At 42.8% G+C, this 72089-nt stretch overlaps 4 protein-coding genes across 4 annotated transcripts in view; 1 reads left to right on the top strand and 3 right to left on the bottom strand.

Annotated features, from left to right (window-relative positions):
• Positions 1 to 8338: 8338 nt before the first annotated feature.
• Positions 8339 to 16341, bottom strand: LOC107540840 (paired immunoglobulin-like type 2 receptor alpha). Its single transcript, XM_087815090.1, is given in 7 exon segments — positions 8339 to 8501; positions 8671 to 8702; positions 8932 to 8981; positions 10043 to 10073; positions 13741 to 13938; positions 15585 to 15974; positions 16275 to 16341. Coding segments are annotated over 7 exon segments (891 nt in total). The 3' UTR covers positions 8339 to 8378.
• Positions 16342 to 17447: 1106 nt separating this feature from the next.
• On the top strand, positions 17448 to 18326 carry LOC107540891 (cell division control protein 42 homolog). Its single transcript, XM_016217752.2, is given in 3 exon segments — positions 17448 to 17622; positions 17813 to 18182; positions 18184 to 18326. Coding segments are annotated over 3 exon segments (585 nt in total). The 5' UTR covers positions 17448 to 17504; the 3' UTR covers positions 18281 to 18326.
• Positions 18327 to 23623: 5297 nt separating this feature from the next.
• LOC107540839 (NXPE family member 3-like) lies at positions 23624 to 41182 on the bottom strand. Its single transcript, XM_016217688.2, has 5 exons — positions 41087 to 41182; positions 30984 to 31711; positions 26511 to 26584; positions 26192 to 26404; positions 23624 to 24156 (listed from the first exon to the last, which is right to left on the bottom strand). The coding sequence occupies exons 1-5, from the start codon at positions 41180 to 41182 to the stop codon at positions 23624 to 23626; spliced, it is 1644 nt and encodes a 547-aa protein (XP_016073174.2).
• Positions 41183 to 53522: 12340 nt separating this feature from the next.
• Positions 53523 to 72089, bottom strand: part of LOC107540838 (NXPE family member 3-like) — a 25791-nt gene continuing 7224 nt past the window's right edge. Inside the window, exons 3-5 of the mRNA XM_016217687.2 lie at positions 67910 to 67989; positions 67318 to 67530; positions 53523 to 54055 (exon numbers count right to left, since the gene is read on the bottom strand). Coding sequence (XP_016073173.2) covers positions 53523 to 54055; positions 67318 to 67530; positions 67910 to 67989 — 826 coding nt within the window. The remainder of the gene's footprint in view (positions 54056 to 67317; positions 67531 to 67909; positions 67990 to 72089) is intronic.

The following is a 72089-nucleotide window of genomic DNA, read 5'->3' on the forward strand; positions in this document are numbered from 1 at the left end:
AGTCGGGGTGCATACTGGGGCAACTGATAGATGTTTCTCTCTTTCCCTCTCCCTTCCTCTCTGTCTAAAATCAAGAGAAAATTAGAAAATAAATATATAAAAATAAAAGGTACAAAGAACAATAATGCAACAAACACCTGTGTCCTCAGCACCCAGTTTAAGGAAGATACACTGCCATTGCTTTGAAGTCTCCTTGTTTTTCTCTAATCCCATTCTTTTCCTGGCCTTTCAAAGGCAACCACTATTTTGAATGGGGTGTTTAACATTTCCTTGACATTTTTTGTAGTGTTACCATAATTGCATTACTACACAAGGATTGTTTTTGTATGTTCTTGAACTTCATATAAATAAATCATACTGTAAATACTCTTCTACAACTTGCTTTTTTTCACTCAATATTATGATCCTGAGATTTATTCATATATTGCAGGTAGCTGTAATTCATTTTCCCATGTATAGTAATCAATTTTATGGAAAACCACATAATGTTGGGAAAACTGAATGTCCACATGCAAAAGAATGAAATTGGGCCCTTACCGTAAACCATACACAAAAATTAATTCAAAATGAATTAAAGGCTTAAAAACCATAAAACTCCTAAAAGAAAACATAGGGACAAAGCCCTCTGACATTGATCTTGGTCATGATTTTTTGGATATGACACCAAAAGCAAAGGCAATAAAAGCAAACATAAATAAATGGAATTACATCAAACCAAAAAGTTTCTGCATAGCAAGTCAGAATGAAGACGTAATGTATGAAATGGCAGAAAGTACTTGCAAACCATATATCCGATAAGCATTTAATATTCAAAAAAATATAAGGAACTCATACAATTCAATAGCAAAAAAGCCAAAAAACCCAATTTAAAAATTGGCAAGTAATGTGAATAGACATTTTTCCAAAGAAGGCATACAAATGGCTAACAGATATATGAAAAGATGCTCAACATCACTAATAATCAGGAAAATGTAAATCAAAACCACAATGATCTATCACTTCACACCTACTAGGATGCCTTTTATCAAAAAGACAAGAGATAACAGGTGCTCACAAGGGTGTGGAGAAAAGAGAATCCTTGCACATTGTTAGTGGGAAAGTAAATTGGTACAGCCGTTATGGAAAACAGTATGGAGGTTCCTCAAAAAATAAAAATAGGACTACCATATGATTCAATAATCCCACTTCTGGGAATATATCCAAAGGAATTGAAATCAGTATCTCAAGAGATAACTGCACTCTGATGCTCACTGCAGCATTATGCAGAATATCCAAGGTATGGAAACAACCTAGGTGTCTACTGATATATAAATGGCTAAATAAAATATATGTGTCTGTACATACGTATAAACACACACAGGAATATTACTCAGTCTTAAAAAAGAAAATCCTTCCATTTGTGACAACATGGATGGTACTTTTTTTTTTTTAAACCAAGGATAAATCTATATTGACATATCATAATTACCCAAAGACTATAGTTTGCCCTAAGGTTCACTCTTGGTGTTGTGCATTCTATTGGTTTGGACAAATGTATAATATATATCCATTATAATATCATATGAAGTATTTGCACTGCGCTAAAAATCCTCTGTGCTCTGCCTATTCATGTCTGTTCACCGCCACCCCTTCCCTCTGGCAACCAGTAATCTTTTTATTGTCTCCATTGTATTGCCTTTTCCAGAATGTTATACAGTTGGAATAAAACAGTATATAGCCTTCTCATTGTTGTTTTAATTTGCATTTCCCTGATGACATATGATGTGGAGCATCATTTCATGCTTATTTGCCATCTGCATATCTTCTTTGTGAGGTGTCTGTTAAGGTCTTTGGCCCATTTTTTAAATTGGATGGTTTTCTTATTGTTGAGTTTTAAGAGTTTTTGTATATTTTAGATAAGTTGCTTTATTAGATGTGTCTTTTGCAAATATTTTCTCCCAGTCTGTCACTTGTCTTTTAATTCTCTTGTCATTGTCTTTTTTTTTAAACTGTTTTTTAAAAATATATTTTTATTGATTTCAGAGAGAGGGAGAGAGAGAAAGAATCATCAATGATGAGAGAGTCATTGATTGGCTGCCTTCTGCACGTCCCCGACTGGGGATTGAGCCCGCAACCCCGGCATGTGCCCTGACTGGGAATAGAACTGACTGTGATTTCCTGAACGCTAGGTGGATGCTCAACTGCTGAGCCATGCCCAGCCAGGCTTGACATTGTCTTTAGTAGGACAGAAGTTTTGCATTTTAATGAAGTCCAGTTTATCAATTATTTCTCTTATGGATCACGTCTTTGGTGTTGTATCTAAAAAGGCAACACCAGGACCCTAGCTGGTTTGGTTCAGTGGTTAGAGCATAGGCCCATGGACTGAATGGTCCCAGGTTTGATTCTGGCCAAGGGCACATACCTCAGTTGCAGGTTCCATTCCCAGCCCTGGTTGGGGTGTGTGCAGGAGGCAACCAATCCATGTGTCTCTCTGATATCAATGTTTTTCTCTCTCTCTTTCTCTCTCCTTTCTACTCTCTCTGAAAAGCAATGGAAAAAATATCCTTGGGTGAGGATTTATTATAAATAAATAGCTCGGCCAGCGTGGCTCAGCAGTTGGGCATCGACCTATGAGCCAAGAGATCTCTGTTCGATTCCCGGTCAGGACACATACCCTGGTTTTGGGCTTGATTCCCAGTGGGGAGTGTGCAGGAGGCAGGTAATTAATGGCTCTCTCATTTATTGATGTTTCTATCTCTCTTTCTCCCTCTCCCTTCCTCTCTCTGAAATCAATAAAGACATGTTTAAAGTAAAAAAAAGAAAATAGGAAGTATTACTCAAGTCATTTTATGAAGCTATCATTACAGTCACCAAAACTTGACAAGGACTCCATGTGAAAAAATAATTTATGTCCTACATTCACTCATGAATAAAGATTCAAAAATGCCAAACAAAATATTAGCAAATCAAATCCAGTAATAAATAAATAAACAAATAAATAAAAAGGCAATGCCAGGCAGTAAAATCTCAGACACCTCTTGCAGCAATATTTTTGCCGGTATGTTTTGTAGGTCAAGGGAAATAAAGGAAAAAAATAAACAAATGGGACTACATCAAACTAAAAAGCTTCTGCCCAGCAAAAGAAATAATCAACAAAATGATGCATAGCAAAAAAAACCACCATCAACCCGCCCAGCTGGCATGGCTCTGTGGTTGAGCATCGACCTAAGATCCAGGAGATTGAGGTTCAATTCCTGGTCAGGGCACATGCCAGGGTTGTGGGCTTGATCCCCAGTCGGGGGCCTGCAGGAGGCAGCCGATGAACGACTCTCTTATCATTGATGTTTCTATCTCTCTCCCTCTCACTTCCTCTCTCTGAAATCAATAAAGAGATATTAAAAAAAGAAAACACAAACCCCATCAACTATATGGGAGAACACATTTGACAGTAATACATCTGATAAGGAGTTAATTTCCAAAATATATAAAGAACTTATACAACTCAACATCAGGGAGACAATCCAATTTAAAAAATGAGCAAAAAACCTGAATAGACACTTCTCCAAAGAGGACACACGGACGGCCAGTTGTGGAGAATCCTTAAGATGGCCCCTGAGGAGTGCGGATGAGGTTCCCGGGGATCGCTTCCAGGAACCACAGACGTTCTTTGCACACACAGACTCTGTGCTCGCGCTGCAAACAGCGCTGACAATGTTCCGGGAGAAGCGTGATGGGGCGCGATTCTTGCAGTTCTGGTAAGGGGCCATCTGCGTAAAAGGAACAGTTAATGTAATTCTAAGTTTGGTGGATACAAAGTTTTTAGAGAATATTTTGGTATGATTAACAGCAGGGAGGGAACGCACAAGCTTTGCTTTGTTAGGAGCTTCAATAAATATGCTGAGGAGTCTTGGGGCTCTTGGTCCTGATGGCCTTGAGCCTTCAAGCTCTCAGCTTGAATACATTTCCCATGTCCATGTCTTCTTTAAGTCCACAGATTGATCAGCAACAGCCAATAGACATAAAAAAATGCTCAAAGTCACTAATTATTAGAGAGATGCAAATTAAAACCACAATGAGGTATCACCTCACACCTGTCAGAATGGCTGCCATCAATAAATCAACAAACAACAAGTGCTGGCGAGGGTGTGGAGAAAAGGGCACCCTAGTACACTGCTGGTGGGAATGCAGACTGGTGCAGCCACTATGGAAAGCAGTATGGAGTTTCCTCAGAAAATTAAAAATGGAGCTGCCTTATGACCCAGTGATCCCACTTCTGGGAATATATCCGAAGAATCCTGAAACACTAATCAGAAAGAATATATGCATGCCTATGTTCATAGCAGCATTATTTACAATATCCAAGATTTGGAAACAGCCCAAGTGTCCATCAGTAGATGAGTCAATAAAAAAGCTGTGGTATATTTACACAATAGAATACTATGCGGCCATAAAAAGAAGGAAATCTTACTGAAATGTTAAGGTTAGTTGTGCGCAGGCAGGCTAAATAGCCATCTTAGATGGGTGAATAAAGAAAAATTAAATTTATTAAAATGGGATGGAGATATCCAAAGGGAAGGGCTCCACAGCACTGAGTCAAAGGGTATTGGGTCCATGATGGCAGCAAAAATAAATTTGGGACAGTGAAACAGGAAGAGCATAGAAGAAGTAACAGGAGAGCCTCCCTGAGAAGTCAGAGAGGGAAGGCACCCCTGGAGACAGGTTCAGGGGTAAAATTTGGGACAAGCTGCCACTGCCCATTGCTCCCCTGGTTGCAAGTCTCATGGGGTCCCCTCGGAATAAAGAAGTGGGATGGAGATGGTGCTGGTGTGTGGGGAGCACGTGCTGGGTCCTATGTTATGAGTGTATTTATCTCTTTTGTGCAGGTGGAAGTCTTAGGGGAGGTCTCAGGGGAGGGTCTTAATGGAATATACATCAGGTGTGCACCTAAGTCTTAGTAGAATATACATCTGGGGTGGTAGTCTCCACTGATTGGTTGCTGCCAGAGTAGGGGGTCATTAATCAATGTATCTGGTTCTGAGGCAGCCATGGCGCCACTTGTCTGGTTTCACTGCTTTTCTGGGCCTGGAGCTGAAATACAACTGAGGCCTAGATGTTATCTTTAGGAAGGAAATGCTCAGGGCGTCTAAACCACATGACCAGCAATATGCTAGGCAAGGATAAGGAAACCCTGGGGACAAGGTTCTTATTTTCCCAGTTTTGACCCTTGCTAGGCATTTGGAGCTTCCTGCCCTGATGAGTTTCGGTACCTGGGTTTCTGTACCTGGCCCATGTAACACTTACCTTTTGCAACAGCATAGATGGACCTGGAGAGTATTATGTTAATACTGAAATAAGCCATCAGAGAAAGACAAGTACCACATGATCTCACTTGTGGAATCTAATGAACAAAATAAGTTGATGAACAAAATAGAAACAGAGGCATGGATACATGGAACAGACTGACAGCTGTCAGAGAGGAGTGGGGAAGGGGGAACTGGATGAAAGAAGATGAAGGGATTAGCCAAAGGATACATATGCATAACCCACAGGTACAGAAAACACTGTGGTAATGGCCCTCCTATGATGTGAATGTTGTTCCGTTTCATGTTGTTCCACACACAGCTCCCTTAAACTGTCCTGTTTTTGAATTGGTTTTTCTTTTTGGTTCTCTGACTGAGTGATTTTTTTCTACCCTGTCTTCTAATTTGCTGAAGCGATCCTCAACTTCCCCCAATCCGCTGTTCATTCTTTCCAATTTTTTTTTCTAATTTTTACTATGTCATTCTTAATTTTCTTCATAGTTTTGATACATTTTTTCATGTTGTTGAGCATTTTTTTGATCAGTATTCTGAACTCCATATCTGATAGATTGCTTATCTCTATTTTATTTAGCTCTTCTTCTGGAGAATTGTTCTTTCATTTGGGGCTTATTTTTGTGTCTTCCCATTTTGGCTGCCTGTTTGGATTTGTTTCTATGTATTAGGTAGATCTGCTAGGACTCCCAGTCTTTTGTATGGTCTCTGGTGCAGGCCAATGTCAGATGCTGTTTGTGACTGGCCTTGAGTACCCTGTTTGAAGTTTTTCACACTCCACAGCTTTTGGTTTCCTCTACTGGGCCTGTGTGTGTTTGGACAGGACCAAGATGTGCACCAAGGTCTGCTTTTCCAAGCCCTGGGTCCAGAAGAAAATCAGGCAAAGACTCAAAGCACCCAGAGGCTGTTATTCAGTCTCTTAATGAGCCTCAGGCTGTAGAAACTCCATGTGGTGGGGCCAGAGGTTTTCCAGCAGGGTGGGGCAACTGCTCCCCCTTTCCAAGGCTGCTTTAAGGTAAATGTCTGCTTGAGAAAGATGTCCTCAGCCATATGGGGGAATGACTCAGCACCAGAGTCCAGATGGGTGCCCTCTGAGATCTATTCCCCCAACCAGCTCCCCCCGCCATTCTCCTCACACTGCTCTAGTCCACTCTGCCTTCCCTCTGCCAGAGTCCAAGGTGAGTGGCTGCACAAGAAACTTTGTGCGTTGGCCCTTTAAGTGGGTGCCTGCTTTCCAGCCGTCTCTCCTTGGCAGACAGAAACCCAGCTGCTTTTCGCAGCCAGATGTTACGTGGGTGCCTTTCTCAGTTCTGGTGCTCTAGGCTGGGTACCCCAGCTTGGGGTTTAGACCCCAGAGTTCTCAGCGGGAACCCCCAACAGCTGAGATATCCCTCCAGCCCTTCAGCTGCTGCCTGTGGGAGCCCAGACAGCCCTCTTGTACCTCCACACTGCCTACCAGTCTCCACTTTTTGTCCTTAGTTATGAGGGGGCTCCCCAGCTAGTCTTTAGTTGCAGTTGATTATTCAGTGTGGTTTTTCTATATTTTGGTTGTAATTCCAGTTTGGTCCTGGGAGAGCATCAGTGTAGCTTCCACTCAGTCTGCCACCGTGTTGGATCTTGTCAAGAGAAGCTTATCTTGTTCCACAGTTTGAACAGGGGGGATGTTTGAGTCAGAGGAGCCAACAATCTTGGGGTTTAATTACCAGGTGCTTCTCATAAATTGTGGAAAGCCACAGCAAAGAAAAAGAAAGGCCTTTTTCTGTCGTTACAGGTATTATGCTTTAAATTTCAAATTCTACTTGTTCATTGTTGGTATGTAAGAAATCAATACACTTTTATATATTAATCTTGTATCCTGAAACCTTGCTATAATCATTTAATAGTTCCATGAGGGTATTTTTGTGTGTGTGTATCAATTCTTTCAAATTTTCTATGTGGACAATCACGTCCTCAGCAAAAAAGTCAGGAAAAAGAGGCTAGAATGGTGCCAAAGGACCATCTTATTGTGGGGCCTGTCCCACGGTGAGGACAGAAGGATCTGGATCTCAGGAGCCACTGTCTCAGGAAGTTGGTTGTGTACCCCCTGACAATGAAGCCTCCAGTGACCTGGACATGGAACAACTCATGGAAGATGTTAGGTAAGAGTTGGAGCAGAGGGTGAAGCCACAGCATAGAGATGACGCAGAGTTCAACATGGCCTTCTTTGAGGAGTCATTTTGTGCTCTTTTCTTCTCTAACTCCCTTCCCCTGGAGCAGGAAGGAGAGCCTCTCAGAGGGTACATACAGCTGGTAAGTGTTGGGGTTGGTCATTGGCTACAAGGTTAATTGGTTAAATTAAACCAGTTTATATGTTAGTTAAACAGGTTACTGGTTTACTTGGTTTGGCCATTTCTAACTAGATGCTCCCTTTTGGCTTCTCTCCCTCCTCCTCCATGTCACTAGCATCATTGTTTCTGGTGGGAGGCAGTATAGGAATCTGGGAAGGCAATGACACCTGAGTCCTGGGAGAAGGACATCGAGAAGAGTAGGACTGAGTTCAAATCCTGGCTTACCAATTACTAGCTGTTTGGTATTGGGAAAAGCACTGTACCCATTCTGGTTCTTCGTTTCATGTCTCAAATGAATATATCTTATGCCATATAGAGTTGTTTATGTTTAAATGAGGTGATGCATGTAAAAGTGAAAACTATGCCAGTTATTATCATAAGGGAAGTAGAATGATTAGATGGGGAGGGCAGACCTTGGGTTCCAGGCTGCCTACTCATGTTGGGGACTTGCAGTCCCTGAACAGAAGTACTAAAGGAGGGATCTTGGGCTTGAGCTATGTATTATAGTTCATTTTTGACGAGAAGGACAGAAGTTGAAGGTGACATCAGTTTTCCCCTTAGATGCATTTGTCCTGTTTTATTTTTGTGGGTAAGGGAGGGAGTTGAGGGAACTAGAGCAGATGGCTGTTTTTCTCAGGTTCTTGGTGGCCTTTGACACCTGCTGGCTTCTGAGTCATCTGTGTCTGGCTGGGATTATTATGGGAAGTGGTGGTCCCTCTGTGCAGCTTCCTCTAAGGAAGTCATCATTCGGTCACACTCCTTAGGCCTTTAGGATAGAGTATACGGTCTCTTCCTGGGGGTTCTTGTGGAGATGGTGGCTGGGAGGTGCTGATGGTGAGGTTGGGCTGGAGAGGGCAAGGGAGGCATAGAGGATGCCATCAACCTGGGTGAGAAGAGAAAGAGAAGAGGGTTAGAAGTACAGGGGACCTGACCTCATCTTAGAGCAGTGATCCCACACCTGAGTGCCCTGCTGATACCACAGTCCATTCTTTCCACCCCAACTTCTCCAAGCTTCCCTTTAATTCTTTCAGGCTCTAGTCTGAGCCGCTTACCTTTGGGTCCAGCTTGGAGTCTGTATGTTGTCCTAGGAAAAAAATCAAGATGTGTCAGGGTCAGGTGGCATGGCAGCCAGGGTAGAGAAATGGGCAGAGGGCTCAGCAGTGAGGTCATCTGCTAGGTCAGGACCAGGGTGGGATGGATGGGTGAGGCATGGGCAAGAGGGAAATGCTGAGGGGCACATGTGCAGGAGGGAGTGGGCGGGGAAGAAGGAAAGGCCAAGGTGGAGAGTGGCGGGTGATGGTGGTAGAACTGACCTTTATGCCCAATGTTCTCATACTTCTCCTCAGTGTTATGGAAGGATCCCCTGCATGGGAAGGAAAGGGTGGGAACTGTGTTAGAGGCTGGGCAGAAAAGAGTTAAAACCTGCATCAGGCTGGTTCTCTTGTAGGGGCCTCTGCGACCTGCTTGGACATACTCAGAAGATATAGGCAATGGTTTGAGGCTCTCAGACGGAGGCTGCCTGGGAACTGAGAGGCAATTTGTGGTGTAGCCCAGGAGAGGTCCCTGAGTGCCAACTGAAGGAGGACTGTTGTGGGGAAGCCGCTTTTGTAGAAAGGGCACCAGAGGAGAAATAGGAAGAGTGAGCTCCTGTCCTCTCTGCTGGCACTGCCTCGGTTAAAACTGAAGAAATACCAGTGAAGCTCATCTCCCAGCCTCTGGGTGGTGCTCAGGCCTTGGTCCCCAGAAGGAGACACCATCCTGGAAGGGGACCTGAGGAGGGCAGCTGAGGAAAGTCAGGGAGGGAGAAAAAGGAGGGAGGGGGACTGAGGAAAGGGAGTGTGGAAAATGGGGAAGAAGGATGGAGACAGGGAAACCGGTGGGAGGGTGCTGAAGACCAGTGCCCAGGACAGGAAGGAGACCCCCGGCACTGAGCAGAGGCCAGGCTGGGAGCTGAGGGGCAAAGGTGCTCTGAGAAAAGGCAGATGGTAGAGCAGCTGGAGACAGACGATTCTGTGGCCACTTTGGGCACATCACCAGGGGAAAAGGCAGGTTGGACAGTGAGCAAGAAGAGTAAAAAATGTGGAAAAGGGAAATATGTTTGGGAAGGACGATGTCCAAGGTGGAAAGAAAACGATGAACAGAAGGAAGAGCTGAGAAATGGCCAAGAAAAGAGGAGAAAGGGGATACCAGAGAAAGGGAAAAGGGGGACATTCTGGGAAAGAATCAGAGACAGTAATTAGATCCTATGTTCTTAGTAAGTGAAGGGCCTGAACTTTTATGGAACATAAGAAAATGTGGGTGGGAAAGTCAAAGATGAGAACAGCTGTGAAAGGCTTTCTAATGCTCTTCTTGTAAGGACACTTCTTGTTTCCCAAACCAGCCCCCACCCCCACTCCACATTCCACTTTGAAGACAAGCACTCACCTGCCTGGGGCTCTGGCTTTAGTTCACAGATCTGCAGAGGAACCAACAGCGTGTCAGTGTGCCACCCATGGGAAGCATCTCTCCTCCTGCCTTTTCTGCTTCATCCTACTCTGAGACCATTCTTGGATAATCCAAGGCAGCAAAGCAGCTCTGCTGAAACCCATGTGGAAAGGCCTAGGACTCGCAGCCAGCACCTAGCTGGCACGCTGAAGCTGCCCACACCTCTCCCGCTATTGTCCTCCACACCAAATCAGGAAAGCAGCTCTTCTCTGCACCCTGTGCCCCCTTCACCCTCTTCTCTCCCTACCTTTCCCTCTGCTTCCTTCCCTTTTCCTTGAACTCCCTGCAATCCCTCAACCTTCTCTTCTCCTTCCACTGCTGAACCCTGGCCCACCGTTCCCTCCCTCCTCTCTCCCTCCCTCCCTCCCTCCCTCCCTCCCTCCCTCCCTCCCTCCCTCCCTCCCTCCCTCCCTCCCTCCCTCCCTCCCCCCTCTTGTCACAGGCATCATTGCTCCCTCCTGCTCTAACAGACCAGAGCAGGTTTGTCTTTCCTTTGAGTGGTGGCTGTTTCTCCCTCCCACCTCTGAACCTCATGGCTGGAATCTGCGTTTACATTGCAGCTTGTCCCTCTCTTCCACTGCAGACTCTTGTTCTTCCCCATCCCCCTGCACTATCCCCCCTCCACATCCTACGCATTTGGCCCCTGGTTCACACACATCGTCTCCACCACTGACCACCCTCCTGGGAGGTCTCATCATCTACAGGGACAATCCTCTAACACACTGGACATACCTGTCCCCCCAACTCCAGTGACCTCTACTTCACTCAGCCATACCCTTGACTTTATTTTAATCACTGGGAATGAGAGCTCTAAAACATTAAATGCTAGCATCATTTTCATGCTACAATGTTCTTTACTTCAGCTCTCTTTGGTCATCCTCCTCCTATACCTGTGCTTTTACCTCCCTGAAATATTGTCTCCTGATAACCCACTTTCTTTCAGGTTATCTAGGCTGTCCGTGAGTCCTCCACTCCATTTGTGCCCCTTCACCAGCTCCATGACCTCCTGAGTTCCCCTGTCCTGCCCCACCCAGCTGACAGATCACCAGTCCTGCACGTGTCTATGGGATGGGATGCTATTTGCTTACCCCAAATCCATTCACCTCCTCTTGCTCACTTACAGAGCCTTGATTTTATTTGGAGTGGCCGTGTGCTCCCCTCCAGATAGATGTGGGACATATGACTAAATTCTGGCCAATAAGATATCAGGGGAAGTGTGGGTAGGACTTCCAGGAAGGCTCCTGGACTGTGTCACATTTCTCTTCATCTCCAACCCTTGTCTTAACTGTCAGGGGGACAGACAACTGGGGCATAGTCTTTTTTCCTTTTTTCCTTCCTTCTGTTTCCTACTTGGATTCAGAAATAATGGCCAGAGTCTTAGCAGCCACCTTGGACCATGAGGCAACCTTCAGGATAGAATCCAGTATCCAGGACAAAGAGCAGAAAGGTTGGAGCCTGAGGGCTTAAGGACAGCGGACCCTGTTTTCTGCCTCCAGGTTCTTTTTTATGAGGGAAAAACAATAAACTCTTTGTTATTTAAGCTATGGTTGCTTCCTTTCTGGAGGCTAGCTGCTAAATAGAACTCCTAATTGACAGGTCCTAAAGATTACTAAACTGGTTGAATACTGCTGGGGAAAAACACAATCATGCGCAATGATGCTTCTACAGATATGAGTTGAATCCTTAAATACTGTCTTTGGCTTCCTCAGTGACTATGTCACATTTTCTCTTCATCTTTGACCTTCATCCTCACTCTCAGGAAACAACCACTGTGTTTTTTGCGCTGCAGAATTTAACCACAATTTGTATGTAGTTCAACTTATCAATATTTTTATTCATGGTTTTTGTGTTTTATGTCTTACTTAAGGGGGCCGTCTCCACCCCATGATTATAAAATAGCCTCACATGCTTTCTTCTAGTACTAGGGTTATTTTTAATTCTTTGAATCTTGGATCTTCATGAAATTTATTTTGGTGCAAATTATGAGGTAGGGAGACAATGTTATTTTTCTCAGATGGCTATGCAATTATTCCAGCACTATGTACTGAATTACTCATCTTTCCCCATTGATTAGACATGCTACATTTTGACCTACTAAATTCCTGCATACTTTTGGGTCTGTTTTTATTCTGCTTATATTTGAATTTTTTCTTTTCTTCCATTACTTTAACTGTTATCTGTTTATCATTATATGCTAGTACTGAATCACTTTGATTATTGTAGCTTGATAATTATAAGTGCTAATGCTCATCTAGTGCTTACTCTGTGCAAGGGTCTATTCTAAATGCATTGTGTTTAATTGTCATGACAACCCCCAGGATAATTACTATTATTATCCCCATTTTACTGTTGAGTACAGAGTAATAGTACCATTGTGCCAGAGTTGATCCAGCCAGGACTGACTGCAGACAGTCCAGGTTCTATGCTCTTCACCTTTATGTTTTAATATCTAAGAGGGAAACTCTCTCATTGCAAATTTTCTTTAAAGTAATTTCAAATCAATTTTGGAGGGTGTTGGGGTACAAATAATTAATGCCTTTAGCCCAGTCATCTCTTTGAGCTGTAAACACATACATCCAAATTTCTGATGGACATCCTTACTCAGATGCCACACAAGTGTCTCAAATATAACATATCCCGAACTGGAGGAATTATTTTTCTCCCCTAAACGTGGCCTTTCACCTCCTATGTTCCCTAATTCACTTGGTGGTTTCATCATAGCCTTGTTCACCCAAGTTGTAAACATGGGACTTCTGGCTCCCTCAACCCTACATCAATCCAACCCCCAAGTCTTATTGGTTCCCTCTTAACCTTTTCCAGAACCTGGCTCCCTCCTTCCACTCAAGCTGCTACTGCATTAGAATGAAGCCAGCCTGGCCCATGTCCGGTCCTTCCACTAAAGACTGATGTAACCGTAAGAGGAAGTGACGTTGCCACCTGGCTGCTTCACGTCTCCCATCTCCTGCCTCCTCCATAGCACTGAGCTACTTACAGTTCCCAGAATGGTTCCTTCTCCTGGACAAACAATGACCTCTGCACCACCCTTGCCACTTGCCTGGCTAATTCTTTTTTAGTCTTTGAGACTTTTTGCAGGTATCACCTCCTCTGGGATGTCCTCCTTGATTACCTTCATTCCAACTACCATAGCTCTTTCCAAATGAAGCAATAACCCTTCTGGCAACTGCTCCTTCCTTGTCCCTCCCCTACTGAGTCCCATGAAAGCAAGGTCTCTGCTTTATTTCCTTTTGCATCTCTAATTACAAGTCAGGCCCTGGAAAATGGGTGCCCCACCAATGCTTGCTAAGCTGAGCCAACTTCCTGTTCCTTCTCCTTTCTCCTTAAGTTTTTCAGGGTAGACTCTCCCCTCTCCATGAATAAAAAGGTGAGGGCCGATGAGAAATGGTTAAGCCAAGAGATGAGAACTGGAAAACCATCAGACTTGCGGAGAGGGGCTGGTTTAGAGCCGTGGTTTTCAAACTTGATCACTGCCAGGCAGCACTGGAGGACACTGTTTACAATGAAGACTCCCAGGTCCAGGTCTCATCCCAGCAGGGATGTGTGGTCATTCTGGTGCAGGTGGTTTTGAGATCCAGCCAGTTGGAAAACCTGGGGAGAAGGCAAGGTCCTGGATGACTCACCTTTGCTTCTCTTCCACCTGAGGTAGACTATCAGTCCCAAAATTGTGATTTTGAGCACGGTGCTGGCCACTGCCATGCTGACTACAGCTTCCATACTCAAGGGCCAAAACCCAGATCTCCTTTTGTCTCTTGAGACACCGAGGCCATCTGTGGTGAGGGTCGGGGTGCTGGTGGGGCCCTCGGTGGTTTTCTCACTGGCTGAGGAGACATGAGAAATAAGCAAATTCACTCTTAGAGGACTGGAGGGATCTGGATGAAACTGTCACATCCTGTTCCCTAGTTTGGGGAATATTAGGGGTGGGGAGCAACCCCTGGAGCTCTTATACCAGAAGGGGATCACCAAGGTGAGATGCTGAAGGCTGAGAACCCACATCACTCAGTTCAAACCCTGACTCTACCACCGATCAGTGCTGTGACCTCAGAACCTCATTTCATCACCTACAAATAGGAGTAACTAGTTCACAAGATTAAAAAAAGCATTTATTGTGGTAAAAGACACATAACATAACATTTACCATTTTAACCATATGTAAGTGTACAGTTCGGTGGCATCGAGCATGTTCACACTGCTGTGCAGCTCTCACCATCTGCCACCTCCAGAGCCTTTTCATCTTCCCAAACCGAAAATGTGCCCCCATTAAACACCAAGTCCCCATTCTCTACTTCCACAGCCTTTGGCTACCACTATTCCACTTTCTGTTTTTATGAATTTGACTACTCTAGGTACCTCGTATAAGTGGAATCACCCAGTATTTGCCCTGGAGACAGATAAACCCAGGGTTAACACTCCGTGCCTCACTGAGTAATATAAGAAGGACTATTAATGCAACACAGCCCATAGTAGGGTAAAAATAGGTCAGGATAACAAGATGATCCAGTCAATAGGTGAGGAGAGGGGCTAGTGGTTTATAGAGGAGGCTCTGGGATTAAACTGGGTTCAAACCCTGCCTGCACAACTAGCGGGACTTTGGGCCAGTGGTTAGGCTCTGCAAGCCTCAGTTTCCCCATCTGTAACGTAGATGATAACAGTACATACTGTTATTGTGGTGCAGGTTAACTAGGGCGATGTGTACCAAGGAGTCAGTGGGACACAGTGCACAGTATGTGGGAACTGCCCTTATTGCTGTTGCAGAGGGGCCTCTAACAACCAGGACAGAGGAGCAGGAGCAGGATGGGGAAGGGGGACAACGCAGGGGCTCTCCTGTGGGGAGGAAAGGAGGGCAAAGAGGATGGAGACAGGTAGAGGGAGATGGGGAAGGAAAAGAAAGATGGGACTGGGGAGGGAGCATTGAGGGCTATATTCTGGGGAGCAAAGTGGGAAAAGGAAGCAGGGAGATTGGGAAACAGGTGATGGGGTGTTACCAGGGGTGGAGGGGGGTGTCCTTGGGCCATTACTGGGTACCTCCTGTGTGTGCCAGGCTGAGCTCGTGGCTGTGGGGAGACACAGACATGGGGCTAGCTGGGGCTCCACACACAGACACATGACAAAGGGAAGGCAGGCCACATCCTATAAAAGTCAAGTCCACCTGGAGGACATGGGGCGAGGGCAGGGGGCAGGGGACAGGACTGGAGCCCCAGCTTGGAGCAAGAAGGGAGGATAACCAGGGAGCCTGGAAGGTGCTGAAGCCTGGGGATGGGGTCGGGGGCTGGATCTGGAGGGGGCAGTGAGGGGGATGGGCAAGGAAGGTAGTCTGGGGGAGATTATGGTGAAAAAGGTAAAGTTGGCAGAGGCCTGGGAAGAAGTCAGGGGCAGGGAGAGGAGTTAGAGAGAAAGGTCAGGAAGAGCGGCGCCTGGACTAGTCCTGGGGGGTGAGGGCACCAGTGGCCGGAGCAGTGGGACTCACCTGTGGTGATGGTGAGTTTGGTCCCTTCGATGGACTGCCAGAACATCTCGCGGAGTCTCAGTGTGGTCAACCGGACTTGGCAGAAGTACTGAGCTTCATCCTCTTTCCTCAGGTTAGAGATTCGGAGGAAGCCGCTCCTCTGGCCCTTTGTCCAGTTCAGGAAGAGGCGGTTCTTGAAATCCTCATGGGTGAAAGGCGGGCTTGTGTTGTAGATGAACTGTCCATGGAAGTCTTTCCATCTCCAGGATATTCGCACTCTGGGATCCTTGGGAACCTCCCAGGAAAAACAGAAGGAGAAGGGGATGTCGATGGAGCCACCCTGCGGGGCTGAGAGGTGCTTTGGTTGGTTGACTTCATAGTCAGAGTTTGAAGTGCATTTTGTGGAGCCACCTGGAGGAGGGAGGGAGAGGGGGAGACGTTGAAGCCACTAGGAGAGACAAAGACGATAACCCAGGCCACCTGACACCCTCACCTATGGGCAGAAGTGTGACAGATGATAGGACTGGCCCCCTGGCTGGGTGTCCCCCTCTCTGGGCTTGGCGTAGAAAGGAGGGTGAGGGGTGTGGGGGACCCAGCACTGTGGGCGAGCCCAGCCCCTTGTTTGTTGCAGGCGGGAAGCCTGGCTGGCCACAGCCCCTCCCAGGGGCTCCCTCATGTCCCCGGGCAGAGCCAGGGGGCCTGTCCACTCACCAGCCTGCAGAGACGCTGGCGGCAGCAGCAGGGGCAGCAGCAGGGGCAGCAGCAGGGGCAGGCCCATCGCCTTGCTCTCCTCCCGAGGGTGAGAAGACAAGCAGAGCTCTAGGCCGGGAGGCCCTGGGGAGGGGCTGCCTCAGGCTTGTCTGGCCGCTGGGCGAGGACTGTGGGAGCCTTCCCCAAACACGCCTGCCCCAGTGTGACCAGCACTTCCCTTTTAATCTCGCTTCTTCTTTATCTGTATTGCAAAAGCGCTTCCCTTGTGAGTGAAAAGGAGCCATGATATAGGTCCCCCAGTCCCCATCTTCATGCTGATGTGTGTGGTCCTGACCTTGGCTCCCTGGGGCCTCTCCCCTCCCACCTCAACTCCCTGTGTCTGCCAGGCACTTTCTCATCTCCTTAGGGGTCAGTCCCATCTCTCTTTCTCTCTCCTTTTGTCCCTCTCCTTTTCTCTGCTTTCTCTCAGCCAGCCTCTGTTTCTCTCATTGCAGGGGAGGGGGCAACAGCAGGGCCAGCTCCTGCTCTTTCAAGAGAGGAAAGGCAGCCATGAGTCTGCCCAGCTACAGCCCCTTGGAGAGAAGGAGGGAGGTGCTGGTGGACACCCTCAGCCTCCAGCCCGGCCCCAGGTGCATCCAGCTGGCTCTTGGGCCCTCCCCTCCCCTATAGTACACAAGCAGAAACAAGATCTACAGGCCCATTCTGTCCCCTCTGTGCATCTCACACCCTCCCTGAGGTTAAGACGTGAGCATGGTCTGACACTTCCAGCTCCCTTCTGGAAGCCAGGCCTCTACCCACAGAATTCAAGTCTGGATCTGCAGGGCCCTCTGTCTTCACTTCACATATGAGATGACCAAGGCTCAGAGAGGGTGTGCCCCAAGTCCATGCCTCTCAAGTGATAGGTCCAGAACTCGAGCTCCAGTCTTGTTGAATCCACAGAACCTTCTGTTCCTTCTGGATGCTTCCATCTGGTTGCACCACAGAATCTCTAGGCCTCGGCATCAGAGTGCAGAACTCTGGGGGGGTGAGCCCCAGGAGGCTGTCTTTTTATAATGCTCCTTAGGTGATTCCATCCACAGCTGTGGTGACCTGGCTAATCCAGAGTCTTCCCTGGATAGAGGGTATTGGGACTCAGAGCCGAGTGCTGCTCTGAGTGCTTCTCCCGGTGGAGAAGCTGAGGTCATCATCAGATTTGAAATAATTTAAAGTGGATAGAGAACTGTTTCAGCAATGCAGACAATTAAGTGCATTGTTGTGGGTGATGGTGCTGTTGGAAAAACATGTCTCCTGACATCCTACACAACAAACAAATTTCCATCTGAATATGTACGGACTGTTTTTTTGTTTTGTTTTAATATATCTTTATTGATTTCAGAGAGAGGAAAGGAGGGGGGGAGAGAGAGAGAGAAACATCAATGATGAGAGAGTCATTGATCGGCTGCCTAGCCCACAACCTGGGCATGTGCCCTGACCGGGAATCAAACCCCGATCGTCTGGATCCTAGGTCGACACTGAACCGCTGAGCCACGTCCGGCCAGGCCCGACTGTTTTTGACAACTATGCAGTGACAGTTATGATTGGTGGAGAGCCATATACTCTTGGACTTTTTGATACTGCAGGGCAAGAGGATTATGACAGACTACGACTGCTGAGTTATCTACAAACAGATGCATTTCTAGTCTGTTTTTCTGTGGTTTCTCCATCCTCATTTGAAAATGTGAAAGAAAAGAGGGGGCCTGAGATAATTCACCATTGTCCAAAGACTTCTTTCTTGCTTGTTGGAACCCAAATTGATCTCAGAGATGACCCCTCTATTGAGAAACTTGCCAAGAACAAACAGAAATCTATCATTCCAGAGACTGCTGAAAAGCTGGCCTGTGACCTGAAGGCTGTCAAGTAGGTGGACACACACACAGAAAGGCCTAAAGAATGTATTTGATGAAGCAATAGTGGCTGCCCTGGAGCCTCCAGAACCGAAGAAGAGCCGCAGGTGTGTGCTGCTATGAACATCTCTCCAGAGCCCTCTCTGCACAGCTGGTGTCAGCATTATACTAAAAGCAATGTTTAAATCAAACTAAAGATTAAAAATTAAAATTCATTTTTGCAATAATGACAAATGCCCTGCACCTACCCATATGCACTTGTGTGAAACAAAGCCCATAGGTATGGTCCCTCCCCCCCCCCCCATACTAGTTAATTTTGAGCACTTGCATATTGTCAGAAAAGTGATCAGTACTAGTTTTTGTTTTGTTGTTTCAAAAAAAATTTTATTTTATTTTATTTTTTTTTAAAGCAAGGCATGCCTGTGGTGACTCCGTAACAGACTAATTCGGGTTGTTGAAGCTGCTCCCGGGCTCCGCTCTGGGGAGCTGTCTGGGGCATCTAGGGTTTTTTCTTTTTGGGGGGCGGGGGGAGTGTGAGTTGTTTTTATTCAGCCGTTTCTAGGAAGTTCATTAACCGCTGGCTAGCCCCTTGGGAGAGGAGGACGGCGTGGTGGGGCGCCCCTCTTCCCAGCTCGTTGGGGCAGCGTGCTCGCCCGGCGCTCTTAGGGAGGGTGCAGCGAATGCCCCTCTCTCCATCCTGAGCAGGTTCAGTGTTTGATGAAACTCATGAAAGTGGTGGAGCCTGTCTTGCCCCTCCTCTTTTCTAGGATGCACTATATATGTGACTGACTTTCAGGGAAATTTGTCAGCCATTTGCTGACTTTTTTTAAGTTAATGTCTAACTTTCACTGATAAATGAAGAAAAGTATTGCACCTTTTGAAATATACCAAATGGATTAAGTACATAATTTTAAAAAACAAAACATTTTTTCCTTGTCAGTCACTGTCTTATATGCTTAGCATAGATGTGCAGCTTAATAGGGTATGATATGGTGTTTGTGGAACACAGCTGAAGACCTGGTATATATGAGGTGTTTAGGTAATCTTCTGCACCTTCTCCAAGTCCTAATTCTTGTAGATTCATTAGTATTGAACCATTGCTTTCTTATGTCTCAATTCTTTGTATATGAATTCTTTTCAGGTGTATTAAACAAACAAAAAAACCCTTCAAAAAAAAAAGACTCAGAGCAGTAATGAGTCACCTCAGTGACAGTCCCTGGGACCATCTCTAATAGAGGGCACTGCCAGCTGTGAGTGGTGGTGAACAGGGTGAGAGACTGGGGACTGGGACCTTTGGTGACTCACAGGAGGCTCTGCCCATTGCCTCCCCAGAATGAGATTGGCATCAACTTACTGAGTAGATTGTGGGGGTAGGTGGACATGATTTCATCAGAAGTGGCCTTGGTCTTCTGAGATGGATGCGGCAAACCAACTTCCTTTTAAACCCGTTTCTTCCCCAATCCTAACAGTTTTCTTCCACACTTCACCCAAGGACAGCCAGGCAGCCCCTGCCTATCTGAGCCTGCTTTTCTTACCCCTTCTCCCAGGCCTGAAGATGGAACCCTCTTATCTGAGTCAGGCACTAAATTTTCATGGAACCCTCTTGTCTGAGTCAGGCACTAAACATCCATTCTATGGTGGGTGTGTTGTTATCTGTTTTACCCACAGTGAAATTGAGGCACCTTTCTTCTGCTGACTAATTTCTTGTCTCTTCTTCTTACCCTTCAGTCTGCTGTAATTTAATTTAGTCCATCTCAGAACTTTTCTCTTGTCACTCATATGCCTGAAGGGGCAAAGAGAGGAAACAACTATTAGGACCTGGAATAAATATCCCTAGTTGTAGGGAGAGGGCCTTTGGGGGAGGCAAATAGCAGCTCAGGGTGATTCAATAAGGAGAGGACAGCCTCCCCTTCATCAGCAGGTGTCTCCCGTAGGCAGGTCCCAATAGGAAAGCAGAGGGTAAAGGCTCCTGGGTTATGTGGTCAATAGGAATCAGCCTCTTGGGCACGCAGGGTGGAGAAGGTTGGAGAGTGCATTTAGGGGCATGAGGAGCAAATGGATAATCTAGCCTCCTATTGGTTTCATTAAAAAAATAAAATAAACTCTTTAAGGTAAGTTTTAGGTTTACAAAAAAACTGATTTAAAAATACAGAGAGTTCTGAGTAGGAGAGTCAACTTGCCCTGCCAAAAACTCTTTAATGGTGTCCTATTATGTGAAAGATCAAACCTTTAAAATCATGGCCTTCCATGCCATGCTTGTTGCCCCTTCCCCATCTCTCTCTTCATCGGCCCATCGGCCCCTTGCTCTCCAGGTGCAGGCATCCTGCTCATCTTCCAGTTCCTCAAACTTCCCACACAACTTGCCACCACAAGGCACCAGTCTGATGTTTGCATTATCTGAACTGCTTCTGCTCCCTAATTCTACTTTCACCTTCTAATTAACTTCTATGGGTTCTTTACACCTCAACACAAACCCTGTTCCTCAGGGAAGTTTTCCCCAACCCCCAAACCAGATCAGTGTAACTTGTGATTCAGCTTCATGGTACCTGGGGCTGTTTCTTCCTAACACCAATCACAATTTACCCCCTTATGTCTATTTGATTGAATACTCTCTCCCTGCTAGGAGCTCCACGAGAGCAGAGACTGCGCTTGCTTTTGCTCTCTGTGCCATCCCCTGTACATTGCACAGAGCCTGGCATATAACAGGTTCTCAGTAAATACTTTTTTGGGGGGTGGAGGGTCCATAAATAGTTTTGAATAAATGAATATAAGCCAGAGAGACAGCCAGAAGAATGGAAACCCATGAGACTCTCTATGTCCTGAGAATTGGGAGCTTTGCTTTACAAATTTTAAAAAACTATATGCATTTTTGTCTTTTACATTGAAAGGTAAAGACTGTGAATAAAAAACAAAAGGGTTTCTTTTGTTCTTGTGAAAGACCTCTGTGAGAACCTGAAGCTGACACAGGCATCATTAAGACTAGGCTGTGAAAATGTGGGTGTGACCGTGACATGTTGCTGTATATTAACAGAAAATAACTACCATGAGGAGGGAAGCGGAGTGCAAGATTAAGTATGTATCTGCTTCACCTTTATTCTTTATCATTGCTTCATCAAAGAGGCTAAGAATTTACAGATTGCTATAAGGCAGTGTTTTTTTTCTTTTAGATTTGAATTTATTTTAAAAAGTTGTAGCAAGAACAGAAATATATCACTAGGGAAAGTCTACCAAATGACTAACCAGGAAACACCCTCTTTTATTTTTTAATTGGGATATAATTATCAGATAACATTGTTAGTTTTAGGTGTACAACATATTGATCCAATGTATACATATATTGTGAAATGATCGCCACAATAACTAGTTAACATCCATCTCCACACAGTTACAGATTTTTTCTTGATGTTAACTTTTAAGATTTACTCTCTTAGCAACTCTAAAAATATGCAATACAGTATTTTAAAGATTTTTAACCCATATTTAATCACAATATACATGTAATGATAATACCTCACTCCCTAAACATTTCTGTTACTCAACATAGGAGAACTATATGTAGGTATTAACTTTGTAGATTTAACTAAATTTTATAGGTAGGATAATCAGTATGACGAAAATGATTTTTAAAATTCTATGTCTAGATGTTCAAACCACACTCCAGCAAGTAGACTATTACAGGACAATAATGAATTGTTAGTCACAGTCTTTCAGTTGGTTCATTAATTTGAATGTGGTAGAAGTTGAAGGTTGACCAGTTAGCTCTGAATAGAGCACTCCTCCTGAGCCTCCAGATTCTCCAGCTGACACCATTCAGTTGCCTTCATGTGACACCTCCAGAGACGAGGCCTTGGTAGACTTCTCATGCAATACTGTATTATTTACTATAGCCCCCATGCTGTACATTACTTCCCCAGGACTTATTTATTTTATAACTATAAGTTTGTACCTTTTGACCCCCTTTATTTATGTCACTCATGCCCCACCCCCTACCTCTGGTAACCTGTATCAATGAGCTCATTTTTGTTTTGTTTTTTCAGATTTCACATATAGGTGAGATCATATGGTAATTACCTTCCTCTGTCTGACTTATTCCACCTAGCATAATACCTTCAAAATCCATCTACGTTGTTGCAAATGGCAAGATTTCTCTCTTTTTAAATGGCTGAATAAGGCCATTGTCTATACATACATTTCTTTTGTTTATACATACATTTTCTTTATCCATTAACCCATCTATGGACACTTAGCTTGCTTCTATGTCTTGGCTATTGCAAATAATAATGCTGCAATGAACATGTGAGTCCAAATAGCTTTCAACTTAGTGTTTTCCTTTCCTTTGGATAAATACCCAGAAGGGAAATTGCTGGATCATATCAGTAATATTTTGTTTGACTGAAGTTTGGCTTTTGTCATTCTTTTAGAAAATCAACTATATTTCCTGAGTTATTACATATTTGAAGTGTTTGTTGCCTCTGAATAATACTTCAGCTAAGTGTAAAATTCTTAAGTTTTTTAGTTTGCTGGCTTTGCAAGTATTATTCCACTGTCTTCTAGTGTTGAATGTTTTATTAATTTAAGTCAATCTAATTTTTTCTCTTATAAGTGACTTAAGCTTTTTTTGCTTAAATACCTAAAGGGTTCTTTCTTTATCTTTAAAAACCAGTGATTTTATAAGTGATGCCCTGATGCTGGCTGTTTTGTGCCAAATTTTCTGGTATGTGCATAATAACATGGACTTCAAACATGTAAAAGAAAAATGGTCTAAATGGCAAGGTGAAAAATCCACAATTGTGTGAATTATGACATGGATTCAGCTAGGAATTACATAAACAAATAACACCTAAGAGCTTAAAAATGAGAAGAACTTATTTTTCTCACATAAAGAGAAGTCTGGAAGTAGACAGCCCAAGGTTGGCACAGCAGATAGATCGGAGAACATGGACTCACCAAGGAGCATACCAAAATCCTCTTTAATATTCATTAGGACCTTGGAATAAATCCATCACATACATCTCAAGTTTAAAAAAATAAGGGAGGAGGGAAAGAAAACATTTTTTACACATTGAAAAATTATTGGAAAAGTACATCTATATATAAAATCAGGCTTTCCATTAAGGTGGCTCTGATGAAGTGAAATGGAATAATCTCATACATTTGCAAGCCTTGTTGATACTCTAGGCGGAAACTCCAACGCATAAAATGACAATCTCATTCGCACTGATGTAGAATATGTTGCTGGCTCTGTCCTTACCCTCACCCCCTCAGCACTGCCTCTCCACGTAGGAACTAAGCCCCTCAAGATGCGCTGGACCACTACCAGGCTGTCCTCCCTGCCACCACCTACATCCCAATTCTTGCTGGTTGTTTTTATGGCCTGTGCATTAGAAAGTGGTCAGACAAGGGGAACAATGGGCTGAGAGGCAGAGCTTGCAGGCTTGAGCACCACATCAGGACTGGCAGAAGTGCTCAGGCGGGGCAGATGAAGGAGAGGAGGAAGTCCACCTCATTGCGGACAATGAGCCGCCCTGGGTGGATGCTGTCGGGCAGGGCCAGGCTGGAGGTCATTTCCCAGGCATCCACAAAGGCCACACGGAGGTCTGCAAAGGCAGCTCGGAGGAGCCGATTCACGTGCAGGGTGAACCAGTCACTGCCATACACGGACTTGTAGCCGGTGTTGGCCAGTTTGATGACCACAAGAGTGCGAGGCTCTCGGGCCAGCAGCGCAGCCACAGCTTCCCGGATCCCTGCCAGTCGTCGCACAAAAGTGGATGGAGGGAAGGTGGTGAAGTGGGCGCCCAGCCCGAGCACCACCACAGTGTGGGGGCCCCCGGCCAGGCCCCTCAGCTCCCGGACCACGGAGTGCAGGGAGGCGACTGGTGTGCGGGGGGAGCGCAGGGGCCATCTGTGGGCCCGCCAGTGCAGCACTATGTTCCGAGTGGTCTCTACAGCCATCAGGGGCCCTGTCTGATATGTGGTGTGTAGATCCATGGGCTTCAGGGCTGTAGGGAGGCCGAGAGAGGAGGCTTAAGGGTTAATATAGGACTGTACTTAAAAATACAGAAGATCTAACATCACTTTCCTCTATCATTCTATGGCCCAATCACCCCCGGTTGCTCTCCCTAATCCATAATCTTGTCAGTGACTTCCTAGTTACCAAGTCTGAAGACCTATTATCAGTCCTTCACCTCCCTGGCTCCTTGTAGCACTCTGTCCCATTATTTTCCTTTGGAATCCCTCTCCTTTCTTAGCAGTGTGTTGTCACTCTCTACAGCCTCCTTTCAGACCTAGCACTACAACTCAGATTCATTCACTGGCTCCCTTCAGCCACCTGTGGATGAAGTCTTGAGCCAGGCCAGAGAAACAGAGTTGTCCAGTTTATGTCCTTGCACCATGGTGGCCAGCCTATAGAGCCTGAGGCTCCTGAAATACAGTCTGTCTGCTTGGTCATGTGCCCTGATAAAGAGCTATGCACACCTGCAGGAAAAGACCCTTCCTTTCTTTGCACAAAGTCACTTCCTGCTTGCCCCACTGGGTGCTCCATGGTGTGTAGGCACAGAGGGGCACCTTTCTCTATTCCACAGAAAGGTGCCAGATCAGCTAGCAGAGTGTCTGGTTTTTCTAACCTTCTGTCATGACCTTCCATCTATCTTTAAAAACATCTCTTGCCGAGGAAACTCACCCACTCCACTTGGCCAGGAGGAGAATTGTCCCAAAATGACCTGGGGAAGTCACTCAACATTGTCTAACATTAAGTTAGTTGGGACTGGAGCCCTCTTTTTTCCCAGAGGGAGGAGCTGCACCCAGACTGACCCTCCTGGGAGGTGAGAGCTTCAATCCCTAGAGCCAGAGTGTAGAAAAGATCCCACAGACCTCAAAGTCCCCAGGTGGAGGCAGCGGGTGTTTTCTAACTTCTGTAAACAAATCGCAGCCCACATGTATCTTGTGCCAAGAAGCCCAACAAAGCTGCTTTCCTGCATGTAGGTGAGAAGGAAGAACTATGGTGTGTGTATGTGTGGGAGGTCTCCTCCAAGAGAGCACAGACCCACCCTGTGGGCCCCCGCACACCTCTCTGAGGATGGTGGGAGGACAAGTGGGGGCTGGGGCTGGGAACTGATGCTCTTTCTTTCCTTGCCTTCATGTTGCCCCTTTCTCCAATAAAGCATATTCCTTAACCCCTGTTATGTTATATTATGGAATTTGTGCCTGAAAGGCAGAGACCCTGTGTGACAGTCTCACCTCCTTGAGCTTTATCTTCAGAGGAATAAATACCAAAAGTCTATCTGAAGCTCAGACATCTCAATTTGTTTCCAATCTCATGTTCAAATGCCTCATTCACAAGCTCCACAGAAACCCCCTCCCATGCCACCTTTTTAACCCAATATGAAAAGGTATAAAATAAATACCCTGTCTTCTCTCACTCCTGTAAGCACCCCAGTGATTTTTATTCTGAGTTCATTTTATGGTTACATACAGTAATCTGATCATCTCCCTTCATTCCAGAACCAGTCAACAAGACTCAATTCCTCCAGCATAATACTTCATTTACTGCTGGCATTCTATTTATGTACCAGTTTAGCCTCTTATCATCTCACATGTTGATTATGCAATTGTTTTATAACTTATCTTTGGTCTTTCTTTTTCAATCCAATCTATCCAACAAACCGAAAACTCTGCTTAAAAACATTTAGTGTCTCCCAAATGTTACAAGACAAAACCCCTGGTTTCTCTACAATTATTTTCTTAAATTCCAACTCTATTCCTCCAGGGTCCCCCAAGCAAATAATTAGTTCCAGCCAAGGATATCTATTCACGGCTCATCAACATATCTACTCTCCTGTTAGAGCCTCTGATCTCAATTTGAGATTATGCATAATCTGGGCACTATTTCCCATCCCTTACTATGGCCCAAACCCAGGTGTTCTGTCCTTCTACATCACTCTTGTGAATCCAGGTAGAGGTTTTCTGCCTTCTCAAAGCCCTGGTTCTGCTCTTTTTCTCTTAGGAGTCCTGCCCCCTCCCTCTAAGGCCACTCACAAGGCACAGTGTCACGCAGATACTCCCACCACTGGCGAAGCGTGGAGTCCCCCATCATGTGGACCACGCGACCAGCCAGGCAGTCCAGGATGCTGTCAACAGTGGGGAAGGAGCGGCTGGAGCAGGACAGCGAGTGCCACACTCCTCGGTGGAAGAAGCCAGAAGGCTTTGGGCTCGGTATCCCAGGACGGCACAGTTGCTTGGGGGACAACACTGTAAGCAATTGTTTGTAAGCAAAACAATCAGTGGATACAGAAGAAACTAAAGCTACAGGCATGGAATAAGTGCTGCCTTTTCTGCAGGCCTCAGCATCACTTACCCAGACTCCTGTTGCTCTCCTTGGCCACCCAGATTGGAGAAATAGCCTGAGAGAGGACCTTGTCTGTCACATTCCTGAAGAGAAACCAATTGGCAAGAAGGGAATCCTTAATGGAAGGTGCAATAGGAAGGAATTCTAAGCTAAGGTGAAATGGGGGTTCTTGGAAAAAAGGAAGTTCTCAAAGTCAAGGGCATCTGTCCAGTATCAGGGCTCCTGGGAGAGAGTGAGGGCTTCAGGGCAAGAGAAGGATTAGAAACTGGAGTACAAGGGTCCAGGTTTTTTTGACTTCTTGGCCTCAGGGATTTCATTAGTGCAGAAAGCAGACATATTTTAAAATGCACTTAGGATTTTGGTTTTATTTAGATATGGTGAGGTCAATAGATCAGGAGATCATTGCTTGAGACAGGAGGACAAGGTGCACCATGCAGGGCTACATGGAGGAAGCACCAGGGTTGGCCAAGAGATATAAAGAACAGGGGGAAATGTGGGCAAAAGCCTTTATTGTGTTGTTGTTGTGTTGGTTTTTTTTTTTTTTTTTGCAGGAAGGAATGGGTGAAGAAGGGTAAGCAGCTGAGTAGGTTTAAGATTGGATAGTTTGAATAATTTCAGTGGGCTCTGGGCTATAGAGGTAGTCCTAGTTGTTTGGTACTTGGCCCTGGGGTGATTTCAGGCAGGGAGATGTTGTCTGGCAGTAAGAGCCTGATAAAAGGAGGAGGAATGGTGGTGTGAATTTAGGAATGGGTGGGTTGCATATCAAAGGTGTGCTCAAGGCAAATTGTTTGCTATCTCTAGGAGTCAGCTAACCCTGGGAGTGGCAGTCCCACAAGGCCCCAAGGTGTCAAAGCATCACAAAATATAGAACATTAAAAACATGATTTATACAAGAAGGTGATTGGAGCCTTTTGCAAGAAGTCTTAACTCTCCTGTTGGTCTCTCTGAACTCACTCCAGTTGGACTCTCACTCTCAGAAATGACAAAATCCAACCCTGTCATTCCTGACCATTGTCAGCCCGGCAGTAGCTCTCTGCTCCCTGAGGCATGCTCTCCTCTTAGTTGCCAGGACACCTCCCTCTCCTGGTAGCCCCTTTGGCTAGCCCCCCTTTTCCCCAACCTCTTTATATTGAAGTGTCCAGGCACAGTCCTTCCTCCTCTATTTTGATCACACTCCCTCCCTTGGTGGTCTCGCTCAGCCTCCTGACTCTAACTTCCACACTTAGATCTCCAGCCCAGATTTCTCTGTCAAATTCCAGATTTGTGTATCTGCTCATCTGCCCAGTGTTTCCATTTGATGTCTGATACATGTGACCAAACTCCCGATCTGCGCTCTCACCTCCCCACCCACAGCTTTCCCCACTTCAGCAGATGGCAACTCTGTCATTCCAGGTGAGCAGGCCCCAAACTTGCCATCTGCAAGTCCTCACTTTTTGGCACATTCCATATTGTGTCTCTCAGGAAATCCTATGGGTGCTGCCTTCAGAATATATCTAGAAATGAATCACTTTCCGCACCTCTACCACTGCAGCCTGAGGTCAAGGCCTCCTACCTTTTGTTCTCCCTGCTTCTCCCTTAACTCTCTGCAGTCCATTCTCAACACAGTGGGCCAAGAGGCTCTTTAAAAATATTAATCACATCAAGTCCATCTTCTGTTCAAAATCCTTCCCTTAACCTTTCTGGTCTTTGCACCTCCTACCTCCCTATTCTTTACTCAGTCTAGCTATCTGGCTGCCTTGCTGTTCCTCAGACACACCAGGCACACCACTGCACTCCCTCCGCCTGCATCCCTCTTTTTCCCAGGTATATCCTTGCCGACTCTCTCATCTCCTTGAAGTCTTTGCTCAGATGTCACTTTCTTAATGAGGTCCACTCTGACCCCCTATTTAACATTGCAACTGTCCTGGACATCCTCCTAATCCTCACCTCCTCCGTATTTTAAATTTCCCATAGCATGGACCTTCTTCTCGCATCCTATAGAATTTACATGTTGTTATGGTTTATTGTTTGTCATCCTTTTCTCCTGTCACATGTAAGCTTTTCCAGGGCAGGGGCCTTGTCTATTTGTGCACTGCTGCTTTCCCAGTGTCTACAGCAGGGCTATGTTCATAACAGTAAGCATTTGCTGAAAGAAGGAAGGGACTTTGCTTTCAGAATTTGCTTTCAGAAAGGAGGGGGAGTGCAAGAAAATATTCCTGGAATCTGGAAAGATGCCTAAGCCTGTCCTGTCCTAAGAGTGTCAAGGCCCTAAGTGTCCCATAGAGGTTACAGAGTTTCTTCAGGAAGCAGGTGTGGGATTATCACAGGGACTCTGGACCTAGTTGGAGATGCCTGTCCTAGCAGAGCCCAGGACCACACAGGCTTGGACAATGGGCACTTTGGAGTGACCAGTGTGGACAGTTGACTAAAGAAAGAAAGATCTCTCATGGTCAAGTGTCAGTTCCTTGGTAGGACCTTAGGCAAGGAGACCACTCCCCACCAGCCCTGCTGCAGAGGTCTTCAGAATGTGACTAAAGTTGATACAAAGAAGACACCTGACCTTGGGGTTGCAAGTTTATGTCCACTCCACATTTGTCACATGTGTAGTTATCTGTTTAATGCCTCTCTTTCATCAGTACACTGTTAGCTCCTGTGGGATGAGGCCATTCTGCCCTGCTCTCCTCTTCCTGGGACCTCCAGGATTTTGGACGGTGTCTAGCACAGAGTTGGGGGTGGGATGAGGCTCAAGTGAAGCAAACACCTGAGATCAGATAAGAGCTGACAAGCCCAATATGTGCTGTCTCTGTTCAAAGCCCTTTACATACATTAATGTATTCATTCCTCACCATAAGTCTATGAGGGTGATATTATTATTATTATTATTACTATTATTTAAAAATATATCTTTATTGATTTCAGAGAGAGGAAGGGAGAAGGAGAGGGAGAGATAGAAACATCAATGATGAGGAGTCATTGATTGGCTGCCTCCTGCATGCCTCCGACTGGGGATCCAGCCCGCAACCCAGGCATGTGCCCTGACTGTGAATCGAACCACAATCTCCTGGATCATAGGTCCATGCTCAACCGCTGAGCCATGCTGGCCAGGCGAGGGTAGTATTATTATTATCCCCTTTACACATGAGAGAATAGAACTGCAGAGAGGATAAGTAACTTGCTAGAGATTATATGAATAGGAGCTGGCAAATAGTAACAGTTGGAGAAGGGATTCAAACCTCACAGTCTCACTCCAGAGACTCTTAGGCTTTACTTCCAAGTGACATCCTGAGGCCAGGATGTCTGTATTGAATCTTAGATTTATCCAGTTGACCAATGCCAACAAAGATAGGTGGTTCTCCTTTTCTGACCAAATGGAGCATGAAAACTGGTCCTGGTGCTAAAATTTAACGTCAGGAGGTAAATGTTAGTGGGAATTCCCTAGACGAGAAGAGCGGTTGGAGCCTCCAGAGATGGGTGTCTGGTGGAGCTGGCACCTTGGGTGTCTCCAGCTCAGCTCGCCTTGGTGCTTTAGGCCAGCTGGCTCCTCCAATACTCATAGCAGCCAGTGATAACTTTCATGCTCTTTGGAGCCACAGAGCACCAGCCATCTTACCTGTTAGCCCTCCCACTTGAACATCTCTGCCTCTAGCTATAGCCTCTTTTCTTCTTTGCCCCTTAGAGGGGCTGTCCCTCCACTTCTCTTCGCCACCCCCAGTCATCTTCTGGGACCCTGTTTTTGCCTCCTTCCCCCTTGTTTCTCTGCTTGAGACCAGATGCCTGGGTCTCCCATTTAAAAAAATGCTTCCCCTCATCCCTGGGGTCTTTCCAGCACCAGGCCTGCCTCAGATCTCAAGGATAGTAGGGCTCATTGTGAGCAAGTCCGTTTTCAGGATCTCCTCTCCCTCAGCCCCATTCTCTGTCCACCGGGGAAGATTGTTCCCTGAGACTGAGGATAATTCTCAGGCTTTTTTTTCTTTTTTTTTCTTCTTGGCTTCCAGGCTGCAGTTTCTCTTTCTGTCTCACTCAGTTGGGTCACATCCATCCTCTCTACTCTCTGGCCACGTCCTGGTGATTTCTAAATTAACATTTCCCCTTGCAGGGGCTATCAGTGGGGTGGAAAGGATTAGGACACTTCTCTTTTGCCAGAGGTCCATGGTTCCTCTTCAAGTTTCAGCTAAATTGTAACCTGCCCTGACCATCATAGACCAGATGGGGTGTCCTTCCTCCATGTCCCTGATCCACTCAGTGCATACAGTTAAGCACTTACTATACTTCGTATTTTAAAAAAGTCATGCGTTGCTTCACTGAAAATGTGTAGAAGGCAGGGAAGCTGACTATTATGTATAAAAGTAGTCAGCACTTGGCATGAGCATATAATAGGTGCTCAGGAGGTATACATAATAGGAGTGAATACATGAATGATAAGGGCAGGGGCTCAGGCAGAAGACTCACAGGGACCAGCATTCAGGAGTTGGGGCAATTATCTCAGAATGCTGGGTTTCTTACCACCCCAGCAGGGCCTCTTCATGTGGTGTGGTCACATTCCGGTAATGTCCACTTGAATGTCCCACCAGTGAGTCACAGGGCAGGGTGGGAGGTCGAGCGCAGAACCAGAGCTCCCCTGAATCTTCATCCCTGTAGTGACAGGTAGACTCTTCCTCTCCAATTAACAGGGGGTTAATATTGCAAGTCACAGTTTCTTCATATCCTGTTGGTCCCCGAAAATAGCCCATGAAATCAACTGTGGCCCATTGGTCTCTCCAGATTCTTCGCAGAACCCCAACTGCCTCACTGGAGTGGATTAGCCGAACTTGCACCTGGGCCTGCCCAGCCCAGAAAAGGGGGAAGGACAGCAGGTATGTGCCATTCTCCAGGTCCTGGACATTCCCAGGGACCCCTGCCTTCAAGTAGGGACTCAACAGCTTTGTCCGAAACAGATCCCCACCATGGGTCTTGGGCTTGCCCAGATAGTCTCTGGCCACAAGGATGGCCTCCAGGTAGCCTCCCAGGGCATAGTTGGCCCAAACAGGACTTCTCAGGTGGTAGGTGGAGGTCTCAGGGCTGGTGGAGGCCAAAAGGTCCCCCTCATCTCCTGGGGTCAGAGGCCAGTGCAGAAGGTGGGTCAGGTTTGAGAACTCCTGGGCTAGGAGAGAGCCAGAGGATTTGCGGGCAGGGTGGGGCCTTGGGGGCAGAGGGGCAGCACTGTCAGGCCAGGTAACCCTGATATACAAGATCTGTGGGGAGAAGAAGAGGAATCTGTCAGTGGTTTTTGCCTCTTCATATTTTTTCTGGAAAGAAGTTCTCAATTTGCCAAACTTAGTACTTCTCTGCCTGGTGGGTCTCAGGCAGGAATCCTATCTGCCCTGCCTTTTGCTGCTTCTGAACCAAAGCTGTTGTCTGAGCACCACCACACACACCTGCAAACACCATCTGGTATTTAAAACCATATGTTTGTGAGTTTTGCTAAATCCCAAGGATAATAAATGGCATCTCTGTTTTCTGTTCCCTGCTGGCTTCTGCCCACCACCTGCTCACCTCTGACACACATATTCCCACTGCCACCAGAAGGGGTCCAGGCTTTGACCCACCCCTCATCTCTAGTTCTCCCTACTCCTTACAAGTCCATCTTTTCTCCAAAACCCAGAGTAAATCCATCCTCTCCTCCTATTCTCTCTCTCTCCCTCCCTCTCTCTCCCTCTCTCTCTCTCTCTCTCTCTCTCTTTAAAATATTCAGAGAGAGGAAGGGAGAGGGAAAGAGAGAGATAGAAACATCAATGATGAGAGAGTCATTGATCGGCTGCCTCCTGCACGCCCCCGACTGGAGATCGAGCCCGCAACCTGGGCATGTGCTCCGACAGGGAATTGAACTGTGATCTCCTGGATCCTAGGTCAATGCTCAACCCCTGAGCCATGCCCAGCCGGGCCCTATTATCTCTTTTCACATCCTGGTCTCTACTAGACATCTCTATCCTAGATTTAGAAGGAGAATTTCCTTTCCACGTAGAAGGAAAGACAGTTGATGGACTGGACATAGGGGTGCTGAGGTTTCCTTACACCAGATGCACAAAGGAGAGCCATGTGCAGATAGAATGGGGGTGTTGAGGAGGGAGTAAGCTGTAGCTCCTGGTCTCTCCAGCCCACAACAAAAATCCAAGTTTTAGGTAAGCACACACCTAAGTTGTCCTTACCTCATAGATAACATCCATATGGCTCAAAATCATAGTACAAATGCTTAGCAATTTCTCCCAGGGAAGAAAGTTAATCAAGTTTGATGGTCTATTAGCATTTGATGGTCTCTACCATTTATCTACTCTGCATCTGATTTATTCTCTGACTACACCTTAGTGTCAAGGATCGTGACCCCCTTTCTCAGACTTTCCTCATAGCATAGACATTAGGTTATACATACACACTCCTGGCCATTTGATTTTCCCAGGTTTCACGGACCAGGGCAGTGGGGATGGCCAAATACCTTTCCTTACATATCTCCTGGATAATATCAACCTAAGCAGGAAAAAAGATTTGGGAAGTATATCAGGAAGGAAGAACTGGTATGGGGGGGTGGTGTGCAGGTAGAAGGAGATATTTCCTTCATGCAAATCATTGAGATCTATCTATGAGGCACTTAATTAAGCCCCTGAAATTTGAATTTTTCTGTGTCATGTTGTAGGAGTTTGTGACCGAGAACTGGGGTAGCCGCAGTCTTACCAGGGACCCGCGTACCTTGGGGCAGAGACATATGCAATTAGGGAATGAGACATGATGGAGAACCACAAGAGACCACCAGTGACTCTGAGACTGGCTTGGAATTAAGCCCTTCATCCACAGGACCTCTTAGAGCCACCACCCCGTCCTGGTCAGCAACTGTGATCATTCAACAGGAAAGGACGTCCACTTCCCTCAGGTTAGGAGCCTGTTTACTTTTCAATCTCTTGGTTTCTCTTCCCAGTATCAAAGGGGAAATAGAGAGGAGAAGAATGAGAAAGGTATGTGTGAGAAGAATGAGAAAGGCCTGCCTCTCTCCCCAACTCAAATCAACTGGAGCCTTAGCTGAATTTGAATTTGGCAAGAAGGGATAGAGGGAGAAGGGAAGGAGCAGAGAAGGAGAACTTTAAATAGGACATGAAGTTGAAGCTGCAAATGAATAGAACTGAATCTTAGAGAAACAAAGTAGACTCATATAGTAACTGAAATTCTTAAAAGTTATGGAATTACACTGAGATATGGTTAAGGAAGTCCAGGGGAAGGATAGTATTCAACAGACAGTTGATGACAACAATTGGAAGAATTAAAGTTATTACTTTATACTCCAACTAGGTCCTCCATAAACTGGTTGTAAGTTCTTTAGTAAGCACAGGCCTTTGGTCTCTGCAGGCACATTGTGGTTTAGGACAGCAGTCTTAAAGCAATATTTTAATTGGCCTGGGCTTCGGCAGGCAAAAACTGGGTATCTGCTGTTGACTTTGATAGAAGAATCTGCTCCTAGAACTCCTAACTGGAGTTAGATTGCCAAGACAAGAAAGAATATGGGTTTGTTTGTGTTGTATTTCAAAGTATATCATCTTCACCGAAGTCAGCTTGAGGGGGTTCATCTCTCTAGGGGTAGATTAGGGTTTGTTAAGGAGGAATGCAAAGAAAAAGATGACATATAAAGGCCATAATGAAGGAGAGGAAAATGGACTGATTTTAAAAGCATGTTAAAATATTAAAAGCATAATTGAAACCTTCTGAAATGACTAGGGAACAATGGAGAGAAATGTAACACCAGAAACAAACCATCTTCTACAAAGAAAGATGTGACACTGGAATTTTTTTGCTGATATTGAGTAACACAGGTTACTCAAATACTGGAAAATGCAAAAGCAGGAGAAGGGCAAATGTGTTAGTTAGGACTTGCTTTTGGCTAGTAGTAACAGACACCACTTTCAGTGGCACAAAGAAAGAAAGTTTTATTTTTCTCACGGTAGCAGTAGGCAATTGGTGGCCTTGGTTCAGTGTCTGTTACTGCACATTTTCACATGTTTTTAAACTTGTTACTACACATTTGCACATTTTTCAAAAGGAAGGAAATGTCCCACCCTGTATTCTCTGCAAGAGGAAGCAGCACGCAAAGGTGGACGTAAGAGCAAGTTCTCTGTGACTTCTTGACATTTCTCTCACGGTCCCAAGAAGGCTGCTGGAGCTCCAGCCATCATATTTATCTTGGGGCAGCAGGAAGGAGGAAAGGCATAGTACCAAAATAGCTTTAGAAGTCCCACACACCAACTTTTGTGTATGTTTCCTTGACCACTCTTTAAAAAAAAAAAAAAAAATCTTTATTGATATCAGAGAGAGAAAGGGAGAGGGAGAGAGAGAGATAGAAACATCAATGATGAGAGAGTCATTGATCGGCTGCCTCCTGCACGCCCCCGACTGGAGATCAAGCCCACAACCCAGGCATGTGCCCTGACCGGGAATCGAACCGCGACCTCCTGGATCCTAGGTCGATGCTCAACCGCTGAGCCACGCGCAGCTGGGCTCATTGACCACTCTTACCTTTAGTGGAGTCTGGTCATAGAGTCTTCACCCCTTTCTTTACTGGCACAAGTTTGGGTGAGTAGGGAAGAGTAGGAGAGTATTTCTAGAATGAGGCAAAAGCCTTAGAGTCACCAGACTTAGTTCAGGAATCTGCTAAAGATGAAACCAACATGGGGCTGAGAGAGAAACTGCTGCCAGGAGGCATGTTTCATAGGACAAAGGTATTTCCATGCAAGGAGCAGTGGCCACAGCCTTTGCACAGAGCACAGAAGATGAAGATATGGTGGTAGATTTTGTTCCATTGTGCCATTTGCAGAACCCACAGTTTATGCAGCAATTGGATATCAGACCGTGGGACTTAGTGAGGAACAGGAAATTAAGATGTTTTAAACATACATGATAGGGGAAAGACGCATCCTTCAAGTAAAATCTGATGATGAGGGTTTTGTTATTGCACACTTTCACAGTTTTCAAAAGGAAGGAAACCACACAGCATTCTCTGCAAGAGGAAGCAGCACACAGAGGTGTATTTCCGCTATGTTGTTGTACGCATAGGACACAATCGCCCTCAGTGGGAGAAGTTTCCCAATAAAATTTAAGCTCATAAGTTATGGACTTTGGACAACCTATGCAGAACAACTAGTGGTCTGGTGAGGCTGAAACCAAGAAACTTTTCTCCTTTTTGCCTACTGACTTACCTTCAGATACCTCTGAAGCTCAGCTTTGGTCTCTGGCAAAACTAGAGGTTGGATTATATGAAGTACAGGGCTCTGGGAACTTTGTTTTTTGGTTTACTGCTCAGAGGGGTGGAAATTTGCTATCATTTTCTAAACTTAGTGAGTGGGTGTGAATCTGGTGTGGTGATAGTGTGGGAGTCCTATTGACCTTGGAGGCCCTTCTTGCTTCTTTTCTCTCTTTCTCCATCTCTGAACTTTTAGGACCTGCATATGTGAGACAGTGATTCTGCATATGTGTGTCTCCTATGCAGATCCAGGCTCTCCTAAAGGCAGGTTTCCAAAGGTCTAGACTTTGGGAGGTGTTTCTGACTGACACCGTTGGTTGCCTATCCAATATCCCGTTTTTATTTGGGGCAGAATAAAGCCAAATGTAATACGTTATCATCATGCAATACATTATTATTGGTCCAAGCCCATCATGACATTCACATTCCTAATTTTCTCAATCTTCTTGAGAGTTTCCCAGTTCTGGTTAATAAGATATGAGGAGAGGTCTGATGACAGATATGGGGGACAGTTTTCACTCACCTAAAAAAGTGACCAGCGTGCTGCCCCTACTTTATTTCCCCCGGGGATGTGGATTCAGTGCCCGGAGATGCATCGACCATCTTGCAATAGGAAGGGAAAGGCCATTTTGAACCTTGTTTCTCCTCCGCTACCCACATAGTTCTGGAGCTGGGTGTCACAGGAAACATTCATATCCTGATAGGACCTCTAGCTCTTTTTTGTGTGTCATGCTGCTGGGTTGGCACAGTGTGGGATAGGAGAGTTCCTGGAAGCCATTCCTATACCAAGACACTTAGCTATAACTTAACTTATACACAGGAATGACTGAAAATCACATTAAATAAAAACCAAATGTTCCTCAATTCAAACTTCCCTTAATGGGCTCTAAAAAAAAAAAAAAAAGCCTATGGCCAGTCTAACATCATTTGACATGGAGGAAGTTGTAATAGAAAGATACATGACCTTAACAGATTGAGACTAAAATAGTTTACTACTCTAAATTTTATAAAAACACATGACCATGACAATGTTACCACCCTTCCCGGGGTCTTGGAAGAAACCCTCGTAACTGAAAGACTCTGAAACTTAAGCTTCATTGGCTCCTGGCAAATATACCTCAGGTTGTGACCATGGCAAAGCCAACTCTGCCCCCAATCAACTGCAATATGAGATATCATAATTTATAAGACACATCTCAACTTCAGAAATGTTCAAGTATGAAAAAAATTAACATCTTAGAATTCACAAAATATGGTATTTGCAACATATATATAATACACAAAGGACTAAGCCCAGAAAACAGGAAGAATGACCACAAATCAACATGAAAAAGGCAAGTAGTTCAATACAAAAATAGGCAAATTATAAAAACAGACAATTTACAGAAGGGGAACTTGAAAAAGAAACTAAATAGCAGGAAAAAAAAGCTCAACTAATTTAGTTATATGAGCTAGGAATGGTTTAGCTGCAAATTACAGAAAACTCAACACGCAGTGGCTTAAGAATGATGGTCTTACTTTTCTCACATAACAAGATGTCTAGGAGTAGGACATCAAGGGATGGTTAGTGGCTCAACAACGTCATCCAGAATCCAGACTATCTACTCTCTTTATCACGTTACTTGTTGCCCCATGGTGCAGATGGCTGCACCTCCAGTGCTTATGTCCATATACCAGCAAGAACAGGGGTAATGGCAAATTGTGCTTGGTAAATTTCCCCATTTTAATTAGGAAAAAAACATTTCTCCCAAAGTTCCACCCAGAAGTCTTTTGCTTAAATTTTGCTCATGGGAGGTGGCAAGTTCAGTGTCCTCCTACACTGTGGCCATCTTAGACCTCCTCCTGCTTATATTACATTAGCAGGTGTCAGTTGGCCATGAGAGCTGGGAAAATGTCATCTTGATTGGTTGAGACCAATTATAATTCAAATCCCCAGGGCTTGGGTAAGGACCTATCTTCCCTGGAATTCAGGGATCTTTGAGGTAATGTGCTCGAAAACCAGCTCGACAGAAAAACAAAAAAGCTTGATTTAGAGATTCTGTTTTTAGGTAAAGATGCTTACTAGATAGTTGATTGGTTTTTGCTACATTTGATATCACTTCAGTGTTCACTTCAGATGTGACTAAGGTAGATAATGGATAAGGAGGACCTTCCCAGACAATGGAGCCAAGGACCAAAGAAAACAATGTCTGGGGAGCCCATCCCAGGGAGCAGAATGTTTACATACTGAATGCTTAGATATTCCCTTTCCCTCTCAAACATCACCCCCAGCCTTTTTCCCCGTAGACTCCACTCCTACAAGACTGACGACTAGGCATAGACCACCAATTCCAGAGAAGAATTTTGGGAAGTCCTTCTCTGAGGAATCTGATCTATCCAATAGGAAAGACGTAAAGGCACTAACACATGGGTTCCTCAGGAAGCCTGCCAGCCCAATCATCTTACAGTGAAGCCCGTTGTTGACAAGCCCCACTCATATGCTTAGTGCTTCGGAAGAGCTTTTTAAGGCCCCACTCTTAGACGTGAATAGTCAACCACATACTATCACACATCTGAAGAAAGCCCAATAGGAACCACAGAATCAAAACAAATGAACAGAGGCTATGCGAAAGACAAAAACTTAAAAAAATCTATCATTATTATTATCAGGAAGATCAGAGAAGGGTTTTATCCATGAACCAAGTATCTGTACAAATCCTTTTTTAATTTTTTTATTGGGTTGCTTGTTTTCTTATTATTGCATTCAAATGTTCTTTATGTATTTTGGGTACAGTTCCTTTATCAAAATGATTTACAACTGTTTTACACCAGTCCGTGGCTTGTCCTTTCATTCTCTTAACATTAATTTCTATTTCCTTTTGTTTATTACTAGAACACAGAAATACAGTTGATATTTATATATTGATCTTGTATCCTTCAATCATGCTAAATTCACTTTTGATCTAGTATTTTCTCCTTAGATGACATTTCCCCCCTATAGGTCACATTCACAATACTGAATCTCCACTCCATTTACATGGCGTATCTTTTAATTTATTTAGATATTTTATGATTTCTTTCATAAGTGTTTTGTAGTTTTCAGTGTACAGATCTTACACGTATTTTATTACATTTATACCTAAGTATTTCATAGTTTCTGATGCTATTGGAAATGGTGCTTTACATTTTTATTTATAATTGTTTGTTGCTCATATATAGAAATAACATTTATTTGTGTATATTGATATTTTATCCTGTGACTTTGCTAAACATATATTTTTTTAATTCTAGAAATTTTTTTTTAGAGTCCTTGGGTTTTTTACATAGAACATATTGTCTTCTGTCAATAGAAACAGTTTTATTACTTTCTTTTCAATCTGTATACCTTTTTTTCTTGCCTTGTTACACTGACTAAGACTTCTAGTAAATGTTGAAGAGGCGTGTTGAGAGCAGATAACCTTGCCATATTTCTAATCTTTGGGGAAAGCATTCAGTCATCCACTATTAAGTATAATTAAGTAGATTTCCTCTATCAGATTAAGTTCCCTTCTATTCCTAGTTTGCTAAAACTTTTAATCATGAATAGATGTTGAATTTCACCAAATGTTTTTTCTACATCTATTGAAATGATCGTATGTTTTTTTTTCCTCTCAGGCTTTTAAAATGGCAAATTATATTTATTGATTTTTGAATGTTGAATCTGCCTAGTACATCTGGGTTAACCCCACTAAGCAATGATGTGTTCTTGCAAGAAGATTTTTTAACTACAAATTCAACTTCCACAATAGGTATAAAGCAATTCAGGTTGTATATTTCCTTTTGAGTCATCTTTTGTTTTTGTCTTTCAAGGAAGTATCAATCACATCAAAGTTGTAGAATTTATTGGATTCAATTTGCTTGTAGTATCTCATTACTATTTTAATATCTGTAGAATATGTATTGATGACACCTTTTGCATTCTTGATATTGATCATTTGTATCTTCACTCTTTTTTCTGGACTAGTTTGATTAGGAGGTAATCATTTTTATTGATCTCATAGAATCAACTTTCAATTAATTGATTTTATACATATATTTTTCTATTTTATTTATTTGTGCTCTGATATTTATTTTCTTTCTTCTGATTACACAGAGTTTAATTTGCTCTTTTTTTTCTGGTTTCTTGAGGTGGAAACTGAGTTCATTGATTTGAGATCTTACTTTTTCTCTGACAAAGACATTTCATGCTATAAATTTCCCTCTGAGTATCCCACAAAATTTTATAGGACTGTTTTCATTTTCCTTCCATTCAAAATACTAATTTCCTTTCAGATTTTTCCTTTGACCCATTAAGAAGTGTATTATTTAGTTTCTAAATATTTGGGGATTTTCTAGAAATCTTTCTGTTATTGATTTCTAATGTATTTCAGTAGTGATCAGAGAACACAACTTTGTATTATTTGAGACATTTTGGGGGGGGGGAGACAGAGAGAGAGAGAGAAAGGAAGAAAGAAAGAAATTGATTTGTCAGTGAGTGAAATATAAGTGACCATAACCAGTCTAGGCCTGGATTTCAACAGATATAAGACAGTAAACAAAGAAACTGAATTTCCTCTTAGTATGGTTGATGGGGACAAAGTGAAGAGGTCCTGGGATACAAGAGGGCAGGGTGGCCCAAGGCCCATTGCTCTATAGTCATATCAGGAAAAGTCATCTCTTGAGGTAATCTTTTCCTCTGCCAGGATCATGCCCCTTAAGATATAAACTCTATTCTGACATAGCTCTTCTCTACTGAATTCCTGTCTCCTGTTCTGTGATACAGACCTGAGTTGGACTGGAAAACATGAAAGGATGTTCTGTGCTTTGCCCAAGTGGTTTTCCTTTGTAAATACATAGGTTTTGTTTGTTTTCCATAGTTATTCCTGGTAAAGCTTCTTTTTTAAGAATCCATCTTTTTTTCAGCAGAGCCAAGAGGAAAAGGGAACTTCTACATATGCACCAGGTAATAAGTTGGAGCAGGGTATCCTTAGAGACATGGTATGGAGGCAATAGTGGCCTTCTCAGTTTTAAGAACTGGAAAGGAGCCAAGTGAATTGGAACAGAAATACAACAACTTAGAGAAAGAGAAAGCATGGGCAGCTTTGTTTTCTACAGTACTTTCCCCTCCAACAAACTCATTTGGGCTAGTGTTTTGGATACCCTTACAGCTACTTCTACCTGATACAATACGCTCATTCTCTTTCTGTGAACTAGTTCCTCCATGATACTCCTGTTCTTGGATTAGAAACAGGAAAATGTAATGTAAATCTTCCCTCAGCCTCTTTGCCTAGGTGAAAGTAACTGGTTCGTGCTCTATAGATGGACAGAGACAAGTGAAAAGTGGTATACCTACCCAAATTGCAATGACTGATCCCACAACCACAATCTTGTGCCACTTGAACTGTTTGATGAATAGGTCTGTGGAAGCCTGGAGTTGTTTACTAGACATCTAGCATGTGACCAAGACCCTAGGTAGATAAAAGTTTAAAATCAGAAGGAGTAACATCATAAACATGGTGAAATAAGAGTTTTCTACTATTCCTCCCCCCCCAAAGAACACCAACTTTGACAATCATCCATGGATGAGAGGGTTTTTGTAGAAGTTCAGGAGGCTAGTGGAGAAGTTCCAGCACACCCTTAGAGCAATTATGATCCAGCAATTCTAGTCATGTTCACAAAAATCTTATGTGAGAATGTTGATAGCAAACTTATTCATAATATTCCCAAATTGGAAAATACAACCCGGCCGGGTGTGGCTCAGCAGTTGAGCGTCGACCTAGGATCCAGGCGATCAGGGTTCGATTCCCGGTCAGGGTACATGCCCAGGTTGTGGGCTTGATCAATGACTCTCTCATCATTGATGTTTCTATCTCTCTCTCTCCCTCTCCTTTCCTCTCTCTGAAATCAATAAAGATATATTTAAAAAACAAACAAACAAAAAAACCCACAAATATCCACCAATGGAAGAATAGATAAGCAAGTTTTGATACATTCACAAAGTTGAATACCACTCAGCAATAAAACTGATAAATGCAACAACAACAACAAACACAAAAGGTAGATATGTATATTACATGATTCTTTTAATAAGAAATTCCAGGAGTGACAAACTAATCTATAATGATAGAAATCAGAATGGCAGTTGGCTATGGTGAAAACAGTTGACTGGAAGGGCACATAAAGAAAATTTATAGTGTTCTGTAATGTCCTTTATCTTTAACTGGGTGATGATTATATGGATATTTACATTTGTCGAAACTAATTACACACTTAATAAGATCTGTGGATTTGCCTATATATAAATTATGCCTCAATAAAAATGAGGAAAAACAAAGATTAGAGAAAAGAAAAATATGTATATTCATATAACTCATAACTAACTTCATCAATAAATGAGTGGATAGAACAGCTATGGCACATTTACACAATGGAATACTACTCGGCTGTAAAAGGGAAATTTTACCCTTTGCAACAGTATGAATGGACCTAGAGAACATTATGCTAAGTGAAATAAGCCAGCCACCATATGACTTCATTCACATGTGGAATTTAATGAACAAACTGAACTACCAAGCAAAACAGATATAGACTCATAGATCAAGAGCTGAAAGACAACTTTGGTGGGGATGGGGGGCTTTGAGGGAGATTGAGTTAAAAAGAAAAAACAGAGAGAGAACTCATGGGTAAGGACAACAGTGTGATGATTGAGGGCATAGGGGGGATGTAGAAGAGGGCATAGACAGGATAAATGGTGATGAAAAAAATAAAATAAAATAATATAAAATAAAATAAGACTAAACATAGATCCACCTCAAACTATTACAAAAAATTCTAGAGGAAGGAAGACTTCAAGCTCTTTTTACGAGGCAAGCATTATCCTAATTCCAAAACCAGATAAACACCCTACAAAGAAAAACAATTATAGGCCAAAATCCTTGATGAACATAGATGCTAAAATCTTCAACAAAATATTAACAAATCGGATCCAGCAATACATTAAAAAGGCCATACACCATGACCAAGTGGGATTATTCCAGGGATGCAAGGTTGGTACAATATTTGCAAATCAATAAATATGATGCATCATATAAACAAATTGAAAGACAAAATCATATGATCATATCAACAGATGCAGAAAAAGCACTATACACAATCCAACACCCATTTATGATAAAAACTCTCAGCAAAGTGGGAATAAAGGGGTCATAACTCAACATAATAAAGGCCATATATAATAAACTTATAGCCAACACCATACTCACTGGGCAAAACCTAAAAGCATCCCCCTTAAGATCAGGAACAAGACAGGGGTGTCTGTTTTCACCACTCTTATTCAACATAGTACTGGAAGTCCTAGCCACAGTAATCAGACAAGAACAAAACATAAAAAGCATCCAAATTGGAAAGGAGGAAGTGAACTGTCATTATTCACAGACGACATGATATTGTACATAGAAAACCCTAAAGACTCCACCAAAAAGTACTAGATTTAATAAATGAATCTGGCAAAGTAACAGAATACAAATTAACATCCAGAAATTGATGACATTTTAATGCACCAATAATGAACTCTCAGAAAGAGAAACTAAAAATACAATTCCATTTACAATTGCAACAAAAAATATCTCCGAATAAACTTAACCAACGAGGCAAAAGAGCTATACTCGGAAAACTATAGAGTATTGAAAAAAAAATTGAGGAAGATACAAACAAGTGGAAGCATATACCGTGTTAATGGGTTAGAAGAATTAACCTCATTAAAATGTCCATACTACCCAAAGCAATCTACGGATTCAATGCAATCCCTATTAAAATAACAATGGCATATTTCACAGATCTAGAACAAATGTTCTAAAAACTTATATGGAACCAAAAAAGGCCCTGAATAGCTTCAGCAATTTTGAGAAAGAAGAGCAAAGCTGGAGAGATCACAATACTAGATATCAAACTATACTACAAATTCACTGTAATCAAAACAGCCTGATATTGGCACAGGCGTAAAGATCAATAAAACAGAACAAAGACCCCAGAAATCAACCCACACCATTATGGTCAATTAATAGTTGATGAAGGAGGCAAGAGCATACAATGGAGTAAAGACAGTTTCTTCAATAAATGGTGTTGGGGAAATTGGATAGGTATATGCAAAAAAAAAAGAAGAGAGAAAGAAACTAGACTACCAACTCACACCATACATAAGAATAAACTCAAAATGGATAAAAGACTTAACTGTAAGTTGCAAAACCATAAAAATCCTAGAAGAAAGCATAGGAAGCAAAATCTCAGGCATCTCATGTGGCAATATTTTCACTGATACATCACCTAGGGCAAGTGAAACAAAAGAAAAAATAAACAAATGGGACTACATCAAGCTAAAAAGCTTCTGCACAGTAAAAACCCCCACAATCATTAGCAAAATAAAAAGGGAACCCACCATATGGGAGAACATATTCGACAATGATATATCTGACAAAGGGTTAATTTCCAAAATATATAAAGAATTTATGCAACTCAACACCAGGAAGACAACACAATCCAATTAAAAAGTGAGTGAAGGACCTGAATAGACACTTCTCCAAAGAGGACATACAAATGACCAATAGACATATGAAAAAATGCTCAATGTCACTAATCATCAGAGAGATGCAAATTGAAACCACAATGAGATATCATCTCATACCTGCCAGAATGGCTGCCATCAATAAATCGACAAACAAATACTATCAAGGATGTGGAGAAAAGTGAACCCTAGTGCACTGCTGGTTGGAATGCAGACTGGTGCAGCCACAGGAAAACAGTGTGGAGTTTCTTCAAAAAGTTAAAAATGGAACTGCCTTTTGACCCAGTGATCCCACTTCTGGGAATACATTCTAAGAAGTTCAAAACACCAATTTGAAAGCATATATGCACCCCTATGTTCATAGCAGTGTTATTTACAATAGCTAAGATCTAGAAAGATTCCAAGTGCCCATCAGTAGATGAGCGGATAAAAAGGCTGTGGTACATTTACATAATGGATGGAATATTATGAAGCTGTAACAAAGAAGGATCTTTTACCTTTTGCAACAGCAGTGGATGGACCTGGAGAATATTATGCTAAGCAAAATAAGCCAGCCAGAGAAAGACAAATATCACATGATCTCACTTATATGTGGAATCTAATGAACAAAACAAACTGACACGTGGATACATGAAACAGACTGACAAATCTCAGAGGGAAGGGGGTGGGGGGATGGGAGAAGATTAATCAAAAAACATATGCATATATGCATAGCCCATGGACACAGACAATAGTGTGGGGAAGGCTTGGGGCAGGGGCTGGGTGGAGGGGTGCAAAGGAGGGGAGGGGAATGAGGGACATCTGTAATACTGTCAACCATAGGAAAAAAAAATAATAAAATAAAGACTAAAAATAGAATGTAAAATGTTCAAATCATCAGGAAAAAAAATGATTCATTCATTGGAAAGTAGAGAAAGAGAAAAAAAGTACAAAAAAATGGGAAATTCGAAATAAATTGGAAAAAATAAGTCCTAATTTATATATTGTCATTGCAAAAAATGTAAATAGAGCCCAGCCCGGCGTGGCTCAGTGGTTGAGCATTGACTGTGGATCCAGGAGATCGCGGTTGGATTCCCGGTCAGGGCACATGCCAGGGTTGCGGGCTCGATCCCCAGTCAGGGGCATGCAGGAGGCAGCCGATCAATGATTCTCTCATCATTGATGTTTCTATCTCTCTCTCCCTCTCCTTTCCTCTCTCTGAAATCAATAAAGATATATTTAAAAAAATGTAAATAGAGGAAAGTAATCAAGAACATATGTTCTCAGCCTGGCTGGTGTGGCTCAGCTGCTGAGCATCAACCTATGATTCAGGAGATCAAGGCTTGATTCCCAGGCAGGGCACATGCCCAGGTTGGGGGCTGGATCCCCAGTGAGGGGGCGTGCAGGAGGCAGCCGATCAATGACTCTCTCATCATTGATGTTTCTATCTCTCTCCCTCTCCCTTCCGCTCTCTGAAATCAATAAAGATATATTTTTTAAAAAAAGGACATATGTTTTCAGTGGACATCTCACTGAGAAGAAGGGACTGGGCTTACCACACTCAACCTCTCCCAAACTAAAAAGTGTTCTTTCATGGAGAAATTGCCTTCCTCCTCCTTTAAGGCTGGACCTCAGAGAAGGGCAGGATTAACGGGGGCAAAGACAGGCATACTCCTAGGTAGCGCTTTGGTGGCTTATGACATGTTTAAGTAGAACATGGCTAAAGAAGGACCACGTGGCCCAGGAGCAAAGCCTAGGGAGGGCCCAGAGGACTACTTATATTGGGCACATGGGCTTGGGGGATCTTTCAGGTTGTCTAAAGTCAGAGAGAGATGTATGTACTCTCTGGGAACCTGGCCTGGAGCTTGAGAAGCAGGCCTTCCACTGTCCACCATGAATCCTGGGAGTGGCAAAGAGCTAACACCACTTGACTCAGTGACAATCTGGCTGGTGAAGTTGGGGGACCATCAAGTTGAGGATGAACTGAAACTGCTCTTGACCTTCTGCATTAACTTCTGCCTGTTCTCTAATCCAGGGCAGTAAAGAGCCCTGGCCAGGACGCAGGATAGCAAATGAGTGGTGTCACCAATATCATTGTAATTTTCCACATTATTGTCTCACAGTGTCTGCGAAGGGATTAAGTATATCATACACAAGTGTAATTGAAACGATGAGACCCCATAAAAATGTGAGACAATAACATCAGCAGGAAAATAGTAGCAGTAGCAACACGGGACACCTAGGCAAATTTTTAGCTTCCACCCAAATGAGGATGGGAGGCAGGAATAAGTGTATGAAAAGAGATTTCATACCCCAACTGCTATAAGCAAACTCCAGATACACCCATTTTATTTCGTTTCTTGAAACACGGGGATCTTAGCCCCCAATTCTACCTACCTTCTCATCCTTCACCTCCATCAAGTACCTAGAAATTCCACCCCTGCTTCCTTGTACCTATAATGTTGGACAGACTTCCTTAAAATTTAAAAGCCACCAACACTGCTCTAATAAATCCAGTCATCCTACACTGTTAAGCATCTGCTTCCAGCATGATTACCACATCATGTTTATTCAACAGCTTAAACCAAAGGCTAATAATTAGAGAATTAACGTAGGACAGAGCCAGTAATCTCTTCTCCGACTTCATAAAGCAGCTGCCGCCTCTTCTTTTATTCCTTCCCATCATTTAATAAGGACCTTATGTCCTCCTCAGCACTTACTTCTTGGGGTTGATGGAAAACCCAGGAATCCAGACCATTGTCCCTTAGAAATCCAGACGTCTTATCATTCAGTTGATCTTTTTTATTCCTGAGACTAGGTCATAGGCTTCTTAGTCTCCCCAACACAGCCTTAGGACCTAGGCAGACACATTCAGCTAGAGAAGACCAAGAAGAGGAATCAGTCTAATTATAAATGATGCCCTGGACAAAGTCAAGTTGACATCACAAGTCAAACCCCAAAGGGATGCCAGCAAAGCCATCTCAGGAAAGTTTGTTCAGCTGATAGATGAACAAGTTACTACTATATATACACCTGGATTTACTTTTAGAATTTGGGTGGCAATCAGTGTACATGGTTCCCTAGACAACAATGTGTTCAGAGCCTTGCATAAGGCAGTAGCCCATAGAGGCAAAAAGGAAAGTGGGAACCATAGTGGCTGCGGCCCCTGCCACTGCCTAGTGTCATCTCCCTCTCTTCTCTGGTCCAGTCTATGAATGAAAATGAACATGCAGGGAAACCACGAATTGGGATACAGAATCACAGGGTCAGTCTTGGGCCTGTTGGTATAGCACTGTGATCCCATCTACTTTAGCCATCATCCCTGGCTCTACTCAGTTGGACACTGGTTACTGACTTTTGGAAGGTAGACACACAGTATCCTATCCTAGAGATACTCAACATATTCTAGAAATAAAGCCCATTTCACCCCCTCCCAACCATGAATCTACTCCCGGATCTCCTCCAAGATTGCCTGTGCTAATTGTCATCTCTGAGGTCTCTTTCTCTGTTATTTTTCTCAAGTTCTCAGCAGTATTTAAACTGTTGACCACTCTCTCCTTGAAACCCTATCTAATCCTGTGTGGGTTTTTGTTGTGTGTTTTTTTTTTATAACTACCTGAGTCTCCTGTCTTCCTGACCACTCAGATGCTGTCTCATATTCCCATCTATGGACATTACCCAATGTTCTATTTGTTAAGCCCTGCACACATCACTTTGTCAAAATCAGGCACGATATCTTGTGCCCTTCTTTGTATTCCAGACATTAAGGACAGTAATTTGCCCAGATTGTGATTTTGATCCATACTGGTTGCTTGATAAATACACTAAATGCCCTGTTCCCTAAACCTGAATCTGCCCATCTGTCCCCTTCTCCTGCTCTCATTTTCTTTCTGAAACCTAAGCCCTCTTACCTCATTGCAGAATACCTCTCAACTCTTCTTGTTCTTTCTCTTATTCCTCTATAAAGTCCCCAAAGTCGTGATTCTTCTCTTTATAGCAATTCACAGGGTAACGTCCTGCCAGTGCTTCAACAACTGCCAAAAGTATGGCATCTGCAAACACATTGATGATGTGGCCAGTCAGGTGCCCAGAATGAGGACAAATTTGGAGAAACGGCAGCAGCAGTAAGAAAGAGAGAACCACACTTAGCAGAATAAACTTAGAGGCACAACACAATAGCAAAGAAGAAATGTGGGAATAGTGCTGTAGGCAAGAGGAGCTTAATCACTGTAGAACAGTATGGTCCAAACCCCCAGACAAAGAATAATAACTTCCTCTTCCCACTTACCATGTGAGCAGAAAATTTAGTCTTAAGTTTTCTAGCAGCAAGGTCAATGCTAAAGGACATAAAATGTTTTCTTTCCCAGTAAAGTAAGAAACAGCTTTGGAGAAGAACTCCCTATTAACTAAACCATAGAATACACAGGGGAGGGAGTTGAGTTGTTTTGGGAAGAACTTGAGATAACAAGGTCCCTGAGGAAAATGGAGTTTGGCTGAATAGGGTCGTAGTTTCAAGGGCTAAGGGAAGGAAGTCGGGATCAGGGGATTGCAAGGCGAGGGTTGAGCATGCTGGCTTCTTTCCAGGTCAGCAGGCTCCATGACAGGCTGTGGTCATTTTCAGCTAACTGTTCCCTGAGTGTTCAGGCAAGGTTGGGTGCCAAATACAAAATAAGTACTCACCTAAAACCATATCCAGGTAATTTCAGGCATCTACCTTATCCCAGGGTATACATTGAAAGTCCTGGGCTCTAGCCCAGGAAATAACTTTGAGCATGGTATATAAAGTTCTCAGGGATTTTCTCATTCAATTCTGTTATCTGACCACTTGCCTCACCCCATTCTCAACACAAAAATATTGTGTGGTTTTGAGCATCCATTTCACAGCCTGAAATGCCCTTCTGATGATATTCTGTGCTTAGATAATCCAAACTTCTTTCCAAGCTCAACTCAGGTATCTCACTTTTGTGGAATTCTTCCCTAGACCACAAAGGCTGGGTTATATGCCTGTTTTGTATATTCTCATAGTCACTTTATTATAACATTTAACATATGAACCTGTAATTGCCAGGCACATAATCAATACTCTGATTAATCCAAGTTCTTTCAAGAAATGAAAGCTAATTCTGGCTAATTAAAAAGTAAAGGGTATTAATAAAAGGATCTTGGGTAGCCCACATACTGCTGGGAGACTGAGGAAGCAAGCTTGGATGCTAAGCTTCCAGGAACTATACTTTATACCATCTGCACCACTGATGCCCAACTGAGTAGAAGGAGAAATTCCTGCTATGGTTTAAACTGTACCAAGGATGCCACTTCTGTGCTAGGAGACTGATCTTGCAACTACCAGCACTATTGAAAACTAGGTGCTTCTGTTACCACTCTCACCAACAAAATGGATTCTGGTGGACCCCATTTTTCAAGTTACTCATTTCTGAATTAAAGGATCTGATATGATGGAAACCAAGTGAATAGACAGTTTCAACAAGGAAGGAGTGACTCAGAAAAAAAATCAAAAGATAAGGATTGAAATTCATTTGGGCTTCTGGTCAGGATGGTGGCATAGGTAAAATGCGGTACTCACCACCTCCCACAACCACACCAAAATTACAACTAAAATACAAAACAACCATCATCCAGAACCACCTGAAATCTAGCTGAACAGAAGTCCTACAACTAGGGAATTAAAAAAAGAAGCACATTGAGAAGGTAGGAGGGGTGGAGACATGGGCAGAATCCCAGAACTGCTGGTCCCACACCCATGGGTGGTGGTTTAAAACTGGGAGGGATATCTCAGCTGTGGAGGCTCCCCAGAGGAGCAACAGACCCCAGCCCCACACCAGGCTCCCAGCCCAGGGTTCCAGTGCCGGGAAGAGAAATCTACACAACTTCTGGCTGTAAAAACCAGTGGGAAATGAGGCTGAGGGAGGCTGAGGCTGCTGGAGTCCCAGGAAGCTCCTCTTAAAGGACCCATGCATGGACTTACTTGGACTCACTCCCTCTGAGCTCCAGCTCTGGGGCAGCAGCTTGAAAAGATCCAGGGACATACAGGGAGGAACTAACTTGCCTGGAATTGGGGCAAGAGCTGAAGGGGCAGCTTTCTTCCAGACAGAAGAGCTGGCAGAGACCATTGCTCCTTTAATGAGCCCTCCCCCCACAGAGCTTGCAGGCGCCTTTTCTGAATCTCCATCAAAAACAGGCCTCTCTTGCCTCATGCTTTGGAAGACTTTCTTAAAATCTCTCAAACAAGCAGCAGCTGATCTCAGCATGCTCCATACCTCTCAATAAGTGGCCCTAGGCCCAGCACTATCAGCAGCCCACCTTGGTTCATAGCTTGGCCTCTCCTGGGCACCTCCAAGCCCAACACAAGTAGCAGCCACCTACAGATTGCTGTGTAGCTCAAGCTGGGTGGCCATGGGCAGGGCACAGGCAAAGGCAGACTTTGTATCTCCGAGGAGGTCCCAGAGACAGTGCACCTGGTGGTCAGCTTCTATCAAGCTGGGATTACAACCCTACCACATCCATGGGTGACACACTCAAGGGGCACACTTGGTGAGCATCAAAGCTCCACTGAAGCAAATCCTGCTCCATAAGGGTGTCTCCTGTGCAGCCACTCTACAGCTGTAGTTGCAGCTGGTCCTCACAGCCGATTGGCCTGGGGCTCAGTTTCTCCAAGTGATGCCAACAGCAATCAAGGCTCAACTACAACAAGATAATGCACACAGCACACACAGGGGAGCACCTAGAGTGCCCAGCTCAGGTGACTGAGGAGGCTGAGCCATTGTAAAGCACACCTACTACACAAAGCCACTCTACCAATTCCAGGAGACATAGCAGCTCTGCCTAATACATAGAAACAAACACAGGAAACCAGCCAATATACAGAGACAAAGAAATAAAGAATATATTAACTGAAATAAAAAATAATTTACAGGGCCCAGCTAGGCATGGCTCAGCAGTGGAGCATTGACCTAGGATCCAGAAGATCGTTGTTCGATTCCTGGTCTGGCACATGCCCAGGTTGTGGGCTCGATCTCCAGTTGGGGGCATGCAGGAGGCAGCCGATCAATGACTCATCATTGATATTTCAATTCTCTCTCCTTCTCCCTTTATCTGTCTGCAATCAATAAAGATATATTTTAAAAGAAGGAGAATAATAATAATAATAATTTACAGGGAATCAACAGTAAAGGACACTGAGAATCAAATCAGTGATATGGAACATGAGGAAGCAAAAAACACTCAATCAGAAGAGCAAAACAAAAAAAGCATCCAGAAATATGAAGATAGTGTAAGGAGCCCCTGGGACAACTTAAGCGGTCTGACATTTGTATTATGGGGCTGCCAGAAGGAGAAGAAAGAAGAAAGAAATTGAAAACCTATTTGAAAAAATGACAGAAAACTTCCCCTACATGGTGAAAAAAATAAAATTACAAGTTCAGGAAGCACAGAGTCCCAAACAAGAAGAACCCAAAGAGGCCACAGCAAGACACATCATAATTAAAATGCCAAAGGTTAAAGATAAAGAGAAACTCTTAAAAGCAGCAAGAGAAAAGCAGTTAATTACTTACAAGGGAGCACTCCTATGACTGTCAGCTGATTTCTCAACAGAAACTTTGCAGGCCAGAAGGGAGTGGCAAGAAATATTCAAAGTGATGAAAAACATGGAACTACAACCAAGATTATTCTACCCAGCAAAGCTATCAATTTAGAATTGAAGGTCAAATAAAGAGCTTCACGGGCAAGAAAAAGCTAAAGGAGTTCATCACCACCAAACCAGTACTACATGAAATGTTGAAGGGTCTTCTTTAAGAAGAAGCTAATGAACAAAAGAAACTGACAAACAAAATTGACCCAGAGACATTGAAGCATGCAACAGACTGATGTATTTCACAGGGGGTGAGTGGGGGTAGGGGTGGGAAGAGATTAACCAAAGAACTTACATGCATATATGCAAAACTGATGGACACACACAATAATTCGGTGAAAGCCTGGGGAAGGGGCCAGAGCGGGGTAGAGGAGGTCAATAGGGGGAAAAAGAGGGATATCTGTAATACTTTCAACAATAAAGATAAATTTTTTTGAAATGTAAGGATTGATACAACTTAAAGAATTAGAAAGCTCCCTTGTGAAGCCATCTGGACCAGGGCTTCAGTTTGCTGGGAGTTCTTTTTGTTACTGCTTCAATTTCATCAGTTGTTATTGGCCTATTCAGGTTTTCTGATTCTTCCTGATTCAGTTTTACATGATCTCACTCATATGTGGAATCTAGTAAACAAAATCTGAGGAACAAAACAGATCCAGAGACACAGAAGCATGGAACAGACTGATGAATCTCAGTGAGAAGGCGGGGGTGGGGAGAGATTAATCAGATTTACATGCATATAAGCATAACCCATGGATACAGACAATAGTGTGGTGAAGGTCTGGGAGGGGGAACGGTGGATGCGAGGCAGAGGGGATCAACAATAAAAATAAATTTACTTTCAACAATAAAGATAAATTTAAAAACTAAAAATAAAAAGTAAGGATTGAAAATTGTTCATTGAATTTACCTTCAAAGAGGCTCTTATTTACCTTGGTGAGAATAGTTTTGGTTGATTAGAGGAAAAATGAATTGAGAAGTGAAAGGGTATGAGGTTCTATTTTTGTGTTATCTTTAGCCTACGGGTAGAGTCCATTGAGACTGTAATAATCCAGGGCTGGTCTATTAGACTTCCCACCTTGGATAAACCCTTGACTTTGCCTTCTTTCCTTTGCAAGGCTACAAAACAGATGCTAATGAATTGGACGGAAACCAATACATATGATAAACTTACATAACACTAAAAACATACACATACAAATGAGTACAATAAAACTAGGGAAATGTCTAAGATAGGTGAATTGTATCAATGTTAATACCCCAGGCAGGATACTGTACTGTACTACAGTTTTGCAAGATGTTACCACTGGAAGAAACTGAATAAAGTGTATGAGAGATTTCTGTATTATTACTTACAAATGCATAATCTGCAATCACACCAATAAAAATTTTTCCAAAAGTGAATTTAAAAGAAGGCATGTAAAATATTTCATTTATGTATGCAAAGATGGTCTCCAAAACTGTTCACAGTAATTAACCCTAGGTAGTAAGTCTTGAGGTAACCACTCTTCTCTGGATCATTGTTAGTTCAGGATCCCATTATTGCTCTGGTCCTCTGCACAATTCCTATGGCCTCCATCCACAAAGCCCCTGAATCCACACAACCACTCAGGCGGGGCAGATGAAGGACAGGAGGAAGTCCACCTCATTGCGGACAATGAGCCGCCCTGGGTGGATGCTGTCGGGCAGGGCCAGGCTGGAGGTCATTTCCCAGGCATCCACAAAGGCCACACGGAGGTCTGCAAAGGCAGCTCGGAGGAGCCGATTCACGTGCAGGGTGAACCAGTCACTGCCATACACGGACTTGTAGCCGGTGTTGGCCAGTTTGATGACCACAAGAGTGCGAGGCTCTCGGGCCAGCAGCGCAGCCACAGCTTCCCGGATCCCTGCCAGTCGTCGCACAAAAGTGGATGGAGGGAAGGTGGTGAAGTGGGCGCCCAGCCCGAGCACCACCACAGTGTGGGGGCCCCCGGCCAGGCCCCTCAGCTCCCGGACCACGGAGTGCAGGGAGGCGACTGGTGTGCGGAGGGATCTCAGGGGCCATCTGTGGGCCCGCCAGTGCAGCACTATGTTCCGAGTGGTCTCTACAGCCATCAGGGGCCCTGTCTGATATGTGGTGTGTAGATCCATGGGCTTCAGGGCTGTAGGGAGGACGAGAGAGGAGGCTTAGGGGTTAATATAGGACTGTGTACCATCCTCTTGTACAAAGGAAAATGCCAGGCCCCATTTCCCAGGACATAATCATTCTGTCCCTAATGCATGCCCTGCCGCCAAGTTTTCAAGATTGCCAAGGATCTCATTATTGTCCATCCAAACATCTATTCAGTTTGCTTTTATTTCTCTAAGGCATTTGACTTCCCTCTGCTGAGTGACCTCTTCCAAAAACCCTTTTCTTGCCTTCAGTAACACTACATTACCCCATTTCCCCCCACCATTCTAGTCATTACTTGCTCAATTGTTTCCTTTATATTTTCCTTGCACTGTATAAATGAGGCATTCCCTAAAATTCTATCATTGTCCACTTTTCTTTACTAGCTATCTTTAGGGGAATTCATTCACTTCTACCGCTTCAGTTTTTGTCTACGAGCTGATGGTTTGCTGAGCTTCAATTCTGAGCTTTCAATTTCCCAATCGATACTTTCTCTCTAATGGTCTGCCATGGTTTTGAACACTTTGTAGGTTGCCTTGGCAAATAATCTACCATTTCTGCACAAATCTTTCTCTCTTCATCCTGAACCTCCCCCTACTGTCCCATGCCTGTCAGCAATTATTTTTGGCAACTTTCCAATGTTTTATTGTTTTTTTCTTAGCTTTCCATGGGGAGGCCTTTAGTCATATATGATACCTCTTTGGGTCTTAATCTGAAGTCAAACAATTCACCAAATGCTACTCATTATTAATTTTTAAGGTTCCCTATGTCCAGCTCTTGCATCCAACTTTTAGTTCAGTCTCTTAATAACTCTTAGTTACATTCATCTAGCAATATTTTATACGTACAAATTTGCACTCTTCTGGGTATTTTTGTATACTATAGTGGAAAAGAGACTGATGTCCTTGCCCTCATGGAGCCTACTGTCTCTTGGGAGGGAGGGAAGGAAAAAGGGAGGGGGGGAGAGAGGGGGAGAGAGAGAGAGAGAGAGAGAGAGAGAGAGAGAGAGAGAGAGAAATTGATTTCCTGATGTAGAAGAGAGGTTGGAAATTTTGAGGAACTTTAAGGAGTTAGGTGCTCCTGGAGCAGAATGAATGGCATGAGGCGAGGTTGGAGATACAGGCAAGGTCTGGTCATGTAGTCCCTTATCAGATCATGTCAATGATTTTGATTTTTGTCCCAGGGAAAATTAGAGTCCATTGAAGGTGGGTAACATGATCCAATTTTCATTCTAAAAAGCTCATGCTTGCACCTTTGTGAAAACCTGGGTGCAGGCATGGGTACTAAGAAGTGAAATGGTAAGCCCAGTTTAAAAGACTTTGTGATAGGCTTGGAAATGGTCAAGGATGGAGAGAAGTAAAGATAGATGCCAGAGGATGGGTTTCATATATATACTAATATATATATATAGCTAAATTTTTATATATATAAATAAATATATATATATATAGCTAAATTTTTTCAAGTTTTATTGAAGTATAATTAACAAATAGAAATTGCGTGTATTTAAGGTGTACAACACGTCATTTTGATATTTGAATACATTGTGAAATGATTACCACAATTCAACTGGCACATTTATGACATTACAGTTACCTTTTTTGTGTGTGTAGTTAGAACACTTAAGATCTACCTTTCTACACATTTCAAATATACAATACAGCATTCTTAATTGACTTCAGTCACCATGTTGTACATTAGCTCTCCAGAACTTACTCATCCTGAATAATTGAAACAGATAAATTTTTGATGTAGACAGGATCAGATAATTAATTGGATGCTAGCATCAAAGAACAGGAAGTATGAATGAGTTCCAGATTTCTGGTTTTAGCAATTGGGAGATAATGGTACTTACTGTTTTAGGAAGTCTGAATTATATTTTAGTGATTGGGGAAGGAGGACAGTGATCTAGAAGTTAGTGCAATATTAAATTTTTGGATGCTTGAGAGGCATCAACATGGAGATATCAAATTGGCATCCGGAGTTCAGAAGAGAGGTCTGAGCAAGAAAGATAAATTTGGAATTCATTATAATTATGCATGGCCATAGGAATGGTCATACATAATTAGAGACATAGGAATGGTCAAAATCATTTAATAAGATTATGACAAGGGAGAAAAGAAGGGGGTCCAAGAATAACTTCAAAGAATTTTATTATTTAGATGATGGGTAGAGGAGGAGGAGACTGAGAAGGAAAGCCCAGAAAAATAAGAGGAAATCAGTTACAAGTAGTGATATGAAAGTCAATAAAATAAAATGTTTCTATTTGAGTGAGTTAGATTTCTCATCTATTCAATTAAGAGAAAAATCCAAACCAAATAACATAGGTGTTGAAGCTATGAGGAAATAGGTTCCCTTGTTCATTGTTCTTGGGCATATAAGATGGGGAACTTTGGCAATACCAAATAAATTTACTTTGTATTTATTGTTTGACACATACAACTACTAGGAGTCTATCCTACAGGACTACTTGAACAAATAAATACGATATGATGAGCTTATTCATAGTGGCATTGTTTATAATAGCAAACAATTTTATTATTATTATTATTTTTAAAAATATATCTTTATTGATTTCAGAGAGAGGAAGAGAGAGGGAGAGGGATAGATAGAAACATCAATGATAAGAGAGTCATTGATCGGCTGCAGCCCGCAACCCGGGCATGTGCCCTGACCAGGAATCGAACCCTGATCGCCTGGATCCTAGGTCGACGCTCAACCGCTGTAGGTCGATGCTCAACCGCTGACCCACGTCTGGTGGGGCAATAGCAAACAATTTTAAAGGACCAGTTATCTAGAAATAAGGAATGTTCATACAATGAGTCTTATACAGCCAAAAACAGGATGTACTGATGATAAAGAGATATATATTCCAAGTATACTAAGTGGGGGAAAAGGTGCAGAATACATTATGCTGTGTGTTACCTTTTGCTAATGGTACATTGTGATACCACTATATCCTGATGAAGATAACTGAAAAAAGTAATAAAAACAGTTTTAAAAATTATCATGAGAGAAGGAAAGAATAGGAGATGGAAGAGATAGATTAAGGCTAATTCTGAACTGTGGGTATTTGTGAGTAAAGATAGCAGAGATATGAAGCTCTGCTTCTGCCATTATCAATCTTTGGAGATGGTCAATATGAATTTGTCATTTTTAGTCTAGCTATCTATCATCTGTAAATCAGATATCTACATCTTCTGTCTGTTAAGTGTCTTAGAAACAATGTTACTTCAATAATAATGAGCACTCACAGTGCCCAGATATTCATTTCTAATTTACCATGAATTGTTAAAGAATAAACAAATTCTAGGTCTGGAGAGGATAGTACATAGTGAATGTGGACTACCTCATGCCAGAAATCAAAGAAGCTTTCTAATGTTGGAAGTATATCAGAAAGACACAGGAGCCACCTTGGCAGAGATTGTGAAAATTTGAAAATTGGAGAAAATCATGAAAAAAGCAATTGGAGAAAATAATGATTTTATAGTAAAATATTGGCCAAGCACACCAAATCTATAAAAATCCATGTATCTATAATGATACTAAAAAAATAGTCATTTGTCACCATTTTAAAAAACGTTTTTCAATTTCTTTTTTTTTATTTTTTAATTTATCTTTATTGTTGAAGTATTATAGGTGTCCCATTTTTTCCCCCCATTGACCTCCTCCACCTTGCTCCCACCACCTCCCCAGGCCTTCACCCCATTATTGCCTGTGTCCATGGGTTATGCATATATGCATATAACTTTGGTTAATCTCTCCCCACCCTCCACTCCCCTTCCTTCTTCCTTCTGAGATATGACAGTCTGTTGCATGCTTTAATGTCTCTGGGTCAATTTTGTTTGTCAGTTTCTTTTGTTCATTAGCTTCTTCTTAAAGAAGACCCTTCAACATTTCATGTAGTACTGGTTTGGTGGTGATGAACTTCTTTAGCTTTTTCTTGTCTGTGAAGCTCTTTATCTGACCTTCATTTCTAAATAATAGCTTTGTTGGGTAGAGTAATTTTGGTTGTAGGTTCTCGGTTTTCATCACTTTGAATATTTCTTGCCACTCCCTTCTGGCCTGCAAAGTTTCTGTTGAGAAATCAGCTGACAGTCATATGAGTGCTCCCTTGGTAGTCAACTAACAGATTTTCTCTTGCTGCTTTTAAGAGTTTCTCTTTATCTTTAACCTTTGGCATTTTAATTATGATGTGTCTTGCTGTGGCCTCTTTGGGTTCTTCTTGTTTGGGACTCTGTGCTTCCTGAACTTGTAATTTTATTTCTTTCACCATGTAGGGGAAGTTTTCTGTCATTTTTTCAAATAGGTTTTCAATTTCTTGCTTCTTTCTTCTCCTTCTGTCAGCCCCATAATATGAATGTTGGGCCGCATGAAGTTGTTCCCAGAGGCTCCTTATACTATCTTCATATTTCTGGATGCTTTTTTCTTTTTGCTCTTCTGATTGGGTGTTTTTTGTTTCCTCATGTTCCAAATTGTTGATTTGATTCTTGGTGTCCTCTACTCTACTGTTGATTCCCTGTAAATTACTATTCATTTCAGTTTGTGTAGACTTCCTTTCTGACTGGTTCTTTATTATGTCATTGATGATCTCACCAGTTTCCTTAACAGTCTTACTAAGATCCATGAGCATCCTTATAACCATTATTCTGAACCCTATATCTAGTAGCTTACTTGGCTCCATTTCATTTAGCTGTTCTTTTTATGGAAATTTCTTCTGTTCTTTCATTTGTGACATGCTTCTTTGCCTCCACATTTTGGCTGCTTCCTGGTGTTTGTTTCTATGTATTAGGTAGAGCTGCTATGTCTCCTGGAATTGGTAGAGTGGCCTTGTATAGTAGGCGTCCTGTAGGGCCCAGTGGCTCAGTCTCACCAGTCACCTGAGCTGGGCCTTCTCGGTGTTCCCCTGTGTGTGCTGTGTGCACTGTCCTGTTGTAGTTGAGGCTTGGTTGCTATTGGCATCACTGGGAGGAATTGAGCCCCAGGACAATTGGCTGTGAGGACCAGCTGCAACTACAACCAAAGAGCTTGCTGTGCTGGAGACACCCCTATGGAGCAGGATTTACTTCAGTGGAGCTTTGGTGTTCACCAAGTGTGCCCCTTGAGTGTGTCACCCATGGATGTGGTAGGGTTGTAATACTGTGTGACTGAAGCTGACCACCATGTGCACTGTCTCTTAAGCCTCCTGGGAGGTGAAAAGTCAGCCTTTGCCTGTGCCCTGCCCAAAGCCACCCAGCTTGAGCTACACAGTAATCTGTAGGTGGCTGCTACTTGTGTCGGGATTGGAGGTGTCCAGGAGAGGCCAAGCTATGAGCCAAGGTGAGCTGCCACTAGTGCTGGGCCTGGAGCCACTTATTGAGAGGTATGGAGCATACTGAGATCAGCTGCTGCTTGTTTGAGAGATTTTAAGAAAGTCCTAAGCATGAGGCTAGAGAGGTCACTTGCATAGAAAAGCCACTGGAAATGGCTTGGATGAGCTTGCAAGTAGGGAGGGTCTCTGGGAATCACTGGGGTGGGGCCAAAGGTGTGAGTTAGGTTGAGGGAGATTCAGAGAAGGTGCCTGCCTGCGTGCTCTGTGCCGGGGAGGGCTCGTCAAAGGAGCAATGGCCTCTGCCAGCTCTTCTGTCTGTGAGAAAGCTGCCCCTCCAGCTCTGGCTCTGATTCCAGGCAAGTTAGTTCCTCCCTGAATGTCCCAGGTTCCTTTCAAGCTGCTGCCCGGTGCTGGGGCTCAGAGGGAGTGTTCCAAGTAAGTGCACGCATGGGCCTTTTAAGAGGAGCCTCCTGGGACTCCAGCAGGTTCCTTGTCCCTCAGCCACACTCCCTGCTGGTTTTTACAGCCCGAAGTTGTGGGGACTTCTCTTTCCAGCCCTCGAGCCCTGGGCTGGGGGCCTAATGTGGGGTAGGGACCCCTCACTCCTCTGGGAAAATCCCACCACCGAGATTCCCTCCGGGATTTGAACCACGGCACTGGGTGTGGGCCTGCGGCCAAGTCTCTGAGATTCAGCCCCGATCTGCCCGCATCTTGGCCCCTCCTCCTGGTCTCGGTGCTTCTTCAGTTCCCTGGATGTAGGGCTTCTGTTCAGCCAGATCTCAGGAGGCTCTGAGTGATGGTGGTCCTGTATTTTAGTTGTAATTTTGATGTGGTTGCGGGAGGCGGCGGGTTCCATGATTACCTACTCCGCCATCTTGTTGTCTCTCCCATTTGACACCATTTTAAACCAGTTCCCTTTTTTTGTAAATTGGTAATTAAAGATAGTTTAATGTATTCTTGTCTTTTCAGGAGAAGCTGCCGTTCAAACTAACCTATTAACTCCAGTTAAGAAGAGAAAGCATTTTTAAAAAATAAAAGGCCAGCTAATATGTGTAGAAAAAACGATAGATTTAGAAAACCACCCTTTTGTAACACTTATAAAATGATTGACAAAGGCAGTAATAATTAATTGTGTTAAAACCATAATGAGAATGGTTAATGGGGATGTCTGGAATTCATATAGAGCCAAAATAACACCATTAGATTCCTTTCTGGTACCAAGGGGGAAACATAACTGCACTGTAGAGGGATCAGCCTTAATCCCCTTATCCAGTGGTCACTCTTACCATCACTGATAATAAACAGTCAGATTCTATGCATACCTGATATGCTGCAAACAGAATTTACAACATCATTTATGCAAATGCTTAAGTTCAATCTATCTAGCCTTGAACTCTCAATTCTAGTTTATGGGAAATGCAAGAAATAGAGAACAAACTAAATGTCTCCATAATGAAGAAATCAGAAATACCCAGAAGGGTCCTGGGTTCAATTTTGGCCAAGGGCACGTATGTCAGTTGCAGGCTCATTCCCTGGCCCCGGTGGGAGTGAGTGTGGGAGGCAACCAATCAATGTGTCTCTCTCACACTGATGTCTCTCTCTCTCCCTTCCACTGTCTCTGAAAAAGCAATGGAAAAAATGTCCTCAGGTGAGGATTTAAGTAAAAAAGGAAAGGAAGGACTAGCCTAGATTTAAAGAAATTAAGGGACAAAGCAACCAGGTCCTGGAATGGATCTTGGCTTTGAAAAAACAATTGTATAGACTTTTGAAGGACAATGGAGGAAATTTGATTAGGAACTGGAGTTAGATTTAAGAAATTATTATTCATTTTTTAAGTTGTGGTAATCTTATTTGGGTGATGTTTCAAAAATTCTGTTTTTAAAAGATATTGAAATATTTGGAGGTAGAATGCCATGATGTCTGTAATTGACTCAAATACTTAAGAATATGAAAGTAAAAAGTAACATGTATATGCTGATGGGAATGTGATGGAAATAATGCTATTGGGAAGATGATTTAGGAGGGAGGGAGGAAACTGGTAGAGAGATGTCCTTGAATAGGCAAGAGGAGATAAGATCTAGAGCTGAGGTGGAAGGACCAGACATAGATAGGAGCATGGAGAATTCACTTTCAAAAACAGGTAGGAAAACAGAGAATACTAGTACAGATGCTGGTAGGAGAGGAAATGTGGTGGTGGGAGTCTGGAATTTCACTTATGATTGCTTTATTTTGTTCAAGAAAATATGTAAGGTTAGCAGCTGAGTGTGAGGATGAAAAAGGTTTCAGGAAAGGAGAAACTGAAATCATCGAGGAGAGTGGTTCAGTGGTCCTAGGGCAGTGGTTCTCAAATGTGAAAGCCCATCAGAATCACCTGGAGGTCTGTTGAAATACAGACTGAGTTCCTCTCCAGAATTTCTGATTCAGTAGGTCGGGGATGGGGCCTAAGATTTTGCATTTCTAACAAGCTCCCAGGTGATGCTAATGCAGCCAGTCTGGGGACTACATTTTGAGAACTACTGTGATTATGGTGCAGCATTAGTGCCTCCTAGACTTTTGTGGTCATGCATTTCGAGTGAGAACAGCATGATGAAACATTTTTTTCTCCAGGTGTGTTCTGCCTCTAGTTGCAAAAGAGGCAGAGGGTTGAATGAGCCAGAGATTGTCATCAAGATCATCACATACCTCGCTCCTTATCATTCTGGACTCAGTTCAAATGAAACTGCTTCGAAAGCACCTTCCCCAACCATTTAATCTCTCTTCCTCCTCTTCACCATCTTCCACCTTCACATTGCTTTTACCACAGAAACTTTCAATATCTAGAAATGTATGTTTATTGTGTTACTTGTGTTTAAGTCTTCCCACTAGAGTTTATGCACAACAAAACGGGAATCTTGATATTTTTGTTGCTATGTCCCTAGAACCCAGAACAGTGCCTGGATATCACAGGTGCTCAATAAATATTTATTGATGAAAAGCAAGGGAGGAAGGAAGGGAGACAGAGAGAGACAGGGGAAAAAAATTACAAGAAATGATCATAATATTAGTTTTGACTATAAAGAGAAAAGTATTTACATAATTATAAAAACATAAACTTCACTGATATGTCTAAAATAAAATAAATACATTGGAAAGATGGGAAGGGGAGGCTAGCTAGAGCAGTAAACATGCACACCACTTCTATGCCTGGACATAAATCACTCTACACAATTCTCTGTTCTCGCTCTCCCTTTCCCTTCCCCCCCCCTCCTCTCCCTACTCCTCTCCCTCTTCCTCTCTTTTTTTCTCCTCGCCACTGGGGTGGGTGCAGCGGATCCAGTAGTGACTTCTAGGAGGCCCTAGGGGACAGTGGAGACAGGAGGAAAGGAACCTGGGTTCCAGAGTCATAGCTTTGAGGACAGCAGTGAGGAAGCCTGTTCCCAAACATTGGACTTTGGGTGAGTTCAAAATAAACTTTTATTGTGTTAAGTCACTGAAATTCTAGGGCTTTCTTATTATGGAAAAAAAAGGGGGGGGGAATGTCAAGATGGCTTAATTAGGAATTACTGGTGTATCAATCAGGGTCCAACCAGGAGAAAAAAGTCACACATTAGTTTGAACAGGGAAAATTAATGTAAAGAGTTATTAACAGTAACAGGTGAAAGAGAATTCTAAGGAATACTATAGTGGTGAGGGAGAGGATCTGAGTTCTGGAATAAATTTTTAGCTTACTAATTTGCTCTAGTGGTATCCATTTTGTTGTTTATTCCATCTACTGAGAGTTTTTAAAGGATATTTCCATTTATAAAATACTAATTGGTCCTTTGTAATATTTAAAGAATTCAAAGTAACATAAATATTGATTAAAATAAAATTGACTCAAGAGGGATTTGAATTTCCTCTCCCATCTGGCTGAAATACGGCAGAAAAAGGTGAAGTGAAGGAATGCTAGTTGGCACTGTGCTTGCCTACCCCTGGTATGGAGCTGAAATTATATCTTCACCCAGTGGCAACAAGGCCATGGAGTTGGTTTTCCATTTCCACTGGGGTGGCTTCAACAGAGCTCAAAAGAGAGCTGAACATACACCCCACCTGTACCTGCATGCTACACCTAAAGAGCATGAATGCTTGCTAAAAAGAACAAAAGTAAAATAAGACCCAGAGTCTCACAACATAATACCCAAACCCTCCAGGAAACAAGAGAAAATAATTTATCATACCAAGAACCATGACAATCACAAGTTGAATGAGAAAAGACAATCATCAGGTGCCAAAACCAAGATTACTCAAATGTTGGAATTATAAGGATTTTTTTTTTTAATTTTTAAATTTTATTTTTAAAAAAATATTACAGATGTCCCTTTTTCTCCCCAATGACCCGTTCTACCCCGTCCCATCCCCCTACCCAGTCCCTCTCCCCACCATTGTCCGTGTCCTTGGGCTGTGCATATATGCATATAAATTCTCTGGTTACTCTCTCCCCCTCCACCCACCCACCCTCCTCCATCCCTCTGACATTTGTCAGTCTCATCCATGCTTCCATGCCATTGAATCATTTCTGTTCATCAGTTTATTAAGTTCTTTAGATTCCACGTATAAGCGAGATCATGTGATGTTTGTCTTTCTCTGCCTGGCTTATTTCACTTAGCATAATTTTCTCCAGGCCCATCCATACCATCCCAAAGGGTACGAGATTCTTCTTCTTTACAGCTGCATAGTGTTCCAAGGTGTAAACATCCCACAGCTTTTTTATCCACTCATCTACTGATGGGCACTTGGGCTGTTTCCAGATCTTAGCTATTGTAAACTGTGCTGCTATGAACATCGGGGCACGTATATTCTTTCTGATTAGTGTTTCAAGATTCTTAGGATACATTCCTAGGAGTGGAATCACTGGATCAAAAGGCAGCTCCATTTTTAATTTTGAGGAACCTCCATACTGTTTTCCACAGTGGCTGCACCAGTCTGCATTCCCACCAGCAGTGTACAGGGTTCCCCTTTCTCCACACCCTCGCCAGCACATGTTGTTTGTTGATTTGTTGATGGTGCCATTCTGACAGGTGTGAAGTGATACCTCATTGTGATTTTAATTTGCATCTCTCTGGTGATTAGTGACCTTGAGCATTTTCTCCTGTGTCCCTTGGCCATCCATATCCTCTTTGGAGAAGTGTCTATTCAGGTCCTTTGCCCATTTCTTAATTGGGTTGTTTGTCTTCCTCTTGCTGAGTAGTATGGGTTCTTTGTACACTTTGGAAATTAGCCCCTTATCAGATACATCCTTGGCAAATGTTTTCCTAGACCGTGGGGTTCCTTTGTATTTTGAGGCTGTTTTCTTTTGCTGTGCAGAAGCTTTTTAGTTTGACGTAGTCCCATATGTTTAGTTTTTCCTTTGTTTCTCTTGCCCTAGGAGATGTATCAGTGAAAATTCCGCTACGTGGGATGTCTGTGACTTTACTGCCTATGTTTTCTTCCAGGATTTTTATGGTTTCGTGATTTACATTTAAGTCTTCTATCCATTTTGAGTTTATTTTTGTGTATGGTGAAAGTTGGTGGTCTAGTTTCATTTTTTTGCATGTATCTGTCCAATTTTCCCAGCACCACTTATTGAAGAGACTGTCTTTACTCCATTGGATACTCTTGCCTCCTTTCTCAAATATTAACTGACCATATGGCGTGGGTCTATTTCTGGGGTCTCTGTTCTGTTCCACTGATCTATATGCCTGTTGTTGTACCAATACCAGGCCGTTTTGATTACAATGGCTTTGTAATACAGTTTGAAATCCGGTAATGTGATCCCTCCCACTCTGTTCTTTTTTCTCAAGATGGCTGCAGCTACTCGGGGTCTTTTTTGGTGGAATTATAAGGATTTTAAAAGCAGCCATGGTAAGAAATGTTTAAATGGGCAATTGTGAACACTATATACCTATTAGTAGAGTTAAAATTTAAAAGATTGACCTTTCCAAGTGTGGGTGAAAATATATAGCAACTGGAACGCCTTTCCAGTGATGGTGGGAATATAAAATGATATAGCTAATTTGGAGAACAGTTTGGCAGTTTCTTAAAAAGTTAATGATATGTATACACCTACCATATGATTTAGCCATTCCACTTTAAGGTATTATTTACTCAAGAGAAATGAAAGTATATCCTCATACAAAGACTTGTGTGCAAATATTCCTAGCCGTTTTTATTCGTAATAGTTGAAAATTGGAAACAACCCAAATGTCCACCAACAGATGAATGGATAAACAAATAATGGTATATCCACATAATGAAATACTCACAGCAATAAATAAGGAACCAACTATTACCACTCTCAAAAATGTAGATGAATCTCATATAATTATGTTGAGCGAAAAGAGCCACACACACAAAAACGGGTACACATTGTATGGCTCTATTTATATAAAGTTCTAGCAAATGCAAACTAAACTTGAAAAGACAGAAAGCAGGTATGTGGTTGCCTAGGGAAGAGGAAGGGTAAAAGGGAGGGATTAGCAAGGGCAACCAGAAAAGTTTTCTGGGTAGTGGATATGTTAATTTTCTTTTTTGTGGAGACTGTTTTCCAGGTGTATATATATGTTATAACTTACTAAATTGTATACTTTAAATATATTCTGTTTATGGTTTGTCAATTACACCTCAATAAACTGCTTAAAATAAAGGAGAACCTCAGAGTAGATCTAGTGACTGAGGGTGACAATATGGCAAAGTTCTAAACTTTTAAAAAATTTCTAAACTTCCAGGAAGACAGAAATGTATCAGTACTACCTATCTGAGATCGGAGATAACATGCTTAGGTGGACTTTCCTCAAAAACATGGTAAGTGCCCGGCCAGGCATGGCTCAGCGGTTGAGCATCGACCTAGGATCCAGGAGATCGAGGTTCAACTTCCTGTCAGGGCACATGCCTGGGTTGCAGGCTCGATCCCCAGTCGGGGGCATGCAGGAGGTAGCCGATCAATGACGACTCTCATCATTGATGTTTCTATCTTTCTCTCCCTCTCCATCTCTGAAATCAATAAAGATATATTTAAAAACAGAAAACAAAAAAACCACATGGTAAGCAAGAGCTACAACTGGCCTGTTGCTAACTTTGCAGTTGAGTTTGCAGAGATTACGAGTGGGGCGAGTCCAGTAGGTGTTCAGGCTGGCCTTTCTGCTCTACCTTTCTGCTCCTCAGATATCTTCAAGACTTGTAATAACTTTGCACTAGGTATTGGCTTCTTGGACACAATTTTACTTAAAATAACTGCTATAGATACTGTTTTCTAAATGGGAGGTTATTCACAGATCCTGTAATAATTTTTTGTTTTCCATTAATCTTGATTATTTAGAAAAATAGTGCACATGGAAGATTTGGGATTGCATTAACTTAACTTTGGAGGGGCTGAAGAAATGACACACATTCCCCAGAAGTCACTTGGGTTTTAGGTACTAGGAGAACCACAGCTTTACCAGTTGCTGTTTAGGACACAGCAGTGAGGTAAAAGAGAAAGAGAAAGAGAGAGAGAGAGGGAGAGACGGAAAGAGGGAGAGAGAAAAGGGGAGGGAAGAAGAGGAGAGGGGAAGAGAGGCAGGAGGGAGGGGAGAGGGAGAAACTGAGGTGAGCAGGGAGGGGGCAAACTTTGAACTTTATGTCTTTCGAAACTTAATTTTACTTAAGAGATTAAAGGGGGATTTTTATTTAGAAACGAAATCAGGACTTTTTTGCGTTATCAGGAACTATCATTTGAAAGGGCCTTTGGTTTTAGTGCTGCCATTTGAGCTCGCTACAGAGCTTCTGGTAAACTGCCCTGGGAAGGCAGCTTCGTGGCGCCAATTACATCCTGCCAGCTCTGACTCTTTTGCTCACCTGCGCTTGGAAAATTGCCAGGGTCCCCCCCCCAACCTTTTCACCACAAACAAAGCCCTGGTTTGTCTCTTTTCCTCCTAGAAGTCCTACCCTCTCCCCGCAGGGCCACTCACAGGGCACAGTGTCACGCAGATACTCCCACCACTGGCGAAGCGTGGAGTCCCCCATCATGTGGACCATGCGACCCGCCAGGCAGTCCAGGATGCTGTCAACAGTGGGGAAGGAGCGGCTGGAGCAGGACAGCGAGTGCCACACATCTCCATGGTAGAAGCCAGAGGGCTTTGTGGCAGGGAGCCCAGGATAGCATGGGGGACGTGGGGATAGGGCTAGAGAAAGGGATAAACCAGAACAGAACTAACATTTATAAATTACAAAACTCCGGCCGTTCTTCTATGTGCTTTACATGTATTATCTCATTTACTCTTTTACAAAAGTCCACAAAGTACTATTCTTATCTCCATTTACAAGTGGGGACACTGAGGCCCTGAATTGTTAAACAATTTACCCATGATCAAGAAAATGCCTGGCAGAGATAGCATTTTGATCCAAGAAGTCTGATTTACAGCACATATTACTAACAATTATGCTCCACTGCCCTGGCAGGAGGACTGGGGCTAACCTCCCAGTCAAGGAATAACACCCCCCCAAGTCTATTCCCCACCCCACACCCTGGCCCTGGCCCCAGCAAATGCCAGCCCCACTTACCCAGGCTGCTGTTTCCTGGGGCTGCTGTTCTGATCTGGATCGGAGAAATGCCCTGAGGGAGCACCTTGTCGGTCACTTTCCTGGAGAAACACCAAGAGTGAGCATTGAGGGTTGTCGATCAGGTGAAAGCAGGAATCCAGTATGGAGATATGATGGTTGGTAGTAATTTCTACTCTAAATCCATAAAGAGTTCAAGGTAGTTACAATACAATTAGGACATTTATTATGAGGCAACTACAATAAAGAGTCAGAAAAAGTGATGGAAGGAAGAGAAAATCTTGCCAGGAAGCTGGACCTTCTGCAATCAATCTACCCATTAGCTCTCAGTTTACTAACAGTTTAGTTAATAAAAGAACATCCAAGCTGGATCATGTAGTTCTCCTTCTCTGATAAATAGGGGTACATAGCACTCCAGGAGAGAGAAACTCTTTCTTCCTAGCACTAAATTCTGGAAGGAACATGGAGCAGGAAATTTTTTTTGTTTCAAAAAACTCAGACAATGGGGATTATAATCCCCCACTCCTTAATTGTGGGCTGTACGTAGAGAAGCACAAAGGGCACAGTGTGGAAGGAGGGGATTCGGGAGAGTAGTTTTGCAGTAGAGAAACCTGCCAAACGCTGCCCCAGCCAGATGACCAGGTTAAAATAAACACTCATAAATCACACTGATAGTATGTACCCTTGATACAATGTGATGAAAATGTAACCTGATCTCTGTGACCTTCTTCCCCAAACCCATAACCCACCTCTAATCACTAGAAAAACAGACAAATTTCAATAGAGAGGAATAATACAATATAATTAACCAATACTCCTCAAAACTGTTAAAGTCATAAAAAATAATGAAAGTATGAGAAACTGTTATAACCAAGAAGAGCCTCAAAGACTAAACGTAATGTATTCTGGATGGGATCCTGGAACAGGAAAAAGATGTTAGGTTAAAACAGTGATTTTCAACCTTTTCATCTCATGGCACACATAAATTTTTTTTTAAAAAAAAATATCTTTATTGATTTCAGAGAGAGGAAAGGAGAGAGGAAGAGAGAGAGAAAAACATCAGTGATGAGAGAGTCACTGATCAAGCCCGCAACCCAGGCATGTGCCCTGACCGGGAATCTAACCCCGATCGCCTGGATCCTAGGTCGACCCTCAACCGCTGAGCCACGCCCGTCTGGGCAGCACTACAATTCTGTGGCACAGCAAAAAAAATGTTATATTTTTTGCCTGTCTGACAAAAAATAGGTATAATTTTGATTCATTCACACCAGACAGCTACTGTTGTGTTGGCTGTTTCATTTTTTTGGTTTGACAGTCTAAGGGAAAAGAGGGCAGTGCCCCTGACAAAATAGTCAGATATCGCATGTTTTAAAAATTCTTGCAGCACACCATTGAAAATCACTGGGTTAAAACTAAAGAAACCTAAATAGGCTATGGACCTTACTTAATAATAGTGTAGCAATATTGGTTCATGAATTGTAATAAATATACCACACTAATATAAGATGTTAATAATAGGAGAAATTATGGGGGAAAGCAGATTAGGGAAATTTTTGTACCATCTGCTCAATTTCTTTGTAAATGTAAAACTGTTATAACTCATAAAATCTAGTAATAAAAAATTCCACACAGATGTTTGTCAAACAAAAATATCTGCCCACAAGAGTCTATGTCCCAATGTTAACAGCAGCTTGATTCATAATAGCTAAAACTGGAAATAACCCAAATGTTCAAGCAGTAAATGGATAAATTAAGTGTGGTATATCTGTACAATGGAACACCATTTATCGATAAGAAGAAGAAAAAAAGAAAATTACTGATCTACAACAACATGGATGAATCTCAAAAACGTTTTACTGAGTGAAAGAAGCCAGATACAAGAGTACAAATTGTATGATTCTATTTTTATGCAATTCTAGAGAAGGCAAAACTAATACATACTTTGAGAAAGCAAATCAGTGTTTGTCTAGGGCTGGAGGTGGAAGAGGAAAATTGACTATAAAGGGACACAAGGGAATCTTTAGAGGTGGTGGAAATGCTCTGTTTCTTTATTGTGATGACAGTGACATAGGTATACACACTTATTAAAACTCATTGACCAGCCTGGCTGGCTTGGCTCAGTGGTTGAGCACCAACCTATGCTCCAGGAGATTGTGTTTTGATTCCCGGTCAGGGCACATGCCCGGGTTGTGGGCTCGATGGTGGGGGGCCTGCAGGAGGCAGCTGATCACTGACTCTCTCATCATTGATGTTTCTATCTCTCTCTTTCCCTCTCCCTTCTTCTCTCTGAAATCAATAAAAAAGTGTTTTAAAAAATAGTGTTAAGACTAAATGGTGCAGAGAAACTGGACCTCTCAGACATTGCTGATGGGAATGTAAATGGTATGGCCACTCTGGAAAATAGTTTGGCAGTTTCTTATAAAACTAAATGTCCACTAATTACACAACCCAGCAATCACATGCAGGTAGTTATTCTAGAGAAATGAAAACTTACGTTCACATAAAAACCTACGTATGACTATTCATGGAAACTTTACTTATAATAGTAAAAAAACAGAAACAACCCAAATGTCCTTTAATGGGAGAATGGTTAAACAAACTTATACAATGGAATACCAGGCAGCAATAAAAAGGAATGGATTATTGACACATGCAACAACTATTTTCTGTTGTAAGTACTAATTTGTATTATTTAAGTGTGTTACAGATATCATCTTCCAGTTAATGCCTTGACTTAAAGTACGTTTATGGGACTTTTTGAAATGGAGACATTTTAATTTATGTATCACCTAATTTATAAATATTTTCTTTTATGATTTGTGCCTTTTGTTATGTCCAAAACAACATTTCCTGACCCAAAATAAAAAAGATATTTTCTTTTCTAAGTTTTAAGGTTGCTTTTCTCTTTTTTTACATTTAGATCTTTAATATTCCTGAAATTGGCCTTTATGTATATACCATGAGGTTTAGATCGAATTATATTCTTTTATGTTTATTTATTTACTATTCAATATATTCCCAATTGGTTTGAATACCTATTATGTTTAGATAGTTAGTTATCTTCATGGACCTAGTTTATTCTATGATTTATTTAACTGTGCTTAAACAAATGTCACATGCCATGTCAAGAGACCTGCCTAAAACTATTTCACACAAAAAATTGAAATATAAAAAGAAGAAAAAAGGTATACCATGAAAACACTAAACAAATGAAAGTTGCTATAGTAATATTCATACTGTAGAAATTAGAACTTAAGACAAAAAGCAAGAAAGTGATATGAATAATTTACCATTAATATAAGACAATCACAAAGTTGAATGTACTTAACAACATAGCCTTGAAATGAACAAATTGAAAAGAGTCTGAATTACAAAGAGAAACAGCCAAATCTACAAATACAGTATGATACATTTTTGTCTAAACTAATAGATTAACCAGACAGAAAAGTTAGTGAAGATATACATGCTTGGAATAAAAATGTTAAGGATAGGTTCAGAATTCCATTCTGAAGAAATAGAGAACACAGATTATTTTCAAGGAGATATAGATTATGAAAAAAACTTAATCATTTGCTGGGTCACAAATAAATTTTTAACAAATTTCAAAGAATCAATATCAGAAACCCTATTTCTAGTCATAACGCAAATAAATTAAGCAAAAAAATACAAAGATAGCCACCTCCCTACCCTATATTCAAAAACTAAAAATAATTCCTAAATAATTCAGGAGTTAAAGAGAAAATCACTGTGTAAATTATAAAACATGTAAAACTGAATGAAAATGAAGCTTCCATATACAAAAATCTGGAGAATATAGCTAAAGCTGTACTCTGAGGGAAATTTATAGCCTTAACTATTTTTTTTCCCATATAAGGAAGATTGATAGATTGGTTAATTGTTCTGAGTCATGAAATTAGAAAAAAATAAGGGGGGGGCTATCATGAGGTATTCCATATATGCTTACAAAAAAGGGTGTTCCCATTGGGTGCTATCACTCACAGTTACTCCTTCACCAGGTCCCATCACACTTTGCTGGAGGCTGCTACATACTCCAGCAGGGCTTGCCTAATATATCTACAGTTTTGATAGGCACCACTGTCTCTGCTGGTTATTACCACTGATAGGAGAGTATCTTTCCATATTAATAAATATAATTATATAAAATAAAAAAAGAAAAAGGAAA

This window comes from Miniopterus natalensis, chromosome 3 (assembly GCF_054644295.1).
Source record: "Miniopterus natalensis isolate mMinNat1 chromosome 3, mMinNat1.hap1, whole genome shotgun sequence".
Lineage (NCBI taxonomy): Eukaryota > Metazoa > Chordata > Mammalia > Chiroptera > Miniopteridae > Miniopterus > Miniopterus natalensis.

What these genes read in the sequence shown, in the direction of transcription:
- LOC107540839 (XM_016217688.2), bottom strand. Translation starts at nt 41,182, where the DNA reads ATGTCTAGTAAACAACTCCAGGCTTCCACAGACCTATTCATCAAACAG. An exon ending in GAAGAGGCCCTGCTGGGGTG is followed by an intron (nt 26,585 to 30,983) that starts GTAAGAAACCCA and finishes GTTTCTCTTCAG; the next exon opens with GAATGTGACAGACAAGGTCC. An exon ending in GGAGAGCAACAGGAGTCTGG is followed by an intron (nt 26,405 to 26,510) that starts GTAAGTGATGCT and finishes AATTGCTTACAG; the next exon opens with TGTTGTCCCCCAAGCAACTG.